General features: G+C 42.6%; 2 protein-coding genes across 4 annotated transcripts; one reads left to right on the forward strand and one right to left on the reverse strand.

The window, feature by feature from the left end:
- The first annotated feature begins 13,222 nt into the window (after positions 1-13,222).
- LOC129855144 (sphingosine 1-phosphate receptor 3-like) lies at positions 13,223-17,001 on the forward strand. Its single transcript, XM_055922507.1, has 2 exons — positions 13,223-13,505; positions 14,575-17,001. Exon 2 carries the CDS (start codon positions 14,704-14,706, stop codon positions 15,901-15,903), a length of 1,200 nt encoding a protein of 399 aa, XP_055778482.1. The 5' UTR covers positions 13,223-13,505; positions 14,575-14,703; the 3' UTR covers positions 15,904-17,001.
- Positions 17,002-30,687: 13,686 nt separating this feature from the next.
- On the reverse strand, positions 30,688-53,218 carry shdb (Src homology 2 domain containing transforming protein D, b). Of its 3 annotated transcripts, none has more exons than XM_055922508.1 (8): positions 52,989-53,218; positions 51,700-52,081; positions 49,940-50,090; positions 47,445-47,669; positions 41,907-41,993; positions 41,092-41,263; positions 33,798-33,917; positions 30,688-31,674 (listed from the first exon to the last, which is right to left on the reverse strand). In XM_055922508.1, exons 2-8 carry the CDS (start codon positions 52,033-52,035, stop codon positions 31,488-31,490), a joined length of 1,278 nt encoding a protein of 425 aa, XP_055778483.1. In that variant the 5' UTR covers positions 52,036-52,081; positions 52,989-53,218; the 3' UTR covers positions 30,688-31,487. The 3 variants fall into 3 exon arrangements, with proteins under 3 accessions (XP_055778483.1, XP_055778484.1, XP_055778485.1); XM_055922510.1 differs by lacking the exon at positions 30,688-31,674 and adding an exon at positions 32,238-33,344; XM_055922509.1 differs by lacking the exon at positions 41,907-41,993.
- Between the last annotated feature and the right edge of the window lie 7,730 nt (positions 53,219-60,948).

Consider the following 60,948-nt stretch of genomic DNA (forward strand, 5'->3'; position numbering starts at 1 on the left):
AATATGAGGTGTTTCATGAAATGTTTTGTAAAAGGATAGTTCATTAAATTTCAATATTTTCCTAATGTTCTTGTGCTTCTTTACACCAAAACAAAGGAAAGACATGATATTTTGGTTATTTATAGCAGAGTATGGTATAATTTTAATGGTCCGGCCCACTTGACATCTCCCTAGGCCGTATGTGGCCCACGATGCGAAATGAGTTTGACACCCCTGGTCTATGACTTGGGTGACTGAAATCTTTGACAATGTTTTGGGCCTTCCTCTGACACTGCCTAGTATATAGGTCCTGGATGTCAGGAATCTTGGCCCCAGTGAAGTACTGGGCCGTACGCACTACACTCTGTAGCACCTTCAGGTCAGATGCCGAGCAGTTTCCATACCAGGCGGTGATGCAACCAGTCAGGATGCTCTCGATGGTGAAGCTGTAGAACTTTTTGAGGATCTGGGGACCCATGCCAAATCTTTTCAGTCTCCTGAGGGTGAAAATATGTTGTCGTGCCCTCTTTCCGACTGTCTTGGTGTGTTTGGATCATGATAGTTTGTTGGTGATGTGGACACCAAGGAACTTGAAACTCTCGTCCCGCTCCACTACAGCCCCGTCAATGTTAATGGGGGCATGTTCGGCCTGCCTTTTCCTGTAGTCCACGATCAGCTCCTTTGTCTTGTTCACATTGAGGGAGAGGTTGTTGTCCTGGCAGCGCACTGCCAGATCTCTGACCTCCTGACCTCCTCCCTATAGGCTCAGCAGCAACATTACGTACAAAATAAGTACAAAAATAAAAGTTACAAACAACGCAAAAAAACTAACAAAATAGCATAGTTGGTTAGGAGGACGTAAAACGGCAGCCACCCCCTCCGGCACCATTCTAACCAACAACAGATTACATGTCAAATAAGATAAAAATAGCTCAAAGATGGGATAATACTTTTTTTTGATGGACTAGCACAATGTCTACAAGCACTTAAAATGTAAATGTTTTCAAATCTGACATTTTACTAAATTCATTTCTATTAAAACCTCCCCTATCTCTCTACTGGCTCATTAAAGTTGTGCTCCTTGAAAAGGCCGGTTTCCAATGGTTTCTCACTACAGTAAACTCAACATAGTAAACTCTCCTGAGGACAAGTATCTTCTGCTTTTTCCCAAAAAGATGTATCTATATTGCTTCATCTGTTGTCACCATAAGAACATCAACCAATCAATTGTCTCTGCTCAGCTTGATGGTGCTGTTAACCTGCGGTCCGTTTGTTTTGCACAGTATAGAAATCTACATAGCACAGTTGAGTGAACTACCATCCATCTGAGGGCAATTGCATGGCCAGGAAGACCCAAAAATATTTTTAGTATCTCAAATTGTTCTGCCAATTCTCACATAGAAACGTAAATGTTTGATATGCTTTTTACATTTGTATCACAAACCATTGTTTTGAAAATCAGGATGAAAGTGGCCATTTTAGGCCATTTTTAGACCTATACATGCCTCTTGTAAGACCCTATGATCTGGGAACTACTCATGATACAGACAACATCTTGGTGTCATTATGCTCCTTATAGTGTTCTCTCAAATATGGAGTACGTCTAGATTCTGAAGAAAAAAAATGTCACATTCATTTATTCAACATTACAAATATTAATATGAATATCTCAAAATAACCCTTTTAGATATAGCTTCTTATTTTTAGACATATTGCTTGGAACAATATACTCTTCAAACAAGTCACATTTCCAGAGTGGGTGCTCTGCTACTTTTAATGATATGACCCATTTTATACATAGAAATTGATATAATAGGTCATTAACCAATCACATTCAGCAAATCACCAGCAGAGAGAGTTCCTTTGAATCAATTTCCCCATTCACTGTGTTGGTGGTGCTCATAAAATGTATCATCATAACTACAAAAGTAGCAGAGCACCCACTCTGGAAATTGTATGTACTTGTTTAAAACCATATGTCTAAAAATGAACAAAATCCAAAAGAGTACTTTTGAAATATAAATATTTTTAATGTTAAATAAATAAATATGAAGAAAAAGAATTGTCGGTATAGTGTACGGTTCAAAGATCATAGGGCCTTACAGGAGGTCTAAAAAGGGCTTAAAATGGCAACTGTTATCATTATTTTCTCAAAAATGGTTTGTGATACAAATGTAAAAAGCTTATCAAACATCCTTCCTTCCAATTAAGTGTGTATGTGAGAATTGCCAAAGCAATCTGAGCGGTGGTGTAAAGTACTTAAAGTGGCAATATGTAACTTTTAGGGTGATAGAAATGTGAGTTATAGATCTATCATTCTACTTGAAAGCAAGTCTATACAGCGGTATATCTGTTATATGTGCCCTAATTCTATGCTTTCCATTCTTAAGATTTGTTTTTGTGTATTTTACTTTCAGTTTTGTACAGCAGCTTCAAACAGCTGAAACAACAATATTTTTGGTTATGGAAAATATATTTCACAGCGGTTTAGATTGTACACTGATTCTCTACACTATATTAGCGTATTTTGTCACATAAATGGAAATTGGTAAAAGTATTAGAGTTTTAGCAACCAGGAAATGACAAAGCGACTTCTGCATAGTGCAACTTTAAGTAAAAATGCTTTAAAGTACTACTTACTTTACTATTTATATATTTGACAACTTTTACTTTTACTCCACTAGATTCCTAATTTAAACAATGTACTTTTTACTCCATACATTTTCCCTGACACCAAAAAGTACTTGTTACATTTTGAATGCCTAGCAGGACAGGAAAATGGTCCAATTCACACACTTATCAAGAGAGCATCCCTAGTCATCCCTACTGCCGCTGAATCTGGTGAATTCACTAATCATAAATTATTCTGTTTGTAAATTATGTCTGAGTATTGGAGTATGCCCCTGGTTCCATAAATGTAAAAAATATATTTTTTGGGCCTTCTTGGCGTGGAATCACCCCTTGTTATCTTTTTCTCTAATCAGACTTCCTGTTAACTGATTACTTATTTTCAGGAACAGGAGGTGATCACGACAACCCACTTTCTCTAAGCAAATCTGCACTAACATGGCAGTAGTGACACTGTACCCATACAACAAAAAGATCAAGAAGGACACAAACGTGCCTATGGTTAGGATCTAGAGAGGGTAAACTGATCCTACATCTGTGCCACTGCAACTTCAACCCGGAGTCACTTACACATACCTCTCCATGTTGTACCTTTGATGTTGCTATTTTCAACCAACCAAGATAAAGAGCTATCTCAGGAGTGCAGCAGGACTGTTCCTCAGACTGTCTGCCACCTGGACCCTGTAGGGGCCACAGACTCGCAGATAACCGTTAGTTATTCAGGTCCAGATAGACTATCAGCTCTCACAGCTCTAATCAAGACCTCCTATAGAGAGATATCAGACTGACATGTGATGGCGATACAGACATATACAGTTTTTATTCCTTTATATATATACATATTTAATGTCACGGAAAATGTATTTCAAGAAACATGTCAATACATTTGCATCTTTGCATGTAACTCCTTAAAATGTATTCCAGAGATGCATGGGTATGACATCTAGTCTACATGGTGGCCAAAATGGTTCCTAATTTAGCTTCTTCGTATTGATTAATGGAGATAACGTTTTTGGTCACCAAGTCAAAAACATAATTTCAATTGTAGTGGTGAATTAAAAAAACTGTTTGATTTCACTTAGTTTGAATAATTTTGTCATAAAGAGCACATGTTCATGTTCAACATATTCACCTTCATAAAAAACATGTATTTTCTTTACTATAGTAAGTGCGTCTCTTCAGCTTAAATTAATAATGAATAAAAATCTTGGGCACTAGGCTGTTTTTATAATTATTTTATTTGAGTTTTTATCGATTTAGTGTTGAGACTGCCATAAGTGCAAGTGATACCAAAGAGTCCACTAAAGTTTCATTGTTAAGACAGTCACCATTTCATTACAATATTATTTTGCAATTTTTTTTGCCATACAGTGCATTCGAAAAGTATTCAGACCCCTTGACTTTTTCCACAATTTGTTACTGTTACGTCCGTTGTTGAATGAGTGAGACCAAAGCGCAGCGTGGAAAGTGTTCATGATAATTTAATAATGAAACACTGACAAAACAACAAAACAATATAAACGAACGTAAAGTTCTGCAGGGCTCTCAGCTACTGTGCAAAAATAACTTCCCACAAACTAGGGTGGAAAAACAGGCTGCCTAAGTATGATTCCCAATCAGAGACAACGATAGACAGCTGCCTCTGATTGGGAACCATACCCGGCCAACAAAGAAATAGAAAACTAGAATGCCCACCCAAATGACACCCTGACCTAACCAAATAGATAAATAAAAAGGCTCTCTAAGGTCAGGGCGTGACATTTACGTTACAGCCTTATTCTAAAATTGATTAAAAATAATAATAATCTCATCAATCTACACACAATACCCCATAATGATAAAGTAAAAACAGGCTTTTAGAAATGTCAGCACGTTTATCAAAAAAAACCCGGAAACATCACATTTACATAAGTATTCAGACCCTTTACTCAGTACTTTGTCGAAGCAGCTTTGGCAGCGATTACAGCCTCAAGTCTTCTTGAGTATGACGCTACCAGCCTGGCACACCTGTACTTGGGGAGTTTCTTCCATTCTTCTCTGCAGATCCTCTCAAGCTCTGTCAGGTTGGATGGGGAGCGTCGCTGCACAGATATTTTCAGGTCTCTCCAGAGATGTTCGATTGGGTTTAAGTTCGAGCTCTGGCAGGGTCACTCAAGGACATTCAGAGGCTTGTCCCGAAGCCACTCCTGCGTTGTCTTGGCTGCCCCAGTCTGAGGTCCTGAGCACTCTGGAGCAGGTTTTTGTCAAGGATCTCTCTGCACTTTTCTCCGTTCATCTTTCCCTCAATCCTGACTAGTCTTCCAGTTCCTGCCACTGACAATCATCCCAACAGCATGATGCTGCCACTACTATGCTTCACCGTAGGGATGGTACCATGTTTCCTCCAGACGTGGCGCTTGCCATTCAGGCCAAAGAGTTCAAACTTGGTTTCATCAGAGCAGAAGATCTTGTTTCTCATGGTCTGAGTCCTTTAAGTGCCTTTTGGCAAACTCCAAGTGGGTTGTCATGTGCATTTTACTGAGGAGTGGCTTCCGTTGAAACTTCTTCCGTTTAAGAATGATGGAGGCCACTGTGTTCTTAGGGACCTTCAATGCTGCCGAAATGTTTTGGTATCCTTCCCCAGATCTGTGCCTCGAAACAATCCTGTCTCAGAGCTCTACGGACAATTCCTTCGACCATATGGCTTGGGTTTTGCTCTGACATGCACTGTCAACTGTGGGACCTTATATAGACAGGTGTGTGCTTTTCAAAATCATGTCCGATCAATTGAATATACCACAGATGGGCTACAATCAAGTTGTAGAACCATCTCAACAATGATTAATGGAAACAGGATGCACCTGAGCTCAATTTCGAGTCTCATAGCAAAGGGTCTGAATACTTATGTAAATAAGGTATTTCTGTTTTTTATTTTTAATAAATGTGCAAGCATTTCTACAAATCTATTTTTGCTTTGTCATTATTGGGTATTGTGATAAAAAAAATGATTAATTCATTTTAAATAAGGCTTTAATGTAACAGAATGTGGAAAAAGTCAACGGGTCTGAATACTTTCCGAATGCACTGTACATAATAATAAACAAATATATGTCTTACAGTTACATTTAAATGCATGTTGGAATATATATATTTTACAAAACATTTACAAATACATGTGAAAATATATTCAAAAAGATAATCTATTTTGAAATACATTTTCCAATGTATTCAACATATATTGTGATGTACATTTTATATACATTTATATATACATTTGAAATACATTCTGTAATATATGTTGAAATGTATTTGAAATGTATTAAATAAATATAAAAAATACATTATTTAGGAAATTCTTTATATTTCTCATACACCCTAAAAAAAAATCTAAAAATCTATTTTAAATTAATATTCCCGTATGGGGATGATGGTCTAACAGAGATATAAAATAGTAAACACCTCTCTGTTGTGCTAATGCTGTGTTTGTCTGAGGTCTAGGATATCCTGTAAAAGATAGTCTGATGAAATTCAAACTCAGAGGGTAAACATTGAGAATGTGAAGGTTTTAAGGGTTGATTGAGAAGGACATTTCATTCTTGTATAACTGTTTCAGTGGGGGGGGGGGGGGGGTGAGAGAGAGAGACGGGGAGGCAGGGTAGACAGAGGGGGGCAGGGAGGGTTAGGGGTAGAACGGTGAAGTCCCAAGAGCTTTCCACCACAGAACCACCCCCCCAGTTCCCACTAAACATGAAATTCCAAACGAGTTAACTCACCGCCAAACTGTGCATCAGCCAGCCAGCCTTGACTCACAGTGCCCTTCCCATACACACGAACATACACACATGTAACAAACAATAGCATTAGCGTACACACACACAATCACACAAACACACACACACACACAATTGTAAACCTAGACACTGGAAAATGCTAAATGTTCTCTCTTGACCCATAAATGCATTTCTTCTCTCCCCACGGCACCATATGCAACAAGATCTCACGGTTTGAAACAGTTTAACTTCAGTATTCAATGTTTGTCCAGGGGGGATAAATGTCCAATTTCGACAGCATTAATACTGAATAGTTAAGGTAAGGGTTAAGGTTTGGGATAGGGTTAAAACAAAATATATGTAAAGAAGTGCCTAACACTGGGATTGAACACGTGACCCTCGGAGCCAGACCTCGCAGCTTGGAGCCGTCCCCAGGGTTGGCTCCAGTCATAAGCAACATAGTGGTTGCTTAGGGCCCCTGACCACTAGTGCGGTCAACAACAAAAAAAAGGCTAGTAGAAATTGCATTCAATGTTTTATCAAAAGTTTTGTCAAATTTTATCAAATTGCTAAATTTTCTCTCCGCCTCATGACAAAATTTGTTGAATTGCAGGAAAGGGACTTTCAAACTAAAATGTTTCTCTCCGCCATCAAGAGAAGAGCCACTAAAATACTTTTGCCAGTGAGGGGCCCATAAAAGGCTAAAGCCGGCCATCCACAACATGTGGATGGCCCATCCCTGGTTATCCCCATCCACAACATCCTAGCAAGCTGCAAGGCTTCTTGATGGAAACAGCACTCACCGTTGGACCTAGTGGCCAGTTTTGAAGGTATCTCCCAAAGTCCTGGGGACCTAGACGAACGTCAAAAATTGCCTTGGATCTTGAGTGACCAGGCTGCCATATATCCAGGAAATCACGAAGCTTGCATCAACAAGAGCTCTGGAGTGTTTTAATATGTTTATAAATGAGTTGTACTGCAAATCGCTTGTTGATCAGGGCAAAGTCTACAGTGCTAGGTGCCATTCATTAATTTGCAGGGCCTGGGGCTCACATATGAGAGGGCCAGGCCGCTTGTAACTCCTCATACTCACTGACACCCAAGCCCAAAGTGGGACGCAGCCGAATCTCACAGTCCCCTCCATCCTCTCTTACTCAACCATCATTCTCACAGCCTCCACCACTTTCTCGCAGTCTCTGTCCTCTCTCCTCTACACCCCCCTCTCCTACTCTTCAGTTGTCTGCACTCAGTTCTCTCCAACTTCTCCTTCTCAATCCCCATCTATCAGTCTCTATTTCACTCTCCTCCATCTCCTTGTCGGTTTATATCCCCTTATACACTCTTAGAAAAAAGGGTTCCAAAGGGGTTCTTTGGCTGTCCCCATAGGAGAACCCTTTTTTGTTCCAGGTAGAAATATAACCCTCTATGGAAAGGGTTCTACATTGAACTGAAAAGGGTTCTACCTGGAACCGAAAAGGTTCTACCTAGAACCAAAAATGGTTCTTCGAAGGGTTCTCCTATGGGGACAGCCGAATAACCCTTTTAGGTTCTAGATGGCACTTTTTTTCTAAGGGTGCACTCCTCAATCCTTCACTCTTAACATTTGTCTAAGGCTCATTGGACCCTTTGCAGATGCCCTATCATGTTTTTGGATGGCGTTGTTAGCCAAGTCTAGCATCACAGCCTAGATCATGTCATGTAAACAATAACAGCACTATCTGTATCAGGAACTCTTTTGCAATTGCAAATAAAAAATATATATTTGTCAGTGAAGTTCTTCCAGATTTTCTGAGATTTCTTTAATGTTATGCAGAAGAAGAAAACATATAACTTCTCTGTAGAAATAGAGTGAATGAAACATGTCTATATTTGTTGTGCCATTGCTAAGTAATACATTATGAGATAACCTTCTCATTAGATGCCAAGTGATACTGTTTGGATGGACTTTGGTTTTGTGACATCTACTGAGAGTCTTGGTGGATTTTTTGGGGGGGAGCAGGGTTGTTTTGAAAAGGTGAATACTGTATCAAAACATTAAGAACATCTTCCTAATATGGAGTTACTCTCAGAACAGCCTAAATTCGTCCGGGCATGGACTCTACAAGGTGTCGAAAGCGTTCCACAGGGATGCTGGCCCATGACTCCAATGCTTCCCACAGTTGTGTCAAGTCGGCTGGATGTCCTTTGGGTGGTGGACTAGTCTTGATACACAAGGGAAACTGTTGAGCTCGAAAAACCCAGCAGCGTTGCAGTTCTTGACCCACTCAAACTGGTTCCCCTGGCACCGATAAACATACTCTGTTCAAAGGCACTTTAACAATTAACATCAATAAGGGATCATAGCTTTTACCTGGATTCACCTGGTGGTCTATGTCATGGAAATAGCAGGTGTTCCTAATGTTTAGTACACTCAGTGTATGCCTGTTAGCATTTCCCTGCCAGTGTGCCATCTAACAGTTGGAATAATAGATTGGTTCACTTTCCCCTGGGGAAACCATACAGGGAAGGTGGACTATGAACACAATATGGGAGAGAGCCAAGTGTGGAGTAGTGAGTCATCCTGTGTGGCTCAGTTGGTAGACCATGGTGCTTGCAACTTCACGTTGGTGGGTTCTATTCCCCTGGGGGTCCTGTTTGGGGGGGAGTACCACAGATTATGCGCTCACTACTGTAAGTTTCTCTGGAAAAGAGCATCAGCTAAATTATTGAAATGGGGAGGGGGGCTGAGGTAACATAGCACTCAGAATTCCTACCTCAAGTTCCAAAATGTTGAGTTGTAGTTTTTCCGACTGTTTTGGTCATTCTGTTGAAGTCAGCAAATTCATGTCACATTGTGTTTGACTGCAGCCAGGGAGAAGCTTCTCATCCTGTGAGTAACTTAGAGTGTGAGTGACTGTACGATCCTGTCAGAAAGATAGAATGTGTGTGACTGTGTCTCCTCATCCGCTGTAGGCAGGCAGGGCAGTGGGAGAGGGGTGACCTATCCCACACACAGGAAAGCCCAAGGGAAAAGAGTGATCCATCTTTCTGAACATGAAAAACAATGTCTGATCAAAGTGTGGATATGAAGGGTCATAACTTATTTTTTCTTGACTTGTCAATTGGGAGAATTTCTAAGGCAAATAAACATACCATCGTAAGTCTGTTATGTTTTTCAAAACGATCAATGTTATGTTGTTTGTTTTATATTGTCTCGTGTTTGTTTCATCCAAGTGAATAATTTTGTTCTGTATTGTGTTTGTAGTGGATTATTTGTGGTGGTATTGGGCAACATTTGATTTCAGGAATGACTCACAAGGTGCATAAGACCTTTTGCTAAAAGTAGAGACAGACAGAGGCAATCATTTTAATAGCACTACTGTATGTATAGTAGGCTACCATCAACACCTAAAGGGTGACACATTTAATGAGACAGATAAGTGTGTTTTCTAGCCTCAAACTAGTAATTTACCTTGGCATGTATAATGCATTGGTGCTGACAAAGTGCAAAACCAAAAAACTTTGACAAAAGAAACAAAACACACACACACACACCTGAGTAATTGAAAATAAATCATCTCCAGCCCAGCTACAGTAAGAAGGGATACAGTGTATCTTGCGCTATTAAGTCAAACATCAGCATCACACCAACTTTGACATCTGGCAACTTAAATTGGTTGAGAATACCGCCATAAGCAAACAGGAAAATGCTCATCCAGAGGCTGCGCTCCTAGTGCCCGGCGACTTTAATGCAGGGAAACTTTAACACGTTTTACCAAATTTCCACCAGCATGTTAAATGTGCAACCAGAGGGAAAAAAACTCTAGTCCACCTTCACTCCACACACAGAGACACGTACTAAGCTTTCCCTTCCGTCCATTTGGCAAATCTGACCATATTTATATCCTCCTGATTCCTGCTTACAAACTAAAATTAAAGCAGGAAGCACCAGTGACTCGGTCAATAAAAAAGTGGTCAGATGAAGCAGATGCTGAGCTGTAGGACTGTTTTGTTAGCACAGGCTGGAATATGTTCCGCGATTCTTCCGATGGCATTGAGGAGTACACAACATCAGTCACTGGCTTCATCAATAAGTGCATCGATGACGTCATCCCCACAGTGACTGTATGTACATACTAGAGGTCGACCGATTATGATTTTTCAACGTCGATACCGATACCGATTATTGGAGGACCAAAAAAGCCGATGCCGATTAATCGGACGATTTTTTAAATGTATTTGTAATAATGACAATTACAACAATACTGAATGAACACTTATTTTAACTTAATATAATACATCAATAAAATCTATTTAGCCTCAAATAAATCACTTAACATGTTCAATTTGGTTTAAATAATGCAAAAACAAAGTGTTGGAGAAGAAAGTAAAAGTGCAATATGTGCCACGTAAGAAAGCTAACGTTTAAGTTCCTTGCTCAGAACATGAGAACATATGAAAGCTGGTGGTTCCTTTTAACATGAGTCTTTAATATTCCCAGGTAAGAAGTTTTAGGTTGTAGTTATTATAGGAATTGTAGGACTATTTCTCTCTATACCATTTGTATTTCATTAACCTTTGACTATTGGATGTTTTTATAGGCACTTTAGTATTGCCAGTGTAACAGTATAGCTTCTGTCCCTCTCCTCGCTCCTACCTGGGCTCGAACCAGGAACACAACGACTACAGCCACCCTCGAAGCAGCGTTACCCATCGCTCCACAAAAGCCTTGCAGAGCAAGGGGAACAACCACTCCAAGTCTCAGAGCGAGTGACGTTTGAAACGCTATTAGCGTGCACCCCGCTAACTAGCTAGCCATTTCACATCGGTTACACGAGCCTAATCTCGGGAGTTGATAGGCTTGAAGTCATAAACAGCTGCTGGCAAACGCACGAAAGTGCTGTTTGAATGAATGCTTACGAGCCTGCTGGTGCCTACCATCGCTCAGTCAGACTGCTCTATCAAATCATAGACTTAGTTAAAACATGATAACACACAGAAATACGAGCCTTAGGTCATTAATATGGCCGAATCCGGAAACTATCATCTCGAAAACAAGACGTTTATTCTTTTAGTGATATACGGAACCGTTCCGTATTTTATCTAATGGGTGGCATCCATAAATCTAAATATTCCTGTTACGTTGCACAACCTTCAATGTTATGTCATAATTACGTAAAATTCTGGCAAATTAGGCGGCCCAAACTGGTGCATATACACTGACTCTGCGTGCAATGAACGCAGGAGAAGTGACACAATTCCACCTGGTTAATATTGCCTGCTAACCTGGATTTCTTTTAGCTAAATATGCAGGTTTAAAAATATATACTTCTGTGTATTGATTTTAAGAAAGGCATTGATGTTTATGGTTAGGTACACATTGGAGCAACGACACGCACCGCATAGATTATATGCAACGCAGGACACGCTAGATAAACTAGTAATATCATCAACCATGTGTAGTTAACTAGTGATTATGATTGACTGATTGTTTTTTATAAGATACGTTTAATGCTAGCTAGCAATTTACCTTGGCTTACTGCATTCGCATAACAGGCAGTCTCCTCGTGGAGTACAATGAGAGGCAGGTGGTTAGAGTGTTGTACTAGTTAACTGTAAGGTTGCAAGATTGAATCCCCCGAGCTGACAAGGTAAAAATCTGTCGTTCTGCCCCTGAACGAGGCAGTTAACCCACCGTTCCTAGGCCGTAATTGAAAATAAGAATGTGTTCTAAACTGACTTGCCTAGTTAAATAAAGATTAAATACAGGTGTAAAAAAATAAATAAAAATCTGCCAAATCGGTGTCCAAAAATACCGATATCCGATTGTTATGAAAACTTGAAATCGGCCCTATATAATCGGCCATTCCGATTGATCGGTCGACCTCTAGTACATACCCCAACCAGAAGCCATGGATTACAGGCAACATCCGCACTAAGCTAAAGGGTAGAGCTGCCGCTTTCAAGGAGCGGGATTCTAACCCAGAAGCTCATAAGAAATCCCGCTATGCGGGCACGCCACGGCAAACCTATTCCCCCTCAGGAGACTGAAAAGAGTTGGCATGGGTCTTCAGATCCTCAAAAGGTTCTACAGCTGCACCATCGAGAGCATCCTGACTGGTTGCATCACTGCCTGGTACGGCAACTGCTCGGCCTCTGACCGCAAAGCACTACAGAGAGTAGTGCATTCGGCCCAGTACATCACTGGGGCCAAGCTTCCTGCCATCCAGGACCTCTATACCAGGCGGTGTCAGAGGAAGGCCAAAAAGACTCCAGCCACCCTAGTCTGTTCTCTCTGATACTGCATGGCAAGCAGTACCGTAGCTCCAAATCTAGGTCCAAGAGGATTCTAAATAGCTTCAACTCCCAAGCCATAAGACTCCTGAACATCTAATCAAATGGCTACCCAGTCTATTTGCATTGCCCCTCCCCCCCGCCCCCCTCTTTTACACTGCTGCTACTCTCTGTTATCTTTGCATAGTCACTTTAATAACTCTACCTACATGTACATATTACCTCAATTACCTTGACTAACCTGTGCCCCTGCACATTGACTCTGTACTGGTACCCCCTGTATATAGCCTCGCTATTGTTATTTTACTGCTGCTCTTTAATTATTTGTTACTTTAATTTATTTTTCTTATTTTTGTTTTTTTTTATACGTTTTTTTTAAACTTAATTGTTGGTTAGGTTAAGTAAGCATTTCACTGTAAGGTCTCTACACCTGTTGTGTTCGGCGCGTGTGACAAATTAAATTTGATTTGATTTGGTTTCATCCAGACCTCCAGTCATCACATGAAGCTGGGGAATACGGAATGATCCCGCCCTATTCAGTTTGGTACATGGAGACGTGAGAGTTAGACATTTCAGAGAAGGGAGAAGTCGCTGAATAAAGGACCATAAAAAAGTTTGACGGATGTGAGAAGACTGTTTCGGAGTTGTGGGCTATAGCTAATTTATCGGAATGACATTTTAGCGGGAATATCAATAACAGGCATATTCATATAGTTTACTTAAATGTCCGCGATAAAATATGGAATCGATGCCACGACGTAATCCGAGGATTGTTTGGATATTGAAGCAGGGATTTTGAACAAACACATCTGTCACGGGGCCATATGAACGTATCCATACTTACTATCTCAAATGAAAATGTAAACAGTCCTTCAGGTAGGTCTAGGTTTGACTGATGTTCCTAATTTTAATAATGGACCATTTCATACTTTTACAGCGAACCCTTACAAAAAAAGATTGTACCCTTACGAAAAATATTGCATTCAGTATGCAGTATAACTGCAGTTAGAGTACAGAATAACTACAGTATTCTGTAAATACTGCGTCCAAAATAACACTGCTGTAATTTTACTGCGTCCAAAATTTTTCACTGCTGTAATTTTGCAGTACACTGTAGTTTTTCTGCAGTTACTGTGTCCAAAATACAACTGTCAACCGCTGATAGTGTACTTTTACTGCAGTTTCAAAACTGCCCTTACAAAAAAAAACTGCAGTAAAAGTGCAGTAACTGAAATCCACTGTGATATTTTGGATGCAGTAATTGCAGAATAACTGCAATGTACTGCAGTTATACTGCACTCTAACTGCAGTTACACTGCAAAATTACTACAGTAAAAAAGCGGTTATTTTGGACGCAGTATTTACAGCATACTGAGTTATTCTGCACTATAAGTCTTCTGCGCTCTAACGGCATTATTTTCAGCATGCTGCAGTTTTTCTGCACTATAATTGCAGTTATACTACAGCGTACTGGAGTCACACAGCACTCTGACAGCAATCTTTTAGAGTAAGGGAAAAAATAACTATTTCATTCGAGTGATTACTGGCAAACACATTAGTAATGAACCATCTTACTTTATCAGTTCTTATTCTAATAAGATGGGCAGAATGGGAGAAACACATTCTATCCAAACATAGGGGAAAGATTTATCCACTGAATTTACGCTCTTCAATAAAGTATTTTTGAATACAAATGCACATTTTTTGAATGACATCAAGCCTGTTCTTAAATGTAATTCATGATGATTGATTACTATAGCATGCCTATGCAGCCTACTAAAAGTTTTCAAACTAACCTGACATGTGACATGACATTTGCCAGTTAATTCTTACCCTCTGGCATGGAATATCTCATGGGTTAAATCAACATATAAGAGATTCCTTCATTCATAATAAAGTTCCTACTGAATTAGTGAAATACATTTTAATGCAGTCTATCCAACAGGTCCCTATAAAGAGTGTGATACCAACACTGCCAGATAAAGTAGTCCACTGCCAGTAGATCCTCTGTCTACAGTCGGTGGTGTTCTGGCGCCCTCTGTTGTGTGACGAGGGAAGGCCAGGGACAGACAGGATGGAGAACGTGTTTGAGGAGGGGATGAACCCTGTCATCATTGCCCATTACAACCACTCTGGGAAGTGGGGTCGACCTCGGAGCAGTGCGGCCTGTAAGACTGTTGTCCTCCTCCTCATCTGTGTCCTCATCGTGCTGGAGAACATCACAGTGCTGCTGGCGCTGTGGAGGAACAAACGCTTCCACAGTCGCATGTACTTCCTCATCGGTAACCTGGCACTGTCTGACCTGTTGGCTGGGGTGGCCTATATGGTTAACATCTTCACCTCTGGTAGCAGGACCTTCTTCCTGACGCCGGCACAGTGGCTGGCAAGAGAGGGAAGCATGTTCGTGGCCCTCAGCGCATCCACCTTCAGCCTACTGGCCATCGGTATCGAGAGACACATGACCATGGTGCGTCTGCGTCCGTGCGAGGCGGCTGGGCGGGGGAGGTTACTGGGGCTGCTAGGGGCATGCTGGGCCGTGTCGGTGCTGCTCAGTGCCCTGCCTTCCCTGGGCTGGAACTGCCTGGAGCACCTGGCCTCCTGCTCCACCGTTCTGCCCCTCTACGACAAGAGTTACGTGGCCTTCTGCATCAGCGTGTTTAGCGCCCTGCTGGTGGCCATCATCATCCTCTACATCCGCATCTACCGGCTGGTGACATCCAGCGGGCGGAAGGTTAGCAGCAGGCCCTCGGAGCACTCACTGGCCCTGCTGAGGACGGTGGTGATAGTTCTGGGGGTGTTTGTGATGTGCTGGGCCCCGCTGTTCCTGCTGCTGCTTCTGGACGTGGGCTGCAGTCCGGAGCGCTGCCCTGTGCTCTACCATGTGGACTGGTTCATTGCCCTGGCCGTGCTCAACTCAGCACTCAACCCCCTCATCTACACCCTGTCCAGCAGGGAGATGAGAGCAGCTTTCTTCAGGCTGCTGTGCTGCTATCAGCCTCAACTGGAGGCCCCAGCCCCCATGGCAGGCAACCCCCACCTGGGGACTTTCATCCCCACGGCTGAGAACAGCAAGTCCAATGTGGGGGGAGGAGGTAGTGGGATAACGGGGGCTGCCAAGTCTCTGACCCGGGGGAAGATCGCAACGCCCCTGAACTCTAACAACCAGCATTTAGACCCCTCCGCCCCCACGGTGCCACACCTCTCTGGACCGGCCGACCTGCTGTCAGCGGTGCTGGTCAAGGCTGGGGCACTGCCCTCCCTCAGCAAGTTCTGACTGGACAGCTAATTGACTGTAGACTGGTCCCAGATATGTATGCGCTCTAGTAGTCTAGCCAACTCCTCTGACTATCGTTGTCATGCCATGTTTGTCATAGTTGGCTAATGCACATCCAGATCTTGGACCAGGCTAGATTCACACGACATGGATAGCTGGCAATGCTGTGTGTGGGAATTGTACAGGCATGATCAATGGGACAATTTCAGTATGTACTGGTGAAAGTAATGATCGAGGAGACCTTGGGTAGACACTTGGATGAGGTTTCTACTGATTAACTTTCTGTAAATACATTGCTTCACCAATGAGCCTGCAAAGCGAAGATCCGCTAAGGATCTACTCTTACCATAGCTCATCTAAAGCCACTATTTTGCAAAAACATTCAAAGGACTCACATTGAACCTTTGTACCTAATGCATAATTTACATAACTATGGAACACAATGCAAAATGTTACCAAGTCATGTAATAGAGGGCTGTTTAATGTCGGTCCTGGAGGGCCAAAACACTTCTGTTTTGGGGGGACTGATTCAGACCTGGGACACCAGGTGAGTGCAGTTGACTACCAGGTACAAACAAAAAACAGAAGTGTTTTGAATTGAACAGCCCTGTAATAGAGCATAATAGAGCTTTATTAACTATATATCGTGTGGGAACAGTGAATTAATTGTAATAAACTGTTTATATGTGTGTAATAGAGGATGGGTGGTGTGCAAATATAAGTAGGATCACTGTGTATTGCACATGCAGTGTCTATTGTTTTTCTGATTCACCTGCCTTTCTCTTTCTATGTCAGCACAGGATATTTATTTTCAATGAAGACCAAGGCCTTCTTAGTGCTATGAACTGTGTGACAGTCCTTTGTGTGTATGCCTTAACTGTATAGTGAGTAAAATATTGATTTTGTAATGATTTGAAGTTTACAGAGTAAAGAACGTGTCAATATCGATTCTGGTAACTCTTAGCAACTTAGATACAAGACACTCACACACATTATTTAACCAACAATGGACTGTAAGTTACATTTAAATCTTGAGTGGTGTGGTGTCTAAAACCATTACATACCAATTGAATAAAAACGATTCTTGCTTCATAAGCATTGGTAGCTTTTCGTGGTTTTGTATGTTAGGCTTCCATGTACTGCATTCTCAGAGCAGTTACTGTACACAACAACATTGCAGCATGTTTTCTCACAATATTATGCTTTCATTCAATTTGCTGCTGTATGTAGACATGACATATGTTACATTTTAACTTATTTTAGTTAAGGGCCATATCCCAAGCCTTCATTTTCCCAATTTTAACAGGGATCCTAATCCAGAGATAATAAACATACTATCATTAACGACACAGAATAGCGGCATATTTTAATGGTTTATTAACTCTTCAGATGATACCGTTTAATATCCTAATAGAAAATATCCAGGCCATTCATTGAACCCTTTCACACATAATTTGCAAGCTATTCTTTCCAGAAATTAATCTTGCATATCATGAAAGGATGACGCATTTCAACAACTCAACCTGTTTCACACTGCCACCTAGTGGGGAAAGAAAGGAATTAGAGAAGGGAGGCTGCATCAGGTACTGCTGGAATGTCTACCAATGAATGGCATGTCCATCTTTTTGTGAGAAATTACACTGCCCACTCAAAACATTTATAAAGTATAAATGAGGCAGTAATTATTAGTAAATGGTTTATAAGGAACTTTATTAAACATCCCATGAATTATCTTATGAATCATTATTATATACTTTAAAAGTTGTTTATAAATGTGTGAATAACTAGCTTACCAATATTTACAAATGTGGGAATTGTCTTTTTGGGCTCAACTGGTAATGAATGGTGTGGTTGTTGAACAAGTTGAGGAGACTAAATGACTTGGTGTTACTTTAGATTGTAAACTGTCACGCCCTGATCTGTTTCACCTGTCCTTGTGATTGTCTCCACCCCCTCCAGGTGTTGCTTATTTTCCCCAGTGTTTTCATCCCTGTGTTTCCTGTCTCTCTGTGCCAGTGTATTTATCCCTGTGTTTCCTGTCTCTCTGTGTCAGTTCGTCTTGTATGTTTCCAAGTCAACCAGCGTTTTTCCCGTTCTCCTGCTTTTTGCATTCTCCTTTTTCTAGTCCTCCCGGTTTTGACCCTTTCCTGTTTCTGGACTCTGTACCCGCCTGCCTGACCATTCTGCCTGCCTTCACCACGAGCCTGTCTGCCACTCTCTTGCCTACCCCTTTGGATGAATAAACATTGTAAGACTCCAACCATCTGCCTCCTGTGTCTGCATTTGGGTCTCGCCTTGTGCCTTAATACAAAACATATAGATTCAATGGTTGTAAAGATGGGTAGAGGTCTGGCCGTAATAAAGAGATGCTCTGCCTTTTTAACACCACACTCCAAAAAGCAAGTTCTGCAGGCTCTAGTTTAGTCTAATCTTGATTATTGTCCAGTCGTGTGGTCCAGTGCTGCAAGGAAATACCTAGTTAAGCTGCAGCTGGCCCAGAACAGAGCGGCATGTTTTGCTTATAATTGCTATCAGAGGGCTGATATAAATACTATGCATGCCAGTCTCTCTTGGCTAAGAGTTGAGGAGAGACTGACTGCATCGCTTCTTCTTTTTATAAGAAACACTAATATGTTGAAAATCCCAAATTGTTTGCATAGTCAACTTACACACAGCTCTGACACACACACTTATCCCACCAGATATGCCACCGGGGGTCTTTTCACAGTCCCCAAATCCATAACAAATTCAAGAAAGCGTACAGTATTATATAGAGCCCTTATTGCATGGAACTTCCTTCCATCTCATATTGCTCAAATAAACAGCAAACCTGGTTTCAAAAAACATAAAGCAACACCTCGTGACACAACACCTCTCCCTTATTTGATCTAGATAGTTTGTGTGTATGCATTGATATGTAGGCTACGTGTGCCTTTTTAAAAAATGATGTAGTTTTTTATGTAGTTCTGTCCTTCAGCTGTTCTTGTCTCATGATGTTCTGTATTATGTCATTCTGTGTTATGTTTCTTGTTTTGTGTGGACCCCAGGAAGATTAGCTGCTGCTTTTGCAACAGCTAATGGGGATCCTAATAAAATACCAAATACTTCAACTAAACGGCTATACCGAAGCGGACCTGCAGGTGGAGTGGAAAGTGTGCTTCCAGACCGGAACCCTGGGACCTTGATATAAACCTTCAAGAGAAATGACAGTAATTGGAGGCGTATTAATTGCATAACAGCAATTTAGAATTAGTGGCTGCATGGTTTTGAAGATTTGCAGCTTGTCAAACATTTTCTGACATTCCCTTTGACAAAATTATTACCTAGTTGGACCCACACAACTCCAAGACTTGTTAATCTATGCTTTAATTCACAGACAGATACCATAATATAATACTCCTAATTGGTGTGTTTAGTTGATTAGGATCTCCATTAACTACTGCACATGCAGTACTACTGCTCTTCCTGGGGTCCACAAAAATGTACAACTACATGACACAGTAGAGAACAGTTATAGACAAGAACAACATAAGAAATAACATTAAATTCAAAATAAAAAACTAAATAAGAGTTAAATATTGGAAAGACACCGAGAGACAACCAAAATACTATTACAAACTATTCATATATACAGTATCAGTCAAAAGTTTGGACACACCTACTCATTCAAGGGTTTTTCGTAATTTTTACTGTTTTCTACATTGTAGAATAATACTGAAGACATCAAAACTATGAAATAGTTGAAAAATCTGGCTTCCAAAAACGAAAAGAAAGACAGGAGAGAGAAAAGAAAGGGCGACAGCATGTCACCCAATTTTTCCACAAAGGAAGGAGGGTGTAGTCCGTGAGTGTTGGAAATTAACCTGTTAGCTTAGTCCATAGTGAAATAGGCTACGTTTGCTCCCCTAACATTAGTTACTTAATGTCTTCACAGAAGATTCTGAGTGTTTACATTTAGCTCCTCTTTTAGCCAACATTGAATCAGTGCAGGCAAACTTTTAGCAAGCTATTCATACTAAATCAGTTGTCCCTGCCCCTGCCTAGTGCCAGGCCCAACAGATGCAGCTTCAGGCTCAGCAGCCCAGTCTCCCCATCCCCATACCCCTGAACCAGCCCTACTCCCAACTGAAGAAGGAGGTGAGCAGCATTGTGTTGAATGACATGTCAGTTGGCATAATTGCAGGTACTGCAACGCATTGAGGACAGAAATGTGATTATCCAGTCAGGAAAAATCTCACTTGACACAAAGGCAGCCAATATCAGAGCCTTAAAGGAAGAGATGCAGGCTCTTAGAGATGGATGGGTGTAACGGCTGTCCTCCTCCTCATCTGAGGAGGAGTAAGAAATGTCGGACCAATGCGCAGCGTGGTATGTGTCCACAATATATTTTAATGATATAAACGAACACAGAAACAAAACAATAAACTATACGTGAAATACAAACCGAAACAGTTCCGTGTGGGACAAACACTGACACGGAAAATAACCACCCACGAAACCCAGGTGTAAAAAGGCTACCTAAGTATGATTCTCAATCAGAGACAACTAACGACACCTGCCTCTGATTGAGAATCATACCAGGCCAAACGAAAAAACCAACATAGAAAAACGAACATAGATAACCCACCCAACTCATGCCCTGACCATAGTTTGCTTTGTATGTTTCTATGTTTTGTTTGGTCATGGTGTGATCTGAGTGGGCATTCTATGTTGTATGTCTAGTTTGTCTATTTCTATGTGTTTGGCCTGATATGGTTCTCAATCAGAGGCGGGTGTTTTTCGTTGTCTCTGATTGGGAGCCATATTTAGGTAGCCTGTTTTGTCATTGTGGGTTGTGGGTGATTGTCTATGTGTAGTGTTTTGTGTCAGCACGATTATTCGATAGCGTCACGTTCGCTGTTTGTTATTTTTGTATAGTTCGTTCAGTGTTCTCTTTTCTAAATAAATTCGAGATGAACACTTACCATGCTGCATATTGGTCCTCCAATCTCTCCAACTACTCCTCCTCAGAAGAGGAGGAAGACGAGCGTGACAATGGGAGTCTCTCCTCTCTGAGGTAACACTGATTGCTACAAAAATGGATGTTGCACTCCAATTTAGGAAGGAAGGAAAAGTAAGAGATTCCATGATGAGACCTCTCACGAGGAGACGGCTCAGGACAGTGCAGCAACGGTGTTTCAGAACACAGTGTTTTTTACTGCTATGGACAACATCATAAGTGACTTGGACACTAGAATCCACACCACTGCAAAAATTGTATTAGAATCTTCTGCTGTTCTGAAAGTTGGGCAGATTAGTGAGGATAACGTCCCTTCTTTGTGCCAACCACTGATCATGAAGTATTCCAGAGATCTTACACCTGAGTTTCAAAATGAAGTACGACACCTGAACACTGTATATGCTGCCACTTTTCCCCCTAACCTGTCCCCTCTTGGTCTCCTGAATGCAAATTGTAAGATGCAGCTGCAAAGAATTTTTGGAGAAGTGTGCATTGCTTTACGTATATTTTGCATACTGCCTGTGACTGTTGCTGGTGGAGAGAGAGCTTTCAGTAAGCTAAAACTGATAAAAAAACTATTTGAGGTCCTCTATGTCCCAGGAAAGGCTTTGCAGTCTTGCCATGATGTCCATTGAAAGCCAGTTAGCTAGAAAGCTGGACTTCAAAGACTTGATCAGTGACTTTGCTAGCAAGAAGGCTCGGCGCTGGGGTTCTTGGTGAGTAAGGCTAAGCAAGGGCCAGTGATAACTGTTAAATGGCATGTGTCACGTTCGTTAGGATGAATGTCAGACCAAGGCGCAGCGTGCTCTGAGTTCCACATCTTTATTTTAGTGAAACTTACAAAAACAAAAGGAAACAAACAACGAACTGTAACATAAGAGGTGCTAAATGTACTAACTCAAAACAAGATCCCACAAAACACAGTGGGGAAATGGCTGCCTAAATATGATCCCCAATCAGAGACAACGATAAACAGCTGCCTCTGATTGGGAACCATACCAGGCCAACATAGACATACAATAACCTAGATACCCCCCCTAGTCACACCCCGACCTAACCAACATAGAGAAATAAAGGCTCTCTATGGTCAGGGCGTGACAGTACCCCCCCTCCCCCCAAAGGTGCGGACTCCGGCCGCAAAACCTGACTCAATAGGGGAGGGTCCGGGTGGGCATCTAACGTCAGGGGCGGCTCCGGTGCGGGGCGAAGTACCCACTCCGCTCTTGGATATGGAGCCTGGTAGAACGCCGTGCCCGGACTGGGCATCGGCGTAGAGGAGGGCCCCAGCCATGGAGCTGGGTTGTACGCCGCACCCGGACTGGGCACCGGCGCCAAAGAAGACTCCGGCCATGGAGCTGAGTTGACCGCCGTGCCTGGACTGGGCACTGGTGCAGAGGAAGGCTCCTCCCATAGAGCGGGACCGCATGCCGTGCCTGGACTGGGCACTGGCGCAGAGGAAGGCTCCTGCCATGGAGCGGGACTGGATGCCGTGCCTGGACTGGGCATCAACGCAGAGAAGGGCTCCTGCCATGGAGCTGGACTGGACGCCGTGCTCGGACTAGGCATCAGTGCAGAGGAAGGCTCCTGCCATGGAGCAGGACTGGACGCCATGCTCAGACTGGGCATCGGCGCAGAGGAAGGCTCCTGCTATGGAGCGGGACGGGACGCCGCGCTCGGACTGGGCATCGGCGCAGAGGAAGATTTTTGTTGATACTTCAAAGGGTCTTAAAACTCAAAATCAAATGATCATTGGTACGAACTTTTTAAAACAATTCCATATAGCTTAGTAGAAATCCCCCTCTTCCTTTTCTACATATGCATCTTTCTTTTGATGCGAAACCTACCACTGGATTACGTGGCCAAAGAGCTCTATTTTCATGAGATCTGCAAATATGCCTACAACAATATGTCCTACTGTTGAGTAATGACATCTCAGTGATAGGTGGATCCAATTGTTGCTGACAGAATGACATTTGAGAGCAGACACTCACCTAGCCCATAGGCAGTCTCTCTTTCTCCATCTCTCAGTCTGAGGAAAAAGTATCTAGCTTAAAGGTCAATGTTGGTTTACTAGCAAAAACAAATCTACAGTGTTCATAGTTTTCATATGAAACAACGCATCAGGACATTTGCATCATCATTCACATCACTTGCTGATACCAGTCAATAACTGCTAATATGCCCTGCTTCATAATAAACATGTCAAAAACAGTTGGGATCTCCAACTGGGTCGAAGTCATATCACACACCTTAAATTGTGCCATCATGGTAAATAAGCATCACCAGTGTGCTATGATGGTCTTAGACACGGAGGACTTGTATAATTCTCTGTGAATATTGTTTATTAGCATACGAGTCATGTGAACATGGTGGAGGACAAGAGAGTCACACTAGGCATGGCATTCCACTGAGCCCACTGGTGTCTGTGTACTAGAAGACAAAGACTCCATCTGGCCTCCACCAAAGGATGTGCCAGTGTGGAGCATTTAGTCTATTCACAAGACCACAGGTTCCTCTACACAAGCTCAGGGATGGAGTGGGTCAGAGCATTGTGAGGGTGGCTGGTTGGCGTTGGGAGGTGTCACTTTAGCACCCCAGAGTCCTGGATGATCCTCCCAATCTCTCCTTCGTCCATCACAACTGAATATTTCACACCAACACATGTTTAAATATCCTTGTGGGGACCAAAAATGTATTCCCATTCAAAATCCTATTTTCCCTCACCCCTAACCTAAACTGAACCCTAACCCTAAAACTGATCTTAATTCATAACTCCAATTGGTACACTAACCCCTAAACTTAAAAAAGCCTTTTTCCTTGTTGGGACTGGCGAATTGTCCCCACTTGTCCAAATTTTCCTTGTGAGGACTGGTACTCACAAGGATAGTGGTTGGCACGCGTATGCATGCACGCACTCTTGCACGCACGCACGCACGCACCATCGCACGCACACACACACACCTCCTTAGTCCAACACAATGTAATTGCATCTGGAACAACAAGAGCTGGTATCCAGGCAGGCTTTAGTGATAAAATCCCCAGGATCAAGAGGTTTATCTGGGAGCAGCTGGTATCCAGGCAGGCTTTAGTGATAAACCCCCCAGGTTCAAGAGGTTTATCTGGGAGCAGATGGTATCCAGGCAGGCTTTAGTGATAAAATCCCCAGGTTCAAGAGGTTTATCTGGGAGCAGCTGGTATCCAGGCAGGCTTTAGTGATAAACCCCCCAGGATCAGGAGGTTTATCTGGGAGCAGATGGTATCCAGGCAGGCTTTAGTGATAAACTCCCCAGGATCAGGAGGTTTATCTGGGAGCAGATGGTATCCAGGCAGGCTTTAGTGATAAACTCCCCAGGATCAAGAGGTTTATCTAGGAGCAGATGGTATCCAGGCAGGCTTTAGTGAAAAACTCCCCAGGATCAGGAGGTTTATCTGGGAGTAGATGGTATCCAGGCAGGCTTTAGTGATAAAATCCCCAGGTTCAAGAGGTTTATCTGGGAGCAGCTGGTATCCAGGCAGGCTTTAGTGATAAAATCCCCAGGATCAAGAGGTTTATCTAGGAGCAGCTGGTATCCAGGCAGGCTTTAGTGATAAACCCCCCAGGATCAGGAGGTTTATCTGGGAGCAGCTGATATCCAGGCAGGCTTTAGTGATAAACTCCCCAGGATCAGGAGGTTTATCTGGGAGCAGCTGGTATCCAGGCAGGCTTTAGTGATAAACCCCCCAGGATCAGGAGGTTTATCTGGGAGCACCTGGGAGCAGGCTGGCGGAGATTTAAAGGTCATTCCACAGGATATTGGAGGACAGAGAGCAGTGTTGCACATCCCATATACCCACACCCCATCGCCTTTCAATCACCCTCTAAACATTACCCAGGCATAACCCCTCAGCCTGCTATGCTCTGTCGAGCACTGAAATGTTGCTTACACATAAATACTGCATAGGCATAGCTAGAAATATACATGAACAACTTCAGCAAGTATCTCAACCATAGAATCTCAAGTGCCTCCTCCAATCTCTAATGTTAAATTCTAATTTGACAAACACTTAGCTATTTTCCATTATTGTCAGTTAGGTAATGTAATATTCAAAATATAGAGATAAATGATGGACGCTGTCAAAGTTCGTACTTGATGGCCTATGAATGCTGCCCATCCATTTCCGACAGGGGCAGTACTGTAGGTGTAAAGTGGTCTAAGCAGGCCCCTCCTGACGACTCACACTAAATTCTTCCGCTGCTCTGTCGTTCGATACATGCTTTAGTCCGAGACTGCCATCATTAAAGTTGTTTGTCGTGACGAGGGGTATGAGGGGCATTGTACAAAACAAAGTCATCAGCGCTTGGATCATCTCTAATCAATCAGAGTATCAAAGCCAATTTCAAACTGCCGCTTTACCCACAAGTGTTCTGGCTCAACCCATCGCTTTCTAGACCAATCAAACGGCCCCGAATGTGTTCACATTCTGTGAAGGGTCGGGGAGGTACTCAGATCCAGACTCATTGCGGAGAAGAAACTAACGTCCCTCAGCGTGGGCGTAGTGTTTGGGTAGCCAGGCAACCCCTCCACCACCCACCCCCTGCTTCCTCCTCTATGGTCGATCCCCTTCCACCTCCCCTATCTAGCTGCTTTTGTGACCCATCTCTGATTGCAGTGTCTGGGGCCTGACGGCACGCACACACCTGGCCAAACAGAAGGGCACGCTCCCCCAGCTGGCTGCCCAGTCTCATTGCTGCAGCACAACAGCAGAGATTAGTGTCTGTGGGAGCATGTGACAGGGGAGACAGTATCCCTGGCTCATCGTGCTTGTCATCCACTTGTAGCAGTGTGTGTTCACACCTGGGTATTACTCTGCTCTAGGTACAGTATGTGTGTGAGAACGCTATGTGTGGTGGTATCACCCATGACCTTGAGCTTATTGTGTGTGTGTGTGTTGGAAGTGCCACAGAGTAAATCTCAAGGTTTGTGTGTGTGTGTGTGTGTGTGAAGCATTTTGTCTTACTCCACAGGGATCACAGGTGTTGATGTCAACTCGTCTAATAGATTTTCAGCTGCTGCCATATTATTATCGACACACACCACAAACCTCATATTACAAACACACATTCTGATAAAGGCTGGATATTGCCTGTAATGCATGTGTACATATACTGTCCAGTACCCACCCACTCATGTGCAACCATATTCAAACAAAAGCCTTATAGAAATCATCTATCAGTCCCCAATAACATAGCATATTTGATAGAAAGCTTATCTGAACACATGCAAAGAAAAAGGGAGAAAGCTGAAAAGGTGTCATAATCATTGTGTTTGTGGTATACTTACGCTGTTGTTATTAGTCATCTCTATCTCCAGTGAGTCCTGTTTGAACACAGGCATACAGACACTCTCACTCCCTCCCTCGCTCGTGCCTACTCTCTTTGTATCTCTCTCAGGCTGTTAACGGAGAGTGATCTCTCTCATCTCTGCTCTCCGTCACACTTGTAATCAGCCGGTGCCATTTCATTTGGCTCAGTAATGAAAGCAATCCCAGTACCTTTCACTCCAGCACACCCTAAATAATGAGCCCTGCTTTCCTCTCCCTCTCTCCCCCTCACCTGCCTCTCACCCCTGCTGCCTAATGGCTGGGGAAGAGCTTGTGTGTGCTGGAGTAGAGGAAGCATGGACACGCTAGAATGCTTTTGTACTCCACCGTCCTCTCTTTGTTCCACTCTGAGTTCTGCAAATCGATGTCTATTCTTGACATACAGTGCATTTGGAAAGTATTCAGACCTCCTTGACTTTTTCCACATTTTGTTACATTACAGATTTATTCTAAAACGGATTAAATCGTCCCCCCCCCCCCATCAATCTACACACAATACCCCATAATGACAAAGCAAAAACACATTCAAAAATAAAATAATAATATGACATTTACATAAGTATTCAGACCCTTTACTCAGTACTTCGTTGAAGCAATTTTGGTAGCGATTACAGCTTTCTTCTTGGGTATGACACTACACGCTTGGCACACCTGTACTGTTGCTCCAGCAGGTATATTTCACTCTTTGGCCGCCTTTCCTTCCAGTTCTCTGCTGCCAATGACTGGAAAGAATTGCAAAAATCACTGAAGTTGAAGACTTATATCTCCCTCACTAACTTTAAGCGTCAGCTGTCAGAGCAGCTTACCGATCGCTGCAGCTGTACACAGCCAATCTGTAAATAGCCCATCCAACAAACTACGTGGGGAAGTGCATTTTACTAGCATTTAAGAGCAGTTGGAGGCTACGGAAGGAGTGTTGTATGGCGTTGAAGCTCGTTTGGAGATTTGTTAACACAGTGTCCAAAGAAGAGCCAGATGTATACAGAATGGTGTCGTCTGCGTAGAGGTGGATCAAAGAATCACCCGCAGCAAGAGCGACATCATTGATATATACAGAGAAGAGAGTCGGCCTGAGAATTTAACCCTGTGGCACCCCCATAGAGACTGCCAGAGGTCTGGACAACAGGCCCTCCGATTTGACACACTGAACTCTACCTGAGAAGTAGTTAGTGAACCAGGCGAGGCAGTCATTAGAGAAACCAAGGCTGTTGAGTCTGCCGATAAGAATGCGGTGATTGACAGAGTCGAAAGCCTTGGCCAGGTCGATGAAGACGGCTGCACAGTACTGTCTTTTATCGATGGCGGTTATGATATCGTTTAGGACCTTGAGCATGGCTGAGGTGCACCCATGACCAGCTCGGAAACCAGATTGCATAGCGGAGAAGGCACGGTGGGATTCTAAATGGTCGGTGATCTGTTCGTTCACTTGGCGTTCGAAGACTTTAGAAAGGCTGGGCAGGATGGATATTGGTCTGTAAAAGTTTGGGTCTAGAGTGTATACCCCTTTGAAGAGGGGGATGACCGCGGCCGCTTTCCAATTCCAATTCCCAATACTTGACTTGCTCTTAGGCTTGGACTTGAATCTTGACCCGTTTTTCTTGGGACTCGACTTGAGACTCGGACCTTGTGACTTGCTTGTGACTCAAATAATAGTGACTTGGTCCCACCTCTGTCAATAAGGGATAGTTTTCACCTGTATTCACCTGGTCAATCTATGTAATGGAAAGAGCAGGTGTTCCTAATGTTTAGTATACTCAGTGTATATCAGTGGAGACTCCTCAGAGGAGGAAGGGGAGGACCATCCTCAATGAATTTCATAATTTTTCTTTTAGATACAACTATACTAAATATAATCACGTCACCAAATAATTGATTAAAACACACTATTTTATAATGAAGGTCTACAGTAGCCTCAACAGCACTCTGTAGGGTAGCACCATGGTGTAGCCGGAGACCAGCTAGCTTCCGTCCTCCTCTGGGTACATTGATTTCAATAAAAAATCTAGGAGGCTCATGGTTCTTACCCCCTTCCATAGACTTACACAGTAATTATGACAACTTCCAGAGGACATCCTTCAACCTATCAGAGCTCTTGCAGACATGTTGTCCACCCAATCAAAGGATCAGATAATTATTCTAGTACTGAAAGCATAAGCTACAGATAGCTAGCACTGCAGTGCATACAATGCGGTGAGTAGTTGACTCAAAGAGAGAAAGACAATAGTTGAACAGTTTTGAACAAATGTATTTATTCAAAAATGAAGGAGAAGCGAGGTAGAGAGTCATTTTCCCCCACTTTTAGTTTAACTTAACCTAGCAAATGCAGCTAGCTAGTTTTGCCTACTGAAACACCCTGCTCAAACAGAGGGATGCTATGTTAGCTAGCTGGCTATGACTATCCAACACAACAGTGGAACTCTTCCAAGTCATGGTAAGCTTTTGGTTTTACAAATTTATTGCCACCGGGCAATAACGTTACTGCATGATTGTTGCGGGTTTACTAATGCGTTAGTTCTATTAGCTATGTTGACTATGACGTTACTTTAGCTACTATGGTGACAATGATGTAGGCTGTCTGTAGTGGTTTTGATATGGTTTGGCTTGGAAAGATTTTTTCACCTGGTCACATACAGCTGATGTGTTGTGCATTGAAGTCCACAAGCAAAGGGACAAGGTGAGAGGAGAGCGCATAGATGTGAGAAGGAATACAATGTGGCTGCTATGAAAGTGAACTGTTTACCCATGATCAGGGGTGTATTCATTCTGCATATTCTGTTGAAAAACATTTCTCAAACGGAACAAAACGGGAATAAACATACCTGAATTTGTCCATTAAAAACTCTTGTTTGCAACTGTTGGACTAATGATTTACACCCTATATCAGCTAGATGCTTAAATAAGTGTGCAAGGTGGTATTGCATGTGTCACTGTGTCACCTCAATTTTCTCTCGACCTGTGTGCACATACGTAATAAACTTTCATTCATAGGCTAGGTTGTAGCAAACTCATGATGGGAATAGGGAACATTTGAGTATCATGTAGTAGCCTAAACCTATCAATGTTACATTGAACTTGGTGAATGGAATATGAATGACAGTCATCCAATATGCTGTAATAGAAATAAGGCCATGCTCATGAAAAAAATCTAACACTAGAACCACCATTGGCCAACGGCCACTGACGTTTGATTATGTCCTGCTCCTTCCCTGACTTCCTAAATGTTTGTATTTTACACTGTTCATTTGTCAGAATTTTGACATCGCAAATAGAAAAGTATTTAGAGCCTTTTTACCTGTTTTATCCACACCTATTCTTAACCCGCCAAGACAATGTGCTGTAGGACGTTGATACCCAGCCAGGCGCAAATGCATCCCTCTCTCCTCACTGAATGGATGAATGGGCGATAATTGTGCACCTTACTTCACAATTGAATTTAAACTAGGCATAACTGAATATGGAGGTTGATTTAATTTAGAAAGACAAGTGTAATGACGAGCTACTATAAACAAAAACTAGTAAGATAAACTTAAAATTAAAATGTGCTATTCTGTCGTCAATGGGTGAATGGGTGCTAGAAACCAGATAGAAACTGATAATGGTGCATGTGACTTAAGTTAAGATTTGGTTAGCGCCGATGTCAAAACCAAATACTTGCTCAATGGCTTTCCATATCTGGGGAAAGATGAAACCAGGCCAGCAGGTGAGCGACTGGTTTTGAGACTCGTGGAGCCTTACATGGACAAAGGCAGAAATGTGACCATGGACAACTTCTTCACATCAATTTCCCTGGCAGACAAGTTCATTGCAAAGAAGACTAGCATTCTCGGAACAGTGAACAAACAAAGGCAGGAGCTGCACCCCTCTGCGCAAAACAACATACCAGACAAACAGTAGTGTTTATACAAATCTCCGCTGTTGAAAACTAAATGTTAGTCAAAAAGAAATGTGAGATAATGTCTAGATGCTTTTTATAGTGGAGAACAAGTTTGGGCTCCCGAGTGGCGCAGAGGTCTAAGGCACTGCATCTGTGCTAGAGGCGTCACTACAGACCCTGGTTCGATTCCAGGCTGTATCACAACCGGCCGTGATTCGGGAGTCCCATAGGGCGGTGCAGTTGGCCCACCGTCATCCGGGTTAGGGTTTGGCCGGGCTAGGCCATCATTGTAAATAAGAATTTGTTCTTAACTGACTTGCCTAGTTAAATAAAGGTAAAATAAAATAATAATTTCCCTGCCTGGGCTGATGAGACAATGGATTGCGCAGTCAGATGGAACAGAGTAAATAGGCATTTTAACGTGTTAGATTTAGCCGGTTGTAACATGTTGAATAGACACCGTCTGGACTGCGTTTTTATCTAAAACCTGGCCTAACTCTCTATATGGCTCTGGATAACACCAAATACAAATGATACACAAAGCAGACACTGCTTTTTAAGAAACCATTTATTGTTTTTACCACAGGTGAAATGTTTGAACACACAGGTAAATGAGAAAACATGTCCTATCCATAATTATACATCAGAGATGAGAAAGTCATTGAATATCCAGGTAATAAGAATGATCATTAAAACATAACACCCATTATCATTGTGATTTGGCCATTTATGTGGCCATATAAACCTTTGGCCCTCTACTGAAAATGGTGCTGGTCAACTACAGAGCACTGCAACCAGGCAGTGAAGGTGTCCAGACATACAGATCATTATGACAAACACATGGAAACAGTAGTACAATTAGACACAGCCCTACAGCTGCTGCTACAACAGCCATACAGTGATGCGGGTTTGACTTCCAATTTGTCAACATGACAGGATTTACTCAACAGTACAGAAAGTATCAAATCAACAGAGGTGTGTTTGTGTGAGTACAACCAAGTTTTCCTTGAGACTGTCAACTAGTGGAGCAATACTAGCTCAGCGAGAGGCTCATTCTGCAACAGGTAATCCAGAGAGCATCCCAGGTACCGAAGGCGCCGGTATAGTCCAGATATTACATTTTATGTGAATCTGTTCCCAAATCAGAGAGAGTTGGCATCATAGAAACAAGAAGGTCCGTGAAGGTACTGTACTGACAAGCCAGCAGATGCTGAATCCTCAACAAAATAGTCCAGTCCAACTAGAGCACTGGCGGCCTGATTGACTTGAATATTGAAGGGATTTACCCAATCTAAAGTCAGTGTCCAATCACAATGTGACCCAGGATACCAGGAACAGAGTCCCTGCCAATCAGAGGGTCTGTACGAGCACGGGGAAGAGCAGAGACAAGTGTTCGGCTCCTCTGATTGGTAGCTTGTGTGCGGTGTAGAAGTGGATGACCTCTGGGATGGTGTCGAATGGCAGGCTGTTCTGCCCAAGGACGTACTTCCCATCCTTACACTGGCTGAACTTCATGTGCATGAAGCCTTGGCAGCTCCTGAGAGAGAAGACAGCGTGGGCAGAGCACGGAAGAGTCATGGACCACATCATATCACATAATGACACAGTGGAGGGGACAGGGCTGAAATACAGCCTACTTATTTCTGGCATTTTGTGAGGTATTTCTCACCAAGATTTAACACCATATCATAATGTATGACTAGAAAGCAGAGGGGGAACGGGGGAGTGATATAGTATAAATGAGTGATGTAATGGCATGTGAGAGAAAAGACAAAAGAAAGACAAAGGAGATGAAGGGATGAGAGAGTGGGGGGTGATACAGTACTAGCAGTAGAGCAGAGCTGCACCTCCCCTTTAAGAGCAACCAGCCCATCATGATGGATGTCTAATTACAGAAGCAGAGCGAAAGACAAGGGCTCTAATTGAGGAGCTACATTTAGTCATTATTACAGTTAGCAAAATCAACATTAAAGACCAGGGAAATCTGTTGTTCTACACAACAACAACAAACAGAACCAGCATCGCAAAACTGATAGCTCTATTTTGTGTGTGTACTTTAGTGTAAACTATGAAAATAAAGAAAGTCGCACACTCCATGTATAAACTCCCAGCAATTTAATGGGTATTTACCAACGTTTCGGCATCACTGTGCCTTCCTCAGGGTGATGTCATGAATACTTGAACCAGGTTATTTAGTCAAACAGTGCAATTAGTGCAACCAATGACAACAGTGAGGGTGTGTCATAATGATTCAGTTAATTAAAATGAATTAGTGAAACTTAAAAAATAGTATATGGCATATTAAATATATTACGCTATTGTTATCATATAGAAACATAATGGAATATTGTACATCGTATTAGCATCAACAAACATTGTTTCATTCAATTTCACATAATGATTTCATATTTCATATTTGTTACATGTAATATTTTGGTTCAACCTTAATGTACTTTAGTGCACATCAACCATCAGGAATGAAAGGTATGTTTTTTATTAAATAACCACAGGTCACTGACAAGCTGTCAGAGTTAAATCTCTCTTGAAGAGACATGGTTTGTCTGATCTATATTCATATTGGTGTGATGCTGGGCTGTCAGTCTGTTTCGAAGCCGACTTACTCTCTGCACCAGGTATCATCAACTAGATTCAACAATGGGCCAATTTTTGGAGCGGATGGTCGGGTGGCCGGAACGTAATTACAAATAATTTGTAGACTGCAAATTGGCCACAAGAAACTCAAACATATTTATTTGACTAAAACACAATTTCAAACTTTGCTTAGATTTGTATACAATCACGTGTCTCTCTATTACGTGTGCAAAAACAAGGGAACAGATTCCAAACATTGCAGGAGTGGGGGGCACCAGTTGAGGAACCCTGTTCATCTCCCTTCAACTACCTCTGTCTCCCTCACAACCATTCAGAGAAAAGATCAAACCACTTCTTCTCGTAGACCCCTGGTACCTCCTATTGTGAGACGAGGGCCACATACTGTCGCTTTGTCGCTTCACACAATGCCACCCTGTGCGTTTCCACTGTTAACATCTCTGTGTGAGAGTGTGAGTGTGCGTGTCCACTCACTCACGTGCACCTGTGTGTGGCCCACCGAAGGTGATTCATATTCATTACTGATGTGAGAGCGGCTGATGTGAGAGCTGGAGTGTGCTCTCCCTGCCTGATTACCTCTCAGAGAGAGAAGAAGGACTGTGGGGAGGGACAGAGGAAGGGAGGGAGGACAGGGGGACAGCGATGGAGAAAAGGTTATGGATCAAGCTAGTAATTAGAGAGAAGAGATTTGTCCAGATACGCAGTATGCAGCTTGAAAGAGTATTGAGAGGAAAATCAGTGTGTCAATGATCTTCGGTGGGGGTGAAGGAGGAGAAGAGAGAGGAGTAGGGGAAGAGAGACAGACTGAGGCCTACATACAGTGAGATAAAAGATCAGTGGAGGTGGCAGCAAGTATGCTGAACACACACAGCAGAAAAACATTCAGATTCCTACAGTAGTTGATCTGAGGATGATTCAATAAATATTCTAACCTACTGTACTTGTTGCACCATGTGACTCATATCAATCTGTATTTAAATGCATTAGCAATGATTTGATGTTGCCGTTGAAATGTAAACGTCAATGGTGTGATTATGTTGAGCGTCATACCGTAGTGAGAGGGAGTAGTCATTGCGGCTGGTCTGGCTGTTCCTCACCAGGTAGCTACACTCCTTACACAGGGTCAGAAGAGACTCCGCCTCTGAACGTGATAGGGCCCCGTGGTACCACCTGACAAACATACCACAGGAACATTCGTTTTTTTCAATTGCTAACATGCATTGGTCAAAATTGAAGTCACATTGTCAAAACTCTTCCCACAGTCAGCAAAACAGAAGTGTATGTGGACCAAACTGTGAATCATTTTTCATTGCTTTCACACAAAATGCATCGAATGACCACATTCTCCGAAATCAATTAACTCTTTTCTCATTCATACTCCAGTTTCCAAAACTGTTAAAAACACATTCAAAACAGAATGATGGCAAATGTCGTGCATTTCTGCAGTAACCAGATTGAAACATACAGGAAATCTCAGCAGAATATTTTATAATTCCAAACACAGCTGAAAGTCTACCCAAGTGACCGGTTTTTAGTCTCATTACCTAATAGACAAAAGAGGACGGCTTCGGAATGATTTAGTTTGGAAACATGGATCAAGGTAGAAAGGTTGGTGGGGAAAGAAGAGTGGCAGGGAGAGGGAGAATGCGTGGAGGACAAAGGAGAGGAAGACCAAGAGCGGTGGTCTCTGATGAGATAAGGGCCACAATTATTGACCATGTTGTAAACCATGGTCTCTCTTTGAGAGAGGCCTGTTTAAGGGTGTAACCAAATCTGCAGCGTTCAACAGTTGCATCAATTGTACAAATTTTCCGTCAAAACAACAGGTGAGATGTGCATCCTTCAATAATAATTGAACTACATATTACAGTACAATACAGTACGTTCACATTTTGTACTGACATTTTGAAATATATTGATTGTTTTGTGTTTATCAGTAGGATCCAAAAGGTTGCCTCCCACAGGAGGGAGAGGCAGAATATTATCAGATGCACAGGAAATTGCCATTGTTGACATGGCAATTGGCAACAATGCAATAAAACTGCTGGAAATTCGGGACAGAGTGCTGGCAGACAATATCACTTTTGGGAATGTGAATACGCTCAGCACAATGACAGTTGCCAGAGTCCTAGAGAAACATAAAATAAGGATAAAGCAGTTTTACACTGTACCCTTTGAGAGAAACGGTGAACGTGTGAAAGAACTCTGGTATCAATATGTTCAGGTAAGATGTCTGTTCAATAACCAAACAGGGTACATACACAGCTATGCATTATGTAAAGTAGTGTAAAACTGTGGATTTACTGTATTTTAGAGAGTAATGGAGATGGAAGCCAGGCAAACTGCTTATACATTCATCTTTGTGGATGAAGCTGGATTCAACCTGAACACACCGCTGGGGAAGAAATGTGATTGGACAGAGAGCAACCGTGGATGTCCCAGGCCAGAGAGGAGCTAACATCACAATGTGTGCAGCACTGTCCAATTATGGTTTGCTGTTACACAAACCACTCATTGGCCCCTACAATACAGAGGCTAATTTATTTTCTTGATGATCAGTATAATCGACTTTTGCCAGCGGAGGAGAGAGGGGCAATGAACTCCCCTACTTCGTTGTTGTGTGGGATAATGTGGCATTCCACCACTCTGCTGCAGTCACAGACTGGTTTGCTGCAAATCCCAGGATGTCAGTACTATTCCTGCCTCCATACTCCCCCTTCCTAAACCCCATAGAGGAGTTTTTCTCTGCGTGGAGGTGGAAGGTTTATGACCACCATCCACATGACCAGATGTCCTTACTGGATGCCATGAATGTGGGGTGTGGAGACACTTCTCCTGAAGACTGCCAAGGTGTGGAGACACTTCTCCTGAAGACTGCCAGGGTGTGGAGACACTTCTCCTGAAGACTGCCAGGGTGTGGAAACACTTCTCCTGAAGACTGCCAGGGTTGGATTAGACATTGTAGAAGATAATTTCCAAGATGCATCACCAGAGAAGACATAAGATGTGATGTTGATGAGAACTTGTGGCCAAATGCAGGAGAAAGGGAGAACTAGAACCCTCACCGTACTGTACAGTATGAGTGATTATACTATACATGTTGATGAGAACTAGAACCCTCACAGTACTGTACAGTATGAGTGATTATACTATACATGTTGATGAGAACTAGAACCCTCACAGTACTGTACAGTATGAGTGATTATACTATACATGTTGATGAGAACTAGAACCCTCACAGTACTGTACAGTATGAGTGATTATACTATACATGTTGATGAGAACTAGAACCCTCACAGTACTGTACAGTATGAGTGTTTATACTATACATGTTGATGAGAACTAGAACCCTCACAGTACTGTACAGTGTGAGTGTTTATACTATACATGTTGATGAGAACTAGAACCCTCACAGTACTGTACAGTATGAGTGATTATACTATACATGTTCATGAGAACTAGAACCCTCACAGTACTGTACAGTGTGAGTGATTATACTATACATGTTGATGAGAACTAGAACCCTCACAGTACTGTACAGTATGAGTGATTATACTATACATGTTGATGAGAACTAGAACCCTCACAGTACTGTACAGTGTGAGTGATTATACTATACATGTTGATGAGAACTAGAACCCTCACAGTACTGTACAGTATGAGTGATTATACTATACATGTTGATGAGAACTAGAACCCTCACAGTACTGTACAGTATGAGTGTTTATACTATACATGTTGATGAGAACTAGAACCCTCACAGTACTGTACAGTATGAGTGATTATACTATACATGTTGATGAGAACTAGAACCCTCACAGTACTGTACAGTATGAGTGATTATACTATACATGTTGATGAGAACTAGAACCCTCACAGTACTGTACAGTGTGAGATTATACTATACATGTTGATGAGAACTAGAACCCTCACAGTACTGTACAGTATGAGTGATTATACTATACATGTTGATGAGAACTAGAACCCTCACCGTACTGTACAGTATGAGTGATTATACTATACATGTTGATGAGAACTAGAACCCTCACCGTACTGTACAGTATGAGTGATTATACTATACATGTTGATGAGAACTAGAACCCTCACAGTACTGTACAGTATGAGTGATTATACTATACATGTTGATGAGAACTAGAACCCTCACAGTACTGTACAGTATGAGTGATTATACTATACATGTTGATGAGAACTAGAACCCTCACAGTACTGTACAGTATGAGTGATTATACTATACATGTTGATGAGAACTAGAACCCTCACAGTACTGTACAGTATGAGTGATTATACTATACATGTTGATGAGAACTAGAACCCTCACAGTACTGTACAGTATGAGTGATTATACTATACATGTTGATGAGAACTAGAACCCTCACAGTACTGTACAGTATGAGTGATTATACTATACATGTTGATGAGAACTAGAACCCTCACAGTACTGTACAGTATGAGTGATTATACTATACATGTTGATGAGAACTAGAACCCTCACAGTACTGTACAGTATGAGTGATTATACTATACATGTTGATGAGAACTAGAACCCTCACAGTACTGTACAGTATGAGTGATTATACTATACATGTTGATGAGAACTAGAACCCTCACAGTACTGTACAGTATGAGTGATTATACTATACATGTTGATGAGAACTAGAACCCTCACAGTACTGTACAGTATGAGTGATTATACTATACATGTTGATGAGAACTAGAACCCTCACAGTACTGTATGAGTGATTATACTATACATGTTGATGAGAACTAGAACCCTCACAGTACTGTACAGTATGAGTGATTATACTATACATGTTGATGAGAACTAGAACCCTCACAGTACTGTACAGTATGAGTGATTATACTATACATGTTGATGAGAACTAGAACCCTCACAGTACTGTACAGTATGAGTGATTATACTATACATGTTGATGAGAACTAGAACCCTCACAGTACTGTACAGTATGAGTGATTATACTATACATGTTGATGAGAACTAGAACCCTCACAGTACTGTACAGTATGAGTGTTTATACTATACATGTTGATGAGAACTAGAACCCTCACAGTACTGTACAGTGTGAGTGATTATACTATACATGTTGATGAGAACTAGAACCCTCACAGTACTGTACAGTGTGAGTGATTATACTATACATGTTGATGAGAACTAGAACCCTCACAGTACTGTACAGTGTGAGTGATTATACTATACATGTTGATGAGAACTAGAACCCTCACAGTACTGTACAGCATGAGTGATTATACTATACATGTTGATGAGAACTAGAACCCTCACAGTACTGTACAGTGTGAGTGATTATACTATACATGTTGATGAGAACTAGAACCCTCACAGTACTGTACAGTATGAGTGATTATACTATACATGTTGATGAGAACTAGAACCCTCACAGTACTGTACAGTATGAGTGTTTATACTATACATGTTGATGAGAACTAGAACCCTCACAGTACTGTACAGTATGAGTGATTATACTATACATGTTGATGAGAACTAGAACCCTCACAGTACTGTACAGTATGAGTGATTATACTATACATGTTGATGAGAACTAGAACCCTCACAGTACTGTACAGTGTGAGATTATACTATACATGTTGATGAGAACTAGAACCCTCACAGTACTGTACAGTGTGAGATTATACTATACATGTTGATGAGAACTAGAACCCTCACCGTACTGTACAGTATGAGTGATTATACTATACATGTTGATGAGAACTAGAACCCTCACCGTACTGTACAGTATGAGTGATTATACTATACATGTTGATGAGAACTAGAACCCTCACAGTACTGTACAGTATGAGTGATTATACTATACATGTTGATGAGAACTAGAACCCTCACAGTACTGTACAGTATGAGTGATTATACTATACATGTTGATGAGAACTAGAACCCTCACAGTACTGTACAGTATGAGTGATTATACTATACATGTTGATGAGAACTAGAACCCTCACAGTACTGTACAGTATGAGTGATTATACTATACATGTTGATGAGAACTAGAACCCTCACAGTACTGTACAGTATGAGTGATTATACTATACATGTTGATGAGAACTAGAACCCTCACAGTACTGTACAGTATGAGTGATTATACTATACATGTTGATGAGAACTAGAACCCTCACAGTACTGTACAGTATGAGTGATTATACTATACATGTTGATGAGAACTAGAACCCTCACAGTACTGTACAGTATGAGTGATTATACTATACATGTTGATGAGAACTAGAACCCTCACAGTACTGTACAGTATGAGTGATTATACTATACATGTTGATGAGAACTAGAACCCTCACAGTACTGTACAGTATGAGTGATTATACTATACATGTTGATGAGAACTAGAACCCTCACAGTACTGTACAGTATGAGTGATTATACTATACATGTTGATGAGAACTAGAACCCTCACAGTACTGTACAGTATGAGTGATTATACTATACATGTTGATGAGAACTAGAACCCTCACAGTACTGTACAGTATGAGTGATTATACTATACATGTTGATGAGAACTAGAACCCTCACAGTACTGTACAGTATGAGTGATTATACTATACATGTTGATGAGAACTAGAACCCTCACAGTACTGTACAGTATGAGTGATTATACTATACATGTTGATGAGAACTAGAACCCTCACAGTACTGTACAGTATGAGTGATTATACTATACATGTTGATGAGAACTAGAACCCTCACAGTACTGTACAGTATGAGTGATTATACTATACATGTTGATGAGAACTAGAACCCTCACAGTACTGTACAGTATGAGTGATTATACTATACATGTTGATGAGAACTAGAACCCTCACAGTACTGTACAGTATGAGTGATTATACTATACATGTTGATGAGAACTAGAACCCTCACAGTACTGTACAGTATGAGTGATTATACTATACATGTTGATGAGAACTAGAACCCTCACCGTACTGTACAGTATGAGTGATTATACTATACATGTTGATGAGAACTAGAACCCTCACAGTACTGTACAGTATGAGTGATTATACTATACATGTTGATGAGAACTAGAACCCTCACCGTACTGTACAGTATGAGTGATTATACTATACATGTTGATGAGAACTAGAACCCTCACAGTACTGTACAGTATGAGTGATTATACTATACATGTTTTTTTGTTTGTAATTATTATTGCAGCCCTGGAATTTGTTTTTTGTTCCAACTTTTTATTTTTCACAAGTAAATTAATATATGCAAAGATATAGAAAAAAGAAAGTCTATTGAAGCAAATTGCTGCATTTCTGATTCATTCTTGTTACATACACTTTAATACAGTCAATAAAGTGAAAAAGGTGTTATTCTTATTCTATAATGAAATACTGATTTATGTGAAAAATCATTCAAACTTCAAAGAGAAAAGTTCCTCTTTTATGTAATGCTCCCTGTTAGAGTTTTTTAGGTCAGTGTGTTATGAGTGACAATGTTATGCTTTCTATGTGAGAATTGTTGCCAGTGTTCTGGTCAAACAAGCTTATTTTGAGACATGTATGAAGTGTTTATGGAGGTTTGAGTGAGTTTTGGAGGTGAGGTTAACTGTTTGGCCAAGATGCATGTTGGTAATGCAGACTGTGTGAAGAGTTTTGAAAAAGTGTCTTCAGTATTGACCGATGCTTGTTAGCAATTGAGAAAAACTGTAATGGAAAGGATGGAAGGAGACCAGCAGCTCAGTGCATTGTGAAATACTAATAGAAGTGAAGGGCAAATTACGGGATATTATTTTCATGATGCAGGCTACACAGATGTGTTAATAAAATGATGTGCAAATATTTTATTGTCACCATTGCTGGAATGCGTTTGCTGTGTCATCAAATGTGTTTTAACAATCTGTTCCTTCTCACTTTAAACAAGCATTATCTCCTTTTGTCACGGTTTACTAACTAAGGGCAGATGGCGCAGGGGGTCACTGACGCCAGACTCACTCAAACCCAGAGGTGAGTGGGGCTCTCTAGTGGATCCTGTAACAACCCTTAAGAGACCACCAGGACGAGTAATGGACTACCCACTCACACTGTGCTCACTTTATGCCTACGGCATTTTGTACACGTGATTGATTAGTAGACCTGTTCATTCATATACGGAGAAACACACTTTATTCTAATGATATACATGTATAAAACAAAACAACCATATTTTACATTCTACTGTCATGCGTTCAGTTTTACTGTATAGACAGAGCAATAAAACCCAAACCAGAGATAGCAAAGTACACAATAAATTGTCATTACAAAAGAAGAGTACAGTACGTACACTTGTTTCTCCAGGGGCAGGGTGGGGTCTACTCTCTCCCCCATCATGTTGTGGGGGTCAGAGCAGGGCATCCGGAACTTCATACCCCCTCCTGCCAGGGGACTGGACCTGGGAGGACGCAGGCGCTCCGTGGGGGACGAGGACCGGTCCCACTCGGCACCATCAAACTGTACTGTACAGAGACAGAGGGGGAGGATAAATATTAAAAGAGAGGGGGAGGAGCAAGAAAGAATGAGAATGAGTCAGGCCTGGTAAAAATAGAGATACGGTTGCTGGTGCAGAGGGCAAAGGGTTCGGCATGCCATAGGATAGAGGACAGACAGTGTTTCTACTGAAGGGGTCCACAAAGGAGAGGAGAGCTGGTAGCACAGGACTGGGTGCAACTTTATCATCATCCAGTGGCTGGCTGGGACTGGGAGATGCTCCAGGGTGACCTAATGCGACAAGGCATGAGAGGGCCACATAGCACAGGGAGCTTATGGGTAGTGGTGGGGAGCGAGCCCTGAGGGGCTGCAGTGCTGTGTAGAGGGAGAGAGAGAGCGCAATGTGTGGCGACTGGCAAAAGCTCATCATGACCCAAATGCTTTATGAGACCAATCGCTGTGTGTTACCACCAGCATCTACATTAGCCTACGTGTTGCCAAACCTAGTGGTAGGTTGTTAGGTCACTTGACCCAGTGATGTGTGTTAACATCATACAGAAAGCAGGCATGGCAGATGCAGAACACTGGGGGTTCAGGCTGGGGGGGTCATAGGGGGTCAGGGAGGGGGTTGGGGGAGGTCTTGTTGTCCTGGATGAGAGGTTGAGAGGTCACCTTGCTCTCTGAGGGGGGTTGGGAGCTCCTCCTCCAGCTGCTGCCCCACTGGAGGGGGCCAGGGAAGCTCAGCCAGCTCTGACATCTCTACAGGTAGCCAGGCAGAGAGGAAGAGAAAAATATATATGGAGAAGAGTGTGAAAGGACAAAAATATAGAGAATGTGAAAGTCTTGGTGAAAATAAGTGTTTTAAAAAATAAAAAAAGGAGTGAAGAGAACGGAGCATAGTAGATGTGGCATGTCCGGTTGACAATGAGGTGGACTGTGTGTCAGGGAGAGGGCACACAGTGAGGCAGGAGCTGACCAAATTAGCCCAATTACAAACCGTGGCAAGTAACCACGCAACACATTACTGCAGCATCAATCGCAGAAACACACACACAAGCGCACACAGAATCCTCCATGCCTGTGCTACACACCACACACACAGTGAAACAGGATTACAAAACAAATGAAGGGGAAAGGGGGCTGACATCTTAATGATCTGACAAAACCAAAGACCCCCTGGGTGTGTGACATCAAAGGGCAGCTGAACGGGACATTAGGAGATAGACCCCAGTGCTGCTGTACATACATCCCGCTCTCCCTCATCCCTCCCTCCGCTTAATTATTGAGCAGGCAGACACACTCCGCCACTTTCTCTGGCTCTCTGTGAATTATTGATGCATGGTGCAGTACAATGGCCCCATCTGGAGAGCCCCCCCCCCCCCCCAGCCCTGCAGAAGCCATGATTAAAGTGTGACCTCCGCCCGCTGCTGCCCCCACCCACCTCCCCCAACCATACTTCCTCTCCTTGCAGCCTCCCATCCCCACCTCTCTCTCGCTCCAAACAGAGAAAAGGACTGAGGGGAGAGTGTGGAGTAAAGAAACACAGGCTCAGAGCAAACAAAAATGAGGGAGGGTTAGAATGTAAGGAGGAGGGGAATGAACTCGGTGAAGAGAATCACACTTCAGAGTGTGCGGCCATTATTTTTTTATATATCATTTTTTAAGAGGACAGAGTTAAGCTTTGTGTGTCATGGTTAATGGGAAAATTCCAACAGAATTCCTGCCCTGTTTGGGGGGAGTTCCAGACAACATTCAACACAAAGGACATTCAGTGCAGTACAGTATAATACCACCACGTGCTTATGAACCAGTTGCACTAGTATGAGAGCATGTGTGCATTCTGTTCATATGTTGTGATTCCAAAGTTGCTGCGATATGTAACACACAAGTGCCAAGTATAAATGTTTGAATTTCTGGGGAGGCTGTTTGGTCCATCTGTGTTCCAGTGTGACCTGTCTGCAGTGTAACATCAAATCTGAATGAATCATTTGTAACTCCCTCATGACATCACTTTTACCTCCTCCTGAGGATGTCAGCACTCATCACCGTGACAAAGGGCAGGACGTGACCATCTGCTGGCCTGCACACGCATATACATACATACATACATACATACATACATACATACATACATACATACATACATACATACATTACAGAGAGAGAGGTCACTCAAACAGAAGGCACATCTGGGCACCATTTACTACTAATGGGAACCGGTGGCTCTGTCACACAGGCCGGGGAGCCCATTTGCTCAAAGGTCTTTCTTGTGATATAAGACATTGTGACAACATAATGTTCTGAGAGAGGACTAGCAGGCAGATTGAGATTTCAGGACAATAGAATATTCAGGATTAAAGAACAAAAACCTGAACAGACCACTAAGCATACACAAAAGAGGCTGCATTTAGACACACTAATTAGTCTTTTGACCAATCAGATCGTCTCAGAAAAAGATCTGATGTGATTGGTCAAAAAGTATCAGAATTGGGCTGCCTGCGTGAATGCAGCCAGAAAACCTCACACTGAAGCGGGCCCATTGGTGTGGTTGGCAACAGGTGAAAGCAACTCACTAATTAATGGCTTGGCTGAATCACAATCATAGTAATCATTCCACATGCAAACAATTTGAGTGGATTGAACCATGGAAAAGGCATTTTAGTATCTTAACAAAACATATTTTCAATCCATTTTACTCTTTCAGTCTGGAAGAAAATGCCACAACAAGCTAAAAAAGCTGAGTAAATATAAAAAGCCTTTTTATTTAGCATAATCATAAATAAATATCCTGGAATCAAGCGACAGGAGCATTGGATAAATCCTGCTGTATCTCTTCATTAAACACAATTATAAAGACATCAGCTGTGTAACATGCCCAGCTCCCCATGTTCTCTGTGCCCACAAAGGCCTTCTGCTGGGCACAACTGCTCTCTACTAATGACAGACAATTAACACCCTACATGAGTGTGAAACACGCATAGATTCACAAGCCATGAATTCACACTGAGGCATATACAAGATGAATATGCATGGCATTTGGAATTCATGGACAGAACTGCAAAAATATGTGCTGCTTTGTGTGTCATGTTGTATTTCAAGTCAACCTAAGGACGTTCTAGTCCTCCTTTTCCTCTTTCTCCGCTCTCTCCATTTTTCTAGGGATTGTATATTCTGGTGCCTTCCTGCACACCACTCTCTCCCCCACTCATTCTCCCCTCTAAGTGGGGCATTATCTCCCCATTCACTGATTCTCTCCTCCCCTCTTTCCATCTCGCTCTGCCTCCCATCCAGCTCACTTGAGGGAGCGAGCCGGGATCACAGAGGACGTGTCTTTTCATTAACGTCAGTAACGCTTCACATCGAGCGAGGGAGTGAAGGAGGGAAAGAGAGAGCCAGGGATGGATGGGAGAGCATCTTCACGACACATCCTGTAAATTGATGGAGAAGCCAGTCGGGACCTCCAGGGCCTGCTTAGAGTGAGCTAACAGACCAGGGACACACTGGCCACAGTGATGGAAATCTCATTCTTGCAGCTTCACACACAGTCAAGGAAACACACACGTGTCTTTGTAGACTTTCCAGTATAAACCAATCTAATATTCCATATCTGCAAAAGATAGTGTGAAGATGGTGCAAAGGTAGACTCAGCGATATGACGTAGATGCAGAAAGTAAACAACATAGTGGATCAATTTCCGCAACAACTAAGAGCGTTAAAGCATGAGGCTCAACTTCTCTGCTGTTTTGGTGCCTTGGCTACTACGCACTAACAGCGTGAAGTAAACCCGTGCACATGCGCAGATACTGTGTGTGACTGAAGTCTTGCATCTCACTCATCTCAATATCTCCGGTGCTGCTCATGGCAACGTAATTTCGCTGAGTCTAGCTTTAAGGCCTAAACTTGTGGAGGGAGACCACATAGAGATCAGATACGAACAGCACATAAATCAAACACAGTGAACCTAACACCACTCATTTACTCATTAGACAGGGCATTTTGTGTGGAGTAATGAGTCTGTCCATTTCATTAGCTCACTAATTGGTGTTGCATGGCTGCAGGGCTATCTATCCCTCCCTCACTGTTGAATGTTCGATGACTCCCAGAAATTAATGATGGCTGGATGAGGGGGTAGCTAGGTGCTTGTGACAGCTTTGCGGTATACTAATTAAAACTTACTGGACTGTCAGCCGCAGGCTCTCTCACTACTGGTGTAACGCAATTGACTACCAACTCACACCCTAACACTAATCTCAACCGCCTGAGCTGGACTGGACTCCACAGTGAATACTGTAAGTCCCACTGGCAAGAGGATATGCACAACATTTAACTTCCTGATTACCATAATTGTGCAACTATGCAAAAAGCCCTCTTTAAATATTTATTTAATTATGACAGGTGACTGGTGATAATCAGGCCTACTGACAGTAGTGTGTGTGATTTGTGTGTGGGGAGGGGGGCGGAGTGAGTGCTGAGGCACTGTTGGCAGATCCCGTCCCCCTACACCCCCTGCGATATCAGGCTGCCTGTGTGTGTCACCTCAGTAGGGAGAGAGGACAGCAGGGACAGCCCTGTAAATGAGAGGTTGTCAGCAGGTGACTGATTGCACCCTGTCACAATGCCCCCCCCCCCCCCCCCCCCCCCCCCTGCAAGGGTTCCACAAACATCCACTGAGCTCACATCAAATCTGCCATAACCACCTTGGTACCCCCCCTTAGTGCTACCATACCAACCTGACCTAGCAACGCCTGCGATCTGACTGGGAATATGGATTAAATGTGAGAATGGAAACACAGTAGTGCTTCTGTTTTTCACCTCAATCTGTTCACGCAGGCCAGGCGACACGCCCGACTGTAGGTAGAAAAACAGGTGCCAGAAAATCAGGAGTGGAGGTTTTTACCCCCATCTGCTACCTTTTCCTAATTGGTGTTGTAATAGATCCAGTCCAAGAGTGCACATTTGGCAGAGTTCTGGGTTCTAGCCCGTAAAATCTTCTGAAAGGGTCACTCACCCGACCAACGTAATCCTCTCCGTCAACGCTAGAATTACGGTGTTTCTTTGCCTGGGAGCTAATGTGATTTGAACATGTTCTCTCTCTCTCTCTCTCTCTGTGTGTGTCTGTGTGTGTGTCTGTGCATCTGTGTGTGTGGTGGGCTGCTGTAGCAGTTCTGCTGACCACCGGCTTATTAGCACTGGATCAGTCATGCAAACGTGAGCATGAAATTAACTGAGAAGAGAGGGGGAGGAGAAGGAGAGCATGAAAGAGAGGGGAGTGAAAGCGAGCGTGTTGATTTAGTCCTCTGTCACCTTGACCTCCGGACTCTGAGATGCAGCTCATTTAAGTATGCTCTGCCGTATCGTACACTGATCTACTGCCCACCGCCATCTGTCACTCTCATACACACCAGATAGAGACTTCACAACATAAAAACACTTTGTACCTTGTATTGTTAAGATGTAGGTCTCTCTGACACAGATAGACAACTCATTGTGTGCCGGGGATAGTATAGTGGTAGTGGAAAAGGGGGATACCTAGTCAGTTGTACAACTGAAATGTGTCATCTGCATTTAACCCAAACCCTCTGAATCAGAGTGGTGCAGGGGGGGGGGGGCTGCCATAATCGACATCCACGTTTTCGACGCCCGGGGAACAGTAGGTTAACTGCCTTGCTCAGAACGACAGATTTTTACCTTGTCAGCTCAGGGATTCGATCCAGCATCCATTCGGTTACTGGCCCAACGCTCTAACCACTAGGCTACCTGCCACCCCATTGGAGGGCAGCAGTTTGATCCCCCGTTCCGCCACTCACTTTCTTAGCTTTATCCCTCTCATCCGTCTCCCCCTCTACATGTCTAACCTGTATCTGGCAATAAAACTTGAAAATACCCCAAAATATATTTTCTAAAATAAAATAAAAAAGCCTCGTCTTCAATAGGCAAGTAGTCATGAGTGTAATCATTCAACATGTGTGTGCAATGGAGTGAGAGTGGTCATTCATTCAAGCGGGGGCATTGTGGCTGGAGTGAGAGTGGTCATTCATTCAAGGGGGGGCATTGTGGCTGGAGTGAGAGTGGTCATTTAACGTGTGTAGTAGGGTGAGACAAAAAGTGAAATACTGGTAATTGAGTGTAAAAGTGTGGTTGTGAGTGTAATAGAAAAAGTGTGAGATTGGTAGTCATGTTGCTGAGGAGGAGACTGAAGTCAGTCTGTACCTGCGAAGGCTTTAGAGATGTTGTCTTTCTTCCACTCCCAGGGCTGATCGTATTCATCTGCTGGCCGCTCATCATCCTGCGGCAGCCGGCTCTCCCTGCCCTCCTCCAGGAGGTCTCCGTAACCCAGCCCCACTCCCAACGGCCGCCCCCGTTCATCCTCATAGGGGGTGTCGTAGAGCTGCACCTCGCCCCGCGCAAGGCCTGCCCCGGGGCCACGCTGCAACTCTGGTAGAGAGAACACAAACATTTGCCTTATTTAAAATGAAAAGAGCGTGCAACTATTTGTATTTGTATTATTTTTGTGCAGCCCGCTGGAGGCTTAACTAAGCCCTGGGCTAGACCCGCAGCTGTGGTGCAGAATAAACAGCAGTCCCTTCTCTTCACAGTCACAGTAGCAATCGAGTTACTGCATCTCATAACAGCCACTCTCATTAGCATTTTCATCAGATTTCTCAGCATGTAGCATGTTCTATAAAAATCAACCTTCAGAGAGTTACGTGTGACCTTGAGCTACGTAGTCATAGATTATTGAAATAACAAAACATCTGAAGACAGACTTCTGAAACAACAGGCGTATCGATGAGCCTCAGCAATCAGTGGCTGTCTCATTGATGTGGGCTGAGAAGCTCAACACTGGCATATCACATATTGGGTGTGAGGATAGTGGAAGGATCTTTTGTCTCCACCACCAGCCGGGCTATGGAGGTGCAGTTATGTAAGAGGGAAAGAGTGCTGGAGCTAAATGGGAGGGTTGGTTGGTGAAACACAGAACGGGCTAACTTTAACCTTCAGAAGACACACTGCCATTGGGCACCCCTGTTGTCTCCATGGCGACAGAGGAGGCCCTGGGGACAGACCCTGAGGTGGGAGGAGGAGGTGAGGAAAGGAGGGCTGGGTTGGCTTGATGTTAAGTCACTGTGACAGAGGCAGGCTCAGTGTCGTGGCATACTGCTGTACCTGTGCAGGGAGCCTGGAGTGTCAGGGCGCCGAGAGGAGATGGAGGAGATTAGGGGAGGGAGATAAAAACAGGCAGGGTTGGAAATGAGAAATGGATGGGAACATGATGGTGGGGGGATGAGGAATCTATTACGGTATGCAGATGGATGGCAGACCAGTGGGTGATAGAGAATAGAAACTGAGTTCTACTAAACTTTAAAAAATGTGACAGAACCAAATCAAAGATACATTGGGATGACATCTGCCAATATTTGCATAATTTAACCCTTTACACTCGTGGAAATTAGCCTATACGGAGAGGGCTAAATTTAAACATTTCTTTACAGAAGAAGTATGAAAAGGATATACATGGCCATAGTAGCAACTGTTCACCTGAATCCAAAAATATCAATGTTGATTTTGTGCATTTTAGATTTACTGTACTTTTGACACATTTGTTTATTACAAAATGTGAAGATACTCTGGACACTTAACATTTCCCTCATTCAGACAACAAAAAAACGTGCAAAAGTTGCCCAATTAGCATGAGGGATGGAGCAACTTCTTGTTACCTGTTCAGCGATGTGAAGCGCAGTGCCAGAGCTCTGAATTCATGTTACTGTACAGCCACTATGTTCCAATTTAGGCATTCATCAATGTCCAAATCTGCCATTTTCAATCCGTTTAAGGGTACGAGTGTTACGGCTATGGTCAGTAATAATCCGTCTCTGGGATTATAATAGCGATTCTATTTGAGAATCCGAGAGATATTCAGTCTCAGACACCTGGTTCCCTGTTCCACCATGTTTTTTAATGAGCGGGCACAGACACACCACACCGACTCAGTCCTTGGTTGACTGGCTCAGACTCCATTGTGTATCAAACAAACTGAAAGACTAGATGCCCTTTCGTCCTAACCTTGTGACTATGAACTACTTATGACCTGAATGAAGCCAGCAAAGACAACATTCAAACACATACTCACTAACTCTGATGGACTAAAAAGCTACCCAGACTCCCCCGAGGGCAGCAAGGGGAGAAACCACCACTCTGATTGGAGAGACGCTTCACTACACCAGCCTGACAGACAGTGGTCGGGGAATAAGAGATGTTACTACAGAAAAGCCAAATGAGAAACGATAGATCTGAAGGATGGAAGAATAGCGAGAGGGAAAGGGCGCAGTTGGATAGAGACATTCGTAAGGGGTGGTGAAAGGCTGTGTGAGAGCTGAGTGAGTCAGACTGGAAGAACTGTCTGAGATGGGGAAAACTGTTTCGGCTGGAAGGGGATGTAGCCTAGTCAGCAGATCTGTTTGTACTCTAGGCTCTAGCCAATTTTTTTTTATCTAAGGCATGACAACCAAAGTCAGAGGAGTTGGCTAAAGCACAAACAGATCTGGCAATGAGCTAGGGATGTACAATAGGAATGTAATTTACCGAATATATACTTTTTAATTATGTGTGACCTACCTGTCATCAGCCTACCTGTCGTGTGGTCTGTAGTATGTATAACAATGTTCTAAAAATTACGTAAATATATCCAAAACCCTGAGACTCACCTGTGATGACACGTTGGGCCTCGTAAGGCTCCATGTAGCCGTTGTTCTCACAGGGAACGTGTCCCAGATCAGGCTCTGGCCAGGGGTTTGGATGAGCATCAAAAGGATCAGAGTAATCTGTGTCCCCTACTGCTGGGGCTGATGGAACTACCTGGGATACAGATACACACACATAACGACACGGTGCACTACACCATTCATACACATAGCAGTCTCAACTACAGACCACTGACACCAGAATTCAAAAATATTTTCATTGTCCAAAAATAGACTTCCAATTTTTCTACGTTTCCAATTTTTCTATGAGATTAATTAGTTGATATCTGAATTGTTAGTTTGTGTGACAGAGATAGAGAATACAGAGGGGGTTTATTTGAGGAGAGCATTTGTTCCTCCATAGGCTATTTTAGGCCCTTTTTAGACCTATACATGCCTCCTGTAAGACCCTATGATCTGTGTTCCTCCCATTGAAGCTTCTATCTGACATTGACCCCCCCTCCATTTGTTTTGTACACTGCTGCTACTCACTGTTTATTATCTATGCATAGTCACTTCCCCCCTACCTACATGTATGACCTCTAACCTGTACCCCCGCACACCGACTCGGTACTGGTACCCCATGTATATAGCCTCGTTATTGTTATGTTATTGTGTTACTTTAGTTTATTTAGTAAATATTTTCTTAACCCTTCTTGAACTGCACTGTTGGTTAAGGGCTTGTAAGTAAGCATTTCACGGTAAGGTCTACACTTGTTGTAGTCGGAGCATGTGACAAATAAAGTTTGATTTGATTACAACAAAACAATTCAGGCTGTCCTGGTGTGGAATAGCCCATACATGCTGCACACAGGAAGGAATACTAGTCAGCTGGCACACTGACAATTACAAAGGCAGCCATATGGTCACACACAATCAGACAACCAAGTCACTCAACAAACCCCTGTTAGACACACAGACACAAATTATACACGTTCCCTTGTTGATTCAGTAACAGGTTATCGAACGACCAGGAATGAATCTGAAATGTTAATGGGTATAGATGTTCTCACACACCAGAATTCTACACTGAGACATTAATGAGGGCAGCCAGAGCACGCATGCAGAGAGTCTGTATCGACTCTACTTTCCCTCAGACCTTCAATGTACTTTTAGGAGCTGTGCACTTGTGGCTTTTCAAATGATAAATCATTATCTTAGTCATGATGTGTGAGCTGATTTGTTAACTGAATTCATGTGCATTCGCTGCCTTTCTACATAGGCAAACTCTCACTCTCCCTCTCTCTTTCTATCTCTCTATGAAATCCTGAGCATCCCTGACCCTTGCAGCTGTGCCTGTGTGTTCTCCTGCCAACACATACTGTACTCATCCAGGGTGGGACTGTGGGCCTGATGGCAACACAAGTGTGGCAGCATACTGTCCAATAGCCAAGCGCCTGCATGGCTTCCTTCACCATGTGTTCACATGGGGGTCTCTCTCTCAGCTTGCTAAACCAAACGCCATTTATTATTTATGGCTGGACATAAACTCAGGGGACTGTGACGCCCCACTCAATGAGCCATCCAGCCCATCAATAACACTTCCTTCCATTTGCCATCTAGGCCAGCCATGTTTTGGGCCACTTCAAACATGGCGTGATGTATTGAAACATTGAATACTTCTGACTCACATTACCAGTCACTTGCTTCTGGGTTTAATCAATAAGCGGAGAGGTCTTTGTAATGGTAATGAATGTTAATGTAGAACAGGAAAAATTACTTACAGGCTCTTGTTCCTCTAAGGAGACGGCACTCAGTAAGATCTTAGTTCGCCCCAGCTCCTGTGAGTCCACCTTGATGAGGCGGTGTTTGGGAGATACAACCTTCATATCCAGGCTGGCGGACTTCAGAGGAGAACCAAAGGCAGCAAGGGAAGAGTCTGATGACCCAGAGTCGTTTCTGTCCCGGTTCTCAGAGTTCTCGTACGGGTCCTCAAAGTCTAGATTCTTCTGAGCCCGATAGGCTTTCAGAATCTCACTCTCTGTGTAGTCTGGTTTGGGTGGCTGAGGAGGCATCCTCCTGCTCCCAAAACTCAGATAGTCTTTGAGCCACTTTGCCATTTGACCTCTGCTCCCTCAGACACTTGATGGGTTTAAAGGCAGGTTGCTGTTGAGGAAAAATATGATGATTCAGGTTCAACTACTTACATGCCCTTGGGTGAACTGATTCTAGACCTCAGACTAATTAGACAACAGACAGTGGATTGGATTGACATTGTCTGTCCTGAAGATATGTAAAAAACTTTAACATCACTTCTTCCATTTATAATGCAGGCTAACTACTAGGATAGCCTTAAATCCTATGATAATCCTATCTGTGCACACGTGGACACTTATCCACTGGTCCAGGGGCCACTGTGCAATAGCGTAAAAAAACAAAGAAAAAAAAACAAACCCTATTTCTGACGACAGCTGGACTTTATTTACTATAAATGTCAGCTCAGAGAAACAATAAATCTGGACTTTGCCCGAGAAGAGCAATTACATTTAAAGCCCAGGTAATAAAGTCTGATTTAATTCACTGATACTGAATCCACTAGGGACAACTGTCAGTAATATATCATAAAAATAAAACAGTTTTTTCCTGACCTGTGTCGAAACCTGCTTCAAAACAGCAGGCAATCATCGCCAAATGAAATAACTAATGTTACATCACAATTATATTTTACAACAAAATACGACTGTATTAGCCTACTGCATTACCACTATCATGAAATCAATAATACAGGTAACGCCTTAACACACATTGAAGGCAATTATACCTAATCAAAGTTTATTATAGGCTAAAAACATCTAGGTCCAAAACCTTCCACTGTAATCATAGTTCCCTTTCGATCTAGTCCTCTGTGATCTGTGCATTACTTGGCCATCAACAATGATAAAATTAAAACAAACTACAACTTATACACTGCAATCTATAATTTTACTTCCAGGTAAATTCTGCAGCTTTTAAAACAAGCTTTTCACAAAATTCCTGCTTTTCTACTGCCAGTGCATTGCGCTGAGACACAAACCTTCGGTCCTTGGCTTCTTCTACCACTCAGTATTCGAGCGCTTTATTCCACGCTTCTTCATTTTGATCGTAATAAAGGCAAACGTGGAAGGTCTTCCTATTTTGATAGCTTTTGTCCGTTACTGTAAATAGAGAAAGTAAAACAACTACAATCAGCGAGGGTGGAGAAGCACAGTTGAGTTCCGATAGAAGGAAACGACTGATCGCAAATGGGGGAGTAAGAGCAAAGCCTACGAGAGAAACCACGCGATTAAAGGGGAGGGTGTCAACCCACGAGTCCCAACGGATTATCCCTTTAAAAATCAGCCGATTTTTCATTGAAACATTCAGCACAGACCACTAATCCCATATCGTCTGAGTAATTGCTTAAATAGAAAAAAAACATAAAAATACACTTTTCTATGTAGTAGTAGCCCTACAAATTAAAGAAGAAAAAAAAAACTAATTATAACATTATTTTTTTGAAAAATATATATTTTTCACAAAAGTAGTGTACTGGGCCTTTACTAGTATTAGCAGACCGATTATAGACTTCTGTAGCATGGGCAAAAAAATGTTTCAGTGTCTCTTTGTAAGAGTTGTTGCCCTGTCCCTTTCTCTGAGATTGTCATTCTAATGGATGCCAGAAAGAACAAAACCCTGTCATCGAACATTTACATCAAAAGGTGCAACGTTTTGGGTAAAGACACAAAACATCCATATCAAAGGAAATATTTATCTTGATCAAATAACATGGAAAACAGCCACTTTTGTGCAGTATTAATATACCATCCTTACAAACAACTTAATGTAAAAAATATTGTACATAGGCTGGTCATTGAGTACATAGAGACATCAAGTGGTTTGTGATGGTATGATGTGGCTCAGTTGGTAGTGCATGGCACTTGCAATGCTAGGGTTGTGGGTTCAATTCCCACAGGGTACTAGTATGAATATGTATGCTTGGGATAAGAGTGTCTACTTAAAAGGAATTAATAGACCATTTCAGTTTTCACATAGAAAAAAAGTATTTCAAGAAACTGGAAAACATATCTCAAGCAACTATTTTTATTTTCCACAAGAATTATCCGATTAACTGTTTTGTACAGACAATTATCAGACTCAAGTTACAAATGCTGGTAAAAACTCAAGTACATTTAGTTAACATTTTTGACAAAAGTAGTGCCCTGGGCCTTTACTAGTCCTATATTAGGGACCAGTTATATACCCAAACGACTTCCTGCGGCTATGATTATCAGACACTTGACCAGATGAAGGAAATGCTTGTTCTGGTTGAATAACAATTGAAAACTCATCAAAAGAGACTAAAAGCTTTGCATAATTGCAAAGTTTCCTATTTTTTCCTCTCAGATGTTCCTCATTCCAACACTCTTTTGCTGATTAGTATGGCTTAATAACAAGTTAGGCTATGCCACTCAAAATTATGTAAATGAGGTGGGACAATTTGTAAAAGAGGAAGAAGGATTTCCTCTGCACAATAATTAACACCTACACCCACAAACTGTCATCCTCAGCAAAGTCGGACACACACATATTGAGCAAGCAAATGGAGGATTGAGGTGCCTGCCAACCATACTCGCCAAGAAATGCCCACCTATGTAAAAGCATGGTGATGCAACATCTGCAAAGAAAACCACATAATAGGTCTACACACTAAGAGAAAACACAATTTATGTTAAAATGGATTTCACATTTGTCATCTAGTCAGAGTGTGCTTCATACTTCCACAAATGTCCATTTATCCTGAGCACAGGGTTGTTAAGGAGCAAATTGGATTTCAGCAATTAGGTGGGTGATCCAGTACTGTCTGGGCCAGTTAAGACACCATTAATGCCTCTTTACGACAGCCATGATCTCACTCCCTCCACGGGAGAAAGAGAGGATGAGGTCATAGCTGAGCAGCAGCCCTCACCACCATCGCTACAATTCCCCCTCTCCTCCCCTGCAATACTCCCCAAATGACTTCTTCCAGACTGGTATGCCAGGAAGGAGGGACAGTGGGGAACAAAAGAGTGAATTAGTGCAAGAAACAGAAGGAAAGGCAGAACCCCCTGCAGAGAGAGGAGGACAAAAAAAGACCACATTTATTGATACAATGTTGTGTTTGCATGAACAATCTTCCATTTTTTTCCACCAAAGACTGAAATAAAATCCAGTTTAATGAAAATCGATGTGCGTGGACAGACTTCTACACAATCATCAATGAAGACCAGTGACAAAATAGCAAATACTAATGCTTGGCATTTATCGCCCCCTTTTGGTGATTTGAACATTCTGCATAAAGACGTCACTATGTATCCATCATTCTCATAATGACACCTGTTAGATCATTTCTCTGATTAAGTTGTATGATGTGATACGTGTAGGAGAAGCTGACCTGACTGTTTGGCTGGTGTGGTTTTGTCTGTGCTGTTGCTGGGGTTGCGTCTCTCCCTACAGTGCTCTGCTCTCCACCATCCACATAGCCACAGCCATCCTTCTGTGAAGAACCGATTTCAGGTATAATTAAGTTAGCTTTGGAGGGTTACACACTGAACGTCCAGTAGTTTCAATTAGATAGATATATATTTTAGTTCCAATATTTTTGTTCCCTGTAAATTAGTGTAGGTCTATTTATAGTGTTATAATTGCCTGAAATTGGCACAAACTTGGCAGCAAAAATGTGGGGGGCAGGGAAACATGAATACAAGCCAAATCTCGTTTAAACTGCTCCGGACTTTTCTAACTTTATTAGGTTACACTGTGCAATACCTACATGTTTCGAGCAGCCCACCATAGTCCCTGTGCCCAAGAGCGCCAAAGAGGGGTTGGGTTAAATGATGAAGACGCATTTCAGCTGAAGGCATTCAGTTGTACAACTGACTAGGTATCCTCCTTTCCCCCTTTTATCTAACCTTTATTTAACTAGGCAAGTCAGTTAAGAACAAATTCTTATTTACAATGACGGCCTAACAAAAGGTAAAAGGCCTCCTGCGGGGACGGGGGCTGGAATTAAAAATGTAAATAAATAAAATTATAAGACAAAACACACATCAGGACAAGAGAGACAACACAACACTACATAAAGAGAGACCTAAGACAATAACATAGCATGGCAGCAACACATGACAACACAGCATGGTAGCAACACAACATGACAACAACATGGTAGCAACACAACATGACAACAATATGGTAGCAACACAACATGGCAGCAGCACAACATGGTAGCAGCACAAAACAGGGTACAAACATTATTGGGCACAGACAACAGCACAAAGGGAAAGAAGGTAGAGACAACAATACTTCCTGCAAAGCAGTCACAACTGTCAGTAAGTGTCCATGATTGAGTCTTTGAATTAAGCGTGATAGTTTGATAAAACTGTCCAGTTTGAATGTTTGTTGCAGCTCGTTCAAGTCGCCCCGTAGAACTCACATCTGTAGCTATGAAATGCTTTGAAAGGCTAGTCATGGCTGACATCAACACCATCATCCCAGACACCCTGCACCCACTACAATTCGCATACCGCCCCAACAGATCCACAGATGACACAATCTCTATTGCACTCCACTTTTGCACCTGGACAAAACAACTGCTTGGACGCGCACAACTCCAACACCATCATTAAGTTTGCAAGCGACACAACGGTTTTAGGCCTGATCACCGACGATGACAAGACAGCCTATGGGGAGGAGGTCAGAGACCTGGCAGTGTAGTGCCAGAACAACAACCTCTCCGTCAATGTCAACAAGGCAAAGGAGCTGATCGTGGACTATAGGAAACGGATAGCCGAGCACGACCCCATCCACATCGACAGGGCTGTAGTGGAACAGGTTGAGAGCTTCAAGTTCCTCAGTGTCCACATCACTAAGGAATTATCATGGTCCACACACACCCACACAGTTGTGAAGAGGGCACGACAACGTCTCTTCCCCCTCAGGAGGCTGAAAAGATTTGGCATGGGATCTCAGATCCTCAAAAAGTTATATAGCTGCCCCATTGAGAGCATCTTGACTGGTTGCATCACCGCTTGGTATGGCAACTGCTTGGCATGCGACCGCAAGGCGCTACAGAGGGTCGTGCGTACAGCACAGTACATCACTGGGGCAGAACTCCCTGCCATCCAGGACCTCTGTACCAGGACTTGTCAGAGGAATGCCCTAAAGTTATAAACTATTGTCTCTGCTACCGCACGGCACGGCAAGTCCAGAATCAACAGGACCCTGAACTGCTTCTACCCCTAAGCCATAAGACTGCTAAATAGCTACTGGGACTATCTGCGTTGACCTTTTTTTCACTAACTCTTTTAACTCATAACATACGCTGCTGTTACTGTTTATTATATATCCTATTGCCTAGTTACCCAACTTATTGTGGGAAGCTTGTGGAAAGCTACCTGAAACGTTTGACCCTAGTTAAACAATTTAAAGGCAATGCTACCAAATACTAATTGAGTGTATGTAAACTTCTCACCCACTGGGAATGTGATGGAAGAAATAAAAGCTGAAATAAATAATTCTCTACTATTATTCTGACATTTCACATTCTTAAAATAAAGTGGTGATCCTACCTGACCTAAGACAAGGAATATTTACTAGGATTAAATGTCAGGAATTGTGAAACTGAGTTTAAATGTATTTGGCTAAGGTGTATTGTGTGTAAACTTCTGACTTCAACTGTATCTACCGCAATTACCTCGTACCCCTGCACATCGAAATGATACTATTACCCTGTGTATATAGCCATAAATAAAGACTACAAAGCTAATTTGCGTTGCTCATTGTGTATTTATTCCTCCTGTTATTATATTTCTATGTTTCTATTATTTATCTTAATTTCTCTCTGCATTGTTGGGAAGTACCCATATGTCAGCATTTCACTGTTAGTCTACAACTGTTGTTTACAAACCATTCTTTTCCATCTCCTGCCCTGAGTTAACCACAAAGTCAACACTGGCCTATAGTAAAATTTCATGAAAAAATTTGCTGTGGTCTTATTTTAAGGTTAGGGTTAGACACAAGGTTGACAGAGTGGTTAAGGTTAGAGTTAGGTTTAAAATAATGTTTTCAGAAGAAAAATTGTAGAAATGCCCGTGGTTTATGACTTTGGTAATGACGACCTTTGCCCTGAGTGCACTACTGTACTTCAGGGCTAATCTTAAATACCACCCCCATTTATCATAATTTGCTACATCTTCTTGCTTTGGTCTTCTTGCCTTGGGCTAGATAGAATGTATCAAATAATGTAGGCTATCCATGTCTCGAAGTCGTCCAAAAATGCAACATTTGACCGAATAGGTTAAGTTTGCAGACACACAACAGTGGTAGGCCTGATCAACGACGAGACAACTTATAGGGAGGAAGTCAGAGACCTGGCCGGGTGGTGACAGAATAAGAAACTATCCCTCAACGTAACCAAGAATAAGGAGATTATTGTGGACTACATGAAAAGGGGGACCGAGCACGCCCTCATTCTCATCGACGGGGCTGTAGTGGAGCAGGTTGAGAGCTTCAAGTTCCTTGGTGTCCACATCAACAACAAACTAGAATGATCCAAACACACCAAGACAGTTGTGAAGAGGGCATGACAAAGCCTATTCCCCCTCAGGAAACTAAAAAGATTTGGCATGGGTCCTGAGATCCTCAAAAGGTTCTACAGCTGCAACATGGAGAGCATCCTGACTGGTTGCATCACTGCCTGGTACAGCAACTGCTCGGCCTCTGACCGCAAGGCACTAGAGGGTAGTGTGTACGGCCCAGTACATCACTGGGGCTAAGCTGCCTGCCATCCAGGACCTCTACACCAGGCGGTGTCAGAGGAAGGCCCTAAAAATTGTCAAAGACTCCAGCCACGCCAGTCATAGACTGTTCTCTCTACTACCGCATGGCAAGCGGTACCGGAGTGCCAAGTCTAGGACCAAAAAGGCTTCTCAACAGTTTTTACCCCCAAGCCATAAGACTCCTGAACAGGTAATCAAGTGGCTACCCGGACTATTTGCATTGTGTGCCCCCCCCCAAACCCTCTTTTTACGCTGCTGCTACTCTCTGTTTATTATATACGCATAGTCACTTTAACCATACATTCATGTACATACTACCTCAATCGGCCGACCAACCAGTGCTCCCCGCACATTGGCTAACCGGGCTATCTGCATTGTATCCCACCCTCCACCCACCAACCCCTCTTTTACGCTACTGCTACTCTCTGTTCATCATATATGCATAGTCACTTCAACCATTTCTACATGTACATACTACCTCAATCAGCCTGACTAACCGGTGTCTGTATGTAGCCTCGCTACTTTTATAGCCTCGCTACTTTTTACGGTTTTATTTCTTTACCTACCTATTGTTCACCTAATACCTTTTTTTGCACTATTGGTTAGAGCCTATAAGTAAGCATTTCACTGTAAGGTCTACACTTGTTGTATTCAGTGCACGTGACAAATACACTTTGATTTGAAGCTAGGTTTCCCTCCATTTGGAGACAGATTTTCTTGCGAATATGATAAAATGCGCATGAAGAAAATATGTGCATTTTCACACACAGACTTGTTGCTGATGAAAAGCAGTGCGTGATGACTTAGTTCACCCCAAATTAAAATGTAAATGTTCATGTGCCAAATAAAAATGCTAAATTCAATCTGTTTCCATTACATTTTCGCCCAATAATATTGTTACAAACACTGTTGCCTTAAATAGCAAATGTGCCTACTCTGGTCTTGGAACAAGTGCTCTAGCCAACAGCTGGTAAATACAGTGCTGATAGGCTAGTCTACATGATGAGATTATTATGCATAAAACGACAATATTTTTATTTGTCAAATGGCAGTCAAGCATCGATCATCATGTCACCTGTAACGGCTGTCGTCTTCCTCGTCTGAGGAGGATAAGTTAGAAGGATCGGAGGGTAATTGTTCATCTTACTTTAATAAAGGTGAACACTCAAAATACAAAAAAATAAAAGTGACAACCGAAACAGTTCTATCTGGTGCAGACACACAAAGACTGAAAACAACCACCCACAAAACCCAACAAAAAACAGGCTACCTAAATATGGTTCCCAATCAGGGACAACGATTGACAGCTGCCTCTGATTGAGAACCATATCAGGCCAAACACAGAAATAGCAAAACATAGAAATACAAACATAGACTGCCCACCCCAACTCACGCCCTGACCATACTAAATAAAGACAAAACAAAGGAAATAAAGGTCAGAACGTGACATCACCAGAATAATACCCTCAATATTTATTGGAAAAGAGCATCAAACTCATCACCATGCACTTTCAACCCCCGTTGAAGTTAATCAGAATTAATTTAATCTGTAGCCTAATAAACTGCATGGTTTCCTGAGTTGTAGTGGGAGGACCACACACCACATATTATTGCGTAACTCCAAGTTTACTTCTAAACTCAGCAAAAAAAGAAACGTCCTCTCACTGTCAACTGCGTTTCTTTTCAGCAAACTTAACATCTGAAAATATTTGTAAGAACATAACAACTAAGACATAAACTGAACAAGTTACACAGACATGTGACTAACAGAAATGGAATAATGTGTCCCTGAACAAAGGGGGGTCAAAATCAAAAGTAACAGTCAGTATCTGGTGTGGCCACAGGCTGCATTAAGTACTGCAGTGCATCTCCTCCTCATGGACTGCACCAGATTTGCCAGTTCTTGCTGTGAGATTTTACCCCACTCTTCCACCAAGGCACCTGCAAGTTCCCGGACATTTTGGGGGGGAATGACCCTAGCCCTCACCCTCCGATCCAACAGGTCCCAGACGTGCTCAATGGGATTGAGATCCGGGCTCTTCGCTGGCCATGGCAGAACACTGACATTCTTGTCTTGCAGGAAATCACGCACAGAACGAGCAGTATGGCTGGTGGCATCCTCATGCTGGAGTGTCATGTCAGGATGAGCCTGCAGGAAGGGTACCACATGAGGGAGGAGGATGTCTTCCCTGTAACGCACAG

This window comes from Salvelinus fontinalis, chromosome 5, assembly GCF_029448725.1.
Source record: "Salvelinus fontinalis isolate EN_2023a chromosome 5, ASM2944872v1, whole genome shotgun sequence".
NCBI lineage: Eukaryota > Metazoa > Chordata > Actinopteri > Salmoniformes > Salmonidae > Salvelinus > Salvelinus fontinalis.

What these genes read in the sequence shown, in the direction of transcription:
- LOC129855144 (XM_055922507.1), top strand. Translation starts at nt 14,704, where the DNA reads ATGGAGAACGTGTTTGAGGAGGGGATGAACCCTGTCATCATTGCCCAT.
- shdb (XM_055922508.1), bottom strand. Translation starts at nt 52,035, where the DNA reads ATGGCAAAGTGGCTCAAAGACTATCTGAGTTTTGGGAGCAGGAGGATG. An exon ending in CCTTAGAGGAACAAGAGCCT is followed by an intron (nt 50,091 to 51,699) that starts GTAAGTAATTTT and finishes TCTGTATCCCAG; the next exon opens with GTAGTTCCATCAGCCCCAGC. An exon ending in GACTACTCCCTCTCACTACG is followed by an intron (nt 31,675 to 33,797) that starts GTATGACGCTCA and finishes CTTCTCTCTCAG; the next exon opens with GAGCTGCCAAGGCTTCATGC.